This window comes from Cyanistes caeruleus, chromosome 8 (assembly GCF_971803275.1).
Source record: "Cyanistes caeruleus chromosome 8, bCyaCae1.hap1.1, whole genome shotgun sequence".
Classification (NCBI taxonomy): domain Eukaryota; kingdom Metazoa; phylum Chordata; class Aves; order Passeriformes; family Paridae; genus Cyanistes; species Cyanistes caeruleus.
Genome location: NC_141708.1, coordinates 22,602,107 through 22,674,195, shown reverse-complemented (window position 1 = coordinate 22,674,195; position 72,089 = coordinate 22,602,107). Strand labels below are relative to the sequence as shown.

Sequence of the window (72,089 nt, the reverse complement as noted above, 5' to 3'; positions counted from 1 at the left end):
TAAATATTTCAGTGCTTGATTCTGGTTTTATTCAAAAGGCAGTGACAATTTTAAAACAGTGGCTCACTCACACAATCTCAAATAGCAAAAGACAAGCTTTTAAGGGTGAATTTCCAGCAGCATTTGCAGTGAAAGCAGAGCTTAGACAGGAAATACACAAGCTTAGACTTCCTCTTGAAGTTGTCATTCTGGGCTCTAAACAATTTATTACTGGTGTTTCATATGTAGTCATATGTGCAATGCTTACTTTAGTTCTTTCAATATTAGTTTTAATCTTGTGTATTTCTCCCCACCAGCTGACAATTGCACTCTTATCTTGGTTATTTCATGTTGCACAAAAGGTTCACATCAGAGTTCAGTTTTACATAATTGGTTAAAGCACATACGTGTCAGTAAGTCTTTGCAGTTTGCTTTCAGGCAAAGTAAAAATCTGCTATTCCAGAAGAAATTTAGCTTTGTAGCATGGAATTTCCAGTGATATAGATAACCATATATTATTATTTTGATGCTTTGTATAGAAGATTATCTGGATAGTATCATAGGAGTTTACAATAGCCTGCCCATGGTGTCCCAGCATGGTCTGCTGGAGTTTGACAAAGTACAGCTAACACTATTCCCTTTGTCCCTGATGGCAGCCTGGGTAATAGGTACTAGATCTAAACAACCCAATAGCAAGAATTAAAAAGTATTAGGGTCTTCCACAGGGGAATGATTTAATTGTTGGTTGTTAATCAAGCTGACCATGTTTCACTAATCTTGAATTACTTGTAATCTGACAGTACATGCACACACGAGAAAGAGCATTGGAGAAAGAAAGGATTTTATATATTAATTCTCAAATGTGACTAAGAGCTCTCTCATTTTATATGATGATTGAAACTCCATTTCAAGTTAGCCAAAAAAATAATGGGGTAAAATGATCTATTCCTACATGCAAATTAAATCTGATGGGATGGTAGACCATTCAAAGAAAGAAAATTCCAACAACTGAAAAAAGAAAGCTGTTTTTCTTAAAATTAAGTAGTATTTTCCCATTAAGCATGGGATTCTAGAAGACAGAAACTTTTATTTGTGATACTATACAAATCTTGAAACACAATTAGGAAGAGGCATTTCTTTCAGGTTTCTAACAAGCATAGATAACATCAAAATTGAGTCATTTCCTGGTTGTTAGGCAGGTAGTTCATAACCACCAGTGATGACAATTACTGTCTCTGTCATGAGACAGTATTTAATTTTAATTTTAATTTAAATGTTGCCATCACCAACTAGAAGAATTAGTGAGAAAAGATATATAGACTTTCTGACATCTGTGTATAGATAAACATTGCTATTATTGGTAAACTATCCCCTCATATATCACACAGAAACTAAAAACAAAAGAAGTTCTAAAGAATGCTTGCTGGAGAAGAGTTTTGTGAGCAGTGTATCCCTCGGCATGACGCTTTATATATGCCTATTTGAAGTCCTTTCTGAAGCATTGCTGCTATTTAAAATATTAAAATTAATTTTAAAAAAATCTGTAGTACATAATTCCTTCAAAGCCACAACTGATATTTTCAGGGTGATAGCTTATCTTAACAAAAATAAATGACCTGGAGACTAAAGCCTCAGACCTTTGTTGGGTAAATCTAGAAGTATTTGTTCAGCATAAAGAAAGCATACTTTATTTTGAAGGTAGAATTTGAGGATATTTGCATATGCCTTCCTTAAAATCTTGAATTTACTTTGGAGGTTTAAATACTCTTAGTAAAAGTCAAAGGATCACAGAAGGGACCAGGCTGGAAGGGACCACAGGGGATGAATCTCACCTCCCTGCTCAGGCAGAGCCATCCCAGTGCACATGGCACAGGATTGTGTCCAGGCAGTTCTTGAATATCTCCAGTGAGGGAGACTCCACAGCCTCTCTGGGCAGTCTGTTCCAATGTATGGTCACTTGCACATTACAGAAATTTTTCCTCACGTTTACATGGAACTTCCTATGCATCAATTTCTGCCCACTGTCTCTTGTCCTATTGCCCAGCACCACTGAGCACAGCCTGGCTCCATTTTCTGACATGCTGTTCAGATACTTAAGAGGCACTGATAAGGTCCTCTCTCAGTTGTCCCTTTTTGAGGCTGAACATGTCCACCTCCCTCAGTCCATCGTTGTAAGAGAGACACTTTAATCCTAATCATCTTTGTCACCCTCTGCTGGATCTGCTCCAGGAGCTCCATGTCTCTTGTGCAGTGAGGAGTCCAGAACTGGGCATAACATTCCAGATGCACCTCACCAGGGCTGAGTAGATGGGCAGGATTGATTCCCTTGGCCTGCTCTTCCTTGTAATCTCAGGATACTCTTGGCCTCCTTGACCACCAGGACCATGGACAGCTTGTTGTCCACTAGGACCCCCAGATCCTTCTCCACAGAGCTGCTTCTCAGCAGATCAGCCTCCAAGCTGGTTCATGAGGTTATTCTTTCCCAGGTGAAGGATTCTGCACTCACATTTGTTGAATTTCAAGTAGTTCTTCTCTTCCCATCCCTCCAAATTGTTGAGGTCTTTCTAAGGGGCTGCACAGACTTCTGGTATGTTGACCACTCCTCCCAGCTTTGTGTTGGGAGTGAACTTGCTGAAGAGGCCTCTGTCCCTTCATCCAATCATTGCTGAATAAATTAAACCATACCAGACTCAGTACTGAACCTTGGGGAGCACCACTAGTGACAGGCCTCCAGTTAGACCCTGTACAACTGATTACAACTTTCTAAGATTTGTTGTTCTGTTCTCAATCATTTTGAGTATATTATTGCTTCAGAAACCCCAGTTCTAGGCTTATATTTCAAACATGTCGGTCTGTACCTTGAAGTCACAGAACAAGGTCTCTAAACATTTATTTTCTTTTCTTCATAGATAAATGTCTATGTGTGTGTAAGCATTTAATAATCTCTTCCAGGTGGATTCTCTATGATAAAGAAAATAGATTTTATCAACAAGTAGGGTTTTTTTTTAAGTAACTTACAAATTTTTTTAAAATATCCTTTCAGGAAGCTTAGAAAAAAGAGAAAACAAGACAAAGAAGTAGCCTAAGGCTCCCTTCAGCTTGATATTCAACATAACTGACTCCATACTAACTACACAGTGTCTAATGAAAGGTAGCTAGATGCTACATGTAGCCACTTCCAAAAAAACCTCAAAAACTTAACTTTAAGAATAATAAGGATTAAAGCCTTATTGCCTTTGTCCAAGCAGAGTATACCTTAAAGTTCAAAATATTGAAATTATTTGTTTCTTCACTAAAAGAGAGTAGAAATCACCCCTGATCTATTTTGGTATTAGTATGACATAATCATCGGTTTGTTTTGTGTTGAGATTTGGTTGGTTGGTTGGTTTTGGGTTTTCTTTTTTCAGCAAGGGTCTTTCTGTGATCAAATGCTACAGCTAATGAAAGTGTATCTAGCCAAACAGAACCCTTCAAAGAAGGACATGTCTATCTGGACCCCTTCTTGTATGGAATGTCTGAGATTAACAGTGGTTCCAGGTGCCGTTGCAGAAGAAGCAAGTGAATGATCTCTTTTTGCTGGTGGCCAAGCTCAAGGAGAAAGTAGAAAGACTAAGGAGTATTAGGGAAATTGAAAGGGAAATAGACTGGTGGAGTGACAACTTTCCATCCTTGAGTCATCCCAGGAGTCAGAGGACTCCCACGCCTCCCACTGTCAGGCAATAGGAGGACACCTCAAGGACAAAGGGGAGTAAAAATGGGTTCCTACTTGGGGAATTAATAAAAGTTCCTCCCAACCCCCATCACCTACCCAGGTGCCACTACAGAATGATGCCCTAGATGAGGAGGGGCCCTGGATGAGGAGGGTCAGCCAGATAGTGTAGAAGAAAATTATCTGACCAGTGAGCCTCTCAATCACACTTCGTCTGTTAGATGGATCACTATTTCTAGCATTAAAAAGAAAAGAAGGGCAGTTGTGATAGGTGAGTCCCTTCTGAGAGGGCTCCATATGTTGACTGGACCCATCTCACAGGGAGGTCTGCTGCCTCCCTGGAGCCTGGGTATGGGATATTACCAAGAGACTCCCTGGGCTGATACAGCCCTTTGATTATTACCCACTGCTGATACTCCAGGTTGGCAGTGACGAGACTGAAAAGAGGAGTGTAAGGGAAATTAAAAGGCACTTTAGGGCACTGGGTGAAGTGGTTTACAGGTAGTGTTCTGCTCAGTCCCTTTGGGGGCAGAGAAAAATGATGAAAGGAATAGAACAGCCCACATTATCAACAAGTGTCTCAGGGGTTGGTGTTCTCATCAGAATTTTGGGTTCCTTGACCATGGGGCAACTTTTTGTCACCTGGCCTGCTGGAACTGGGTGGGCTGCATCTCTCTGTTACGGGCAAAAGGATTTTAGCCCATGGACTGGTGGAAATCACTGAGAGGGCTTTAAGCTAGGTTTGAATGGGGGAGGGAATGCAACTGGGCTCTCCAGAAGCAACCCAGAGTTAGGGTTGAAATCAGTAGCCCAGCTGAGGTGCCTGTATACCAGTGCACACAGCATGGGTAACAAACAGGAAGAGCAAGAAGCCACGGTGCAACAGCAGAGCCATGATGTAGTCACCACCACAAAAACATGGTGGGTGCACTCACACATCTGGATGGCTACAAGCTCTTCAGAAGAGACAGGAAAGGAAGAAAAGGGGTGGCACTTTATATTAAGGAGGCTTTTGATGCCGTAGGTGTTGAAACTAATGACAATGAAGTTGAATGCCTATGGGTAAGAATTAAGGGGAAGGCCAACAAGGCTGACATCCTACTGGGAGTCTGTTATCATCCACCCAGGAAGAAGAGGTGGACAACTTATTCTGTAAGCAGCTGGAGAATGTTTCATAATCACCAGCCCTTGTTCTTGCAGATGACTTCAACCTAGCAGACATATTCTGGGAATTTAGCAGAAAAGAGGCAGTCCAGAGGTTCCTAGAGTGTGTTGAGAGCAACTTTTTGTCACAGTTGGGGAGGGGACTCCTCTCTAGGGGAGGGACTATGTTAGATCTGTTGTTTGCAAATAGAGACAGGCTGGTGGGAGATATGGTGGTTGGAGACTGCTTGGGGCATTGTGATCATGAAATTACAGAGTTCTCAATATTTGGTGAAATCAGGAGGAACATCAATAAGCCTTTTGCACTGGACTTCCAGAGGGCAGACTTTGGCCTATTTAGGAGACTTATTCAGAGAGTTCCTTGGGAAGCAGCCCTTAAAAACAAAGGAGCCCAGGAAATGTAGGGATGCTTCAAAACAGAGATCTTGAGGGTGCAGGGACAGACTGCCCCTGTGTGTCAAAAGATGAGTCAATGAGGCAAATGTCCAGCCTGGATGGGCAATGAGGTTTTGAAGGAACTTAGGAATAAAAAGAGGATCTATCATCTTTGGAGGGTCAGGTATCTCAGGAAATATTTAAGGGGTTCGCTAGGCCATGTAGAAAAAAAATTAGGGAGGCCAAAGCTCAGTTACAACTTAATTTGTCAGCTTTTGTGAAGGATCATAAAAAATGTTTTTATAAATATATTAACAGCAAAAGGAAGGGTAAGACCAAACTTTGTTCTCTCTTGGATGCAAGAGGGAACTTAGTAACTGCAGATGAGGACAAGGTGGATGTACTTAACACCTTCTTTTCCTCAGTCTTTAGTAGGAAGACAGCTTGTCCTCAGAACAACTGTCCTCCTGGGTTGGTAGATGGTGTCAGGGAGCAGAATGGTCCCCCCATTATCCAGGAGGCAGTCAGAGAACTGCTGAACTGCTTGGAAGTTCATAAATCTATGGGATCCATCCCAGGGTCATGAGGGAGCTGGCAGATGAGCTTGTGGAGCTGCTCTCCATCTTTTACCAGCAGTCCTGGCTCACTGGTGAGGTTCCAGATGACTGGAAGCTGGTCAATGTGACACCCATTCACAAAAAGGGTGGGAAGGAGGATCCTGGTAATTATAGGCCAGTCAGCCTGACCTCAGTACCCAGCAAGGTAATGGGGCAGTTTATACTGAGTACCATCACACAGCACTTACGGGATGGCCAGGGTATCAGACCCAGCCAGCATGGGTTTAGGAGGGGTAGGTCGTGTTTCACCAACCTTTTATGACCAGGTGACCCACCTGAAGGGTGCAGGAAAGGCTGTGGATGTGTCTATTTGGACTTCAGCAAGGCCTTTGACACTGTTTCCCACAGCACACTCCTGGAGAAGCTGGCAGCCCATGGCTTGGACAGGAGCACTCTGTGCTGGGTTAGGAACTGGCTGGATGGCCGGGCCCAGAGAGTGGTGGTGAGTGGGGCTGCATCCAGCTGGGGGCCAGGAACCAGTGGTGTTCCTCAGGGGGCTGTGCTTGGGCCTGTTCTGTTCAATATTTGACATGGATGAGGGTATTGAGTCTTCCATTAGTAAATTTGTGGATGACACTAAGTTGGGAGCATAACCCAGCAATAACCCCCTGCAGTGGCACAGGCTGGGGATGGTGTGACTGGACAGTGCCCAGGCAGAAAGGGACATGGGGGTGCTGGTGACAGCAGCTGGACATGAGCCAGCAGTGTGCCCTGGGGGCCAAGAAGGCCAATGGTCCCTGGCCTGGATCAGGAATAATGTGACCAGCAGGAGCAGGGAGGTCATTCTTCCCCTGTACCTGGCACTGGTGAGGCCACACCTGGAGTGCTGTGTCCAGTTCTGGCCCCTCAGTTTAGGAAGGACTTTGAGACGCTTGAGCACATCCAGAGGAGGCAACAAGGCTGAGGGGTTTGGAACACAAACCCTGTGAGGAACAGCTGAGGGACCTGGGTTTGTTTATCCTGGAGAAAAGGAGACTCAGAGGTGACCTTACCACTCTCTACAACTTCCTGAAAGGTGGCTGTAGTCAGGTGATGGTTGGTCTCTTTTCCAGGCAGCAGCTGACAGAACAAGAGGGCACAGTCTTAAGCTGCACCAGGGGAAATATAGGTTGGATATTAGGAAAAAAAATTTTATGGAAAAAGGGATTGGAATCATCTGCCCGGGGAGGTGGTGGAGTCACCATCCCTGGATATGTTAAAAAAAGATTGGATGTGGCAGTGCCATGGTTTAGTTGAAGTGTTAGGGCACAGGTTGGACTCAGTGATCTTAAGGGTCTCTTCCAGCCTAATAATTCTGTGTGATTCTGTGTGATCCTGGTTTTAGAGGCTAATAAACAAAACAAGAGATATCACATAGTAGTCTCAGGCTGATGAAGATGTATCTTCATCCTTCACAGCTTCCAGCTTTGCTTTGAGGAAAGCATCAGCTGGTGAAATGGTTTAGGCATCTAAGTACTATCTCATGGATTAATTTTGACTCTGTTTTCCTACCCACCACTGCTGCTTACTGACATGCAATAACAGGGAATGGTCATCTTAATTATTGTTATTATTAAAATGCTTTGAGCTATTTGGTCTGACACCCAAAATGGAACTCATCAGCATTAGAACAATGATGTTGAAATTTCGCACAATGCCAGGTTACTTCCTTAAAATATGGCTAATCTCCTGCTTCCAGTGATTTCAACGCTTGGTAGGAATGGGTGGTCATGGGTGTACAAGAGCAATTATTTTATTAATTCTGCTTCATAGGAAAATGGTAGTTCCAAAGAATTTTATAAAACCAGAAGTCCTAGAAAGGAAAAGGTAATTTACCCACAGATCTGTTTTCATGAGTTCTTCTGAGAACAAATTTAAATGCAAGGTTAATTTCTTCTGTGGAAACAGAATATAAATAACATTATATGTCAGCAGTGAGTGAAAAGATCCCTGGAAATTAAGATCAACCTGAGTTTATGGAAAGGGATGATAAAAGGAACACGTCACACTCATAAATGTCTTTCAGACTGTTATAGGCACTGAAGAATGAAGATCTTGTTAAACAGAGACTCAAATTTCTGTGAATCTTTAAGAGTTCTGCCTCTGTTTTACAGATGTGTACTTACAGAAATTGTATTATATCTGTTACGTGTACATACTAGAGGCACACATCTAATGTTAAAAAACCTAAAAATGGAGTCATTAAGGTCCTAAGAACTTTCTGAATATGTCAGCTTAAGATACTGTTGTACAAATTCTATTCTCCCTAATAAATGCTCTCATGCTCCCATAGGATGTGATGTAATGGAAAATAGTGTTCATGCCCATGAAATCATGTAGCCCAATGGGAATCATAACAGAGAACTTGTAAGCATCAGCAAGGTTTTGAATGACTGTAATTAAGTAACCTGCTTCTCCTCTTGTGTTCCACCATGACAACTGGGGTCAGCTGCAACACTTGGGTCCCTAAACATAAATGTCAGGGGATGTTGACAGGAAATTCTTAGCAAAAGCCCTTCACCTCTGGAATTTACTTCTCTTGTTATAGCTTTGATAGAGTCCAGGTCAGTTGACAATCTAGATACAGAGCAAGACCTTTTCATTAATACTTCCCAAAAGAGTCATAAAGATGCCTTTTAATATGCTATTGTGACTAATTAGTTAATTAACTAAAATACGAAACCATATTCTGAATTCCCATGTTTTTAGACATGACATACATGGCTAGAAACATATCTTTTTTCTTTTTTTTACAAATCCATCAAAAATCTGAGAGAAACTGTATATTAAGAAGTTGAATGGAAGGATGAGTGAAAACACAACAGACACACAATGTTTACATCTGTAATGAGAAAAGCAAAGAAAATGTACAGTAATGAGGGGTAATTTAGAGAATAATCAAAGTAATATTGTAATGACTACAACCAGCATATCATGCCTGAAGGGAAATATCCTGAAGGGATATCTTGCCTAAAGGGATATGGTCTATACCACAAAAGCTTGGAGCCATTGAAACCCCTAGAGAAAGATGATAATGGCTGTACATAAAGTATAATTTATTTACAATTTGAGGAAGGCTTCCATCAAGTCCCTAATGACAGGCTCACTAGTTACATTAAAAGCTGTGCTGATTCTGATAAAGGCACAAAGTCAATAACGTAGGCAAAGGAATCTGCAGTACAAGGAGAAAATGGATGTTGCTTACTAGGCAAGAATAGAAATAAAAACCTGGATAGCAACATAGACTTCAAAAATACATATTAAAAGAACTCTCAATACACGATCTCATGACAGCAGACAGATTGTAGTGACTACTAATAAGGAAGCATGATCTAATGTGGATCTAACAGCTCTATTATCTGGGAAATATTGAGAGACCATTACAGAGATCCATTTGTCTGTCTCTTCTAGTATTTTATTCTCGCTCATTCTTTACTTATGCTTTTAACTGTTTGTGGGAAAGGGAAATTGAAGGGTCTTTTAGGTGCAGAAGTTTCCTAGCTGTTTTTTGCAGTGCCTCTGGATAAATGAGACTTCTGTAGATAAATACATTTGTAAGGATAAAAGAGGGAGAAATTTTAAAATTACTGAAAAGGACAATATACTATATGAAAAAAATAGAAATAACAGGAAAGTGAAAAATAGTGTGAGAAAATTATTTTTATAAGAAACTAGTCTTCTGACTTTCAGTAATATAAATCAGGAGATAATCCACTGGTGTCAAATTAGTGAAAAGGAATCACCACCAAAAAAATCCACATTTGTAAAAGGTGCAGACAATAGCAAAAGAGAAAATTTGCCACCTTCTTTATGGAAATTTGTCACGTTCACATTAATTTGTGCTTATTTCTTGTCAGATTTGTGGTGGTTTTAAATAGCTTGATTTCTGATGAGGGGAATATAAGCCAGACACAGAAGTGACTACTTTTTCTTTGAGGAGCTGCTAGCAGCTTCCTCCATGCCTGGCAAAACCAGCTGCTGGCTAGGTCTGAGAATAGGCACACTGCTAAACTAATTAGTAAGCTGGTAATGACTCTGTGATAATGTAAGGAGGCATGGTGGGGAGGGGGACCTCCGAGCCCCTTCCCAGCAGAGCCAGTACCCCTTCCCAGAGGGGGCCACTGGACCCAGTCACAGCACAGCTTAGCCACTTTTAGCCAGTCGTGCTGCAGACAGAAGGACAAAAAGCAATGGCAGCAGCACCTTTTCTTTCTTTTTGGCTCCCTGCATGAAGAAAAGATGCAGAGTGGAGCGGGCAGCCAGCACAGATTGTGTGGTGCCAGTGGAGACCCCGTGAGCAGCAGCGAGAGGCACGGCAGCAATTCCCCGATTGCAGAGTCCAGGTGAGATCAACTTTTCAGTGCTGCAGGACTCGATATAAACTGTTTCAGTTGATAAATCTCGAGAACAAATGAACCTATGAACACCAATTCTCTCCCAAGTCAGAGAAGAAGAAAAAGGGAAGACATGTGAGGAGAACAACATGGCAACACTAAGTGCAAGAGAGTGGGGGAGGAAGAGGTACTCTGAGCCTCGGAGCTGAGATTATTCTGCAAGATGTGCTATGGACAATAAACTGTTTCCCTCTAATTCATGAAGTACATGGGGGGGTGTGGCAGTTTCAGTTTAAAACCAGGCAGAAACACCAATTTAGTGTAGTGACTTAGGTTCGCCAATTTGAGTTTCCCAGCTAATGAACCAAATCGTGAAATGGGTTTAACGCTGGCTAAAATCACCAGTGCACCTACTAGAATTATTTATTCACTTCCTGATGTGAGATATGAATTAGGAGGAGAGAAAAGTAGGCTCAAAACTTAAAAAAGTATAAAGAAAATATAGAGAAGAATCAGAATAGAACCTTTAGAACACTTTTCCTCCCCCTGCCCAACTTTTCTTTCCCAACTGACAATATAGAGACTGAACCTGGGATTCTCAATCAGTTTCCACCTCTACAATAGTCTTTCATAAGTTCTTGTAGAGAGTTTTCTCTTGCCATGCCACGGAGACTTCTCCACAAGAAACAGTTCTCTCGTGGCTTTTTAATTTCCATGAAAATCTTCAATTGTGAAGTTCCTCCCATTTCCCCCAGCTGAGTTAATGGGCCATGTCAACTTATGGGGTATTATTTTAAGGATGAGCTGTTCAAAAGCAAAGGTTCTTGTCACTGTCAGACATGAAATGATTCACACAGACACAGCTCAAAGTGTGATGAAAGAATGAGAAGGTTTATTCTGTCCTTTCAGTATTTATAGATTTTTGATAATGACCAGGGATTGGATAGTCAGGTCACCACCTTCCCAACCACACTGGCCATGAGACACATCCATCAAAAGGCATATCGTTAATGGAATGTATAAACATCTATGTTTATAGTTAATTTCCTGGGAAAGTGGCTAGAAATTATGAAAACAATATCAAAAGGCCTGATACTCAGGGTGACAGGTTCTCTTCAGGCCATGCTGGAGGAGGAGGAGGGAGAGGACCCTTGCTTTCACAAATAGAAGAGGACCCTTGATTTATACTAGAACAGCTCATCCTTAAAAAACAAAACTTCTAAACTAAATGGATGGCCCATGAAAAAAAGCAATTGTGGGAAGACTGTTTTTGCCCAGGAGGGATTTCTTGTTGCAGCAGGTTTTGGGTTGGCTGATACTTGTGACAATCAGAACCATGTTGGAAAAGTTCACAGAGAACTGTCTCCCATGGGAAAGACCCCATAGCATAGCAAAAGAGAGTCCTTTCCCTAAGTGAACTGAATAAATATTTTAGAAGTGACTGACTAAAACCCCTGTGTTTTTGTCTCCCCTCGCTCTCAGTGGGATAGGAAAAAGATCTGGGGGGGGAGAAAAGGTGTTCTAGAGGTTTACTTACAGTTCTCATTATCTTCTTTTAATTCTGTTAATAAATTTTTCTTTACCTTTTCAAATTTTGAGCCTGTTTTGCCCTTAAAGTGTTTTCTCCTAATCATTATCTCACCCCTCGAGTTTTCTTTCCCCCTCCTCTGCCTAAGTACAGCAGAGGAGAATGAATAAATGATTTTTTTTTGTGGGTGCACTGGCTTGTGGCCAGCATCAAACCCACTACACACAGTACTGCAACACTTCAGACATGAAAATCCCACCAATGTTGTCCTGCAATCAGTTCTGCATGGCACTCCAAATTGCTTTGAACAAGCACTGACATTTTAAACTCATGCCCTGCTCTCAGTGATCCTATTTCTATGTCATTAAATATCTTTAATATTTGTTTAAAAGTCTACCATGAGATGTTTAAAGAGGCAATTAAATGTAATGAAGTTTTTTTTAAGTGGACAAAGCATCAAATATGGCATAAGTGGTGCTTTTTCCTGCATACCATGATTTTATAAATGTAAATATTTGCACCTACCACCATTGCAGCTACAGCAAATTCATCTGAACTTGTGGAATATTTAAGACCAAAATCTGATTTTTGGATTGCTCTGCAGATCTTAGCCTACAAATGAGATCTACTTGAGATAAAAATGGTTTTTTGCACTGTTTGGTTGTATCAAAATATCTATGGCTTGTGGAATCGAATAGTTCAATAAATTAATTTAACTGGAAGAAAACCATCAAGATTTTTACCCATGGTTTTGTTTTAGTTTTTCACAACTCAATACTTCTCATAACAACCAGCACAGAAAACTTCTTTGCCTGCTCACTCTACAGGATATTTCCTGCAGAGCTTTGGAACTGAAATCTTACACATTCTGCTTTATGTAACCATTAAATTTCGGGGCTGAAGCATCATTTTCACTGAGGCAACAAAATGATCTCTAAATCTTTTATGCAAAATAGGTGGTACATCCTTCAGGGCAGGAGGATACCTCCAGGCCAGAAATTCCTAAACAGGACTAAGGATTGGAAAATCCTGATAGGGAGCCAACAAACTCTGTGGAGTTGGAAATAGTGGATTTGAAGCTCTATCTTTTGGGATACATATCATTTTAAAGTCATGTGCTTACTTTACAACCTAGAAAGGATTTAGGAGTTTACATTCCTTATAGAGATACAGGCATCTTTATGAAGATTTGTATTCTCCTAATGGAGATGCTTATTGCTGTGTAAGTCAGGCATTCCTCTGTGAATTTTCTATACCCTTGTGTTCCCACTCTGGGGGATCTGCTATATGTGACATCATGAGATTCTTAACAATTCCCACACATTCAGTACAGAATTCAGAGACCTCACTTAAGGCTTTCGATACTGGTCTGAGAAGGAGGCATCAAAGGATTAATAAATAACTACAATGCACAACCTATACTCATCTATGCTTTTTTGTCTATTCCCTCAGAAATATAAGCAGGACCTGAAAAGCTAAGGTACTCAAATGGCTACATCTTGACCTTTTTCTCCTTGAGCAATCAGTAAACTTGAGGTAGAAAATGTCAAAGGATAGGCTAAAGAGCAGGAAATTGTGTGTGTAGCATGAGCTGTAGCAATCACTCATTATGAGGAAAATAGCATTTTTCTAATAAGGTTTTAGTCACAAAACAAAAACAGAATTCAATTTAGAATTTTAAGCAATTTTGAAAGTAAAATCAGCATATGAAAGTAATTTGAAAGCATTTGAAAGTAAAAGCAGATATGACAAAGAGAAGTTTGTTCACAGCTAAAAGGACAAGCCGGAAAGACCTACCCTGATTCTTAAATTCAGAAAATGGAGAGCATGAAGGAGATTGGGATTTCAGAGGAAAGAAATGTAGATGAAATATTGACTTCTCATGGTAGTAGAAAAAGACATTACACAGATAGTCTAGTTATCATGTCTAGGACTTCTTCACTCGTGAATGCCCTCTTTGGGAGCAGTAAGACAGCAGGAAACAAGGGACATATTTATTTGAAGCTGCAAAAATTGGGAATAAGAAATACTGTAATCTTGAACATCCATCAGAGCATAATTGCTGTTTTCCATTTAGTGGCAAAGTATGACTTTCCAAGGACTGCTGGAAGTATCAACATTTCACAAGGACAGCTCTGATGATGAGCGATGGTCCTGGTGTCCTAGTCAGAAGCTTTAATATCTTTTTTTCTCGCCTTGCCTTCATCCCTTGCAATGCCATGCTGCCAGTTATAAAAGCTTGGTGTAATCCCCAGGGTTTATAGAGAAAGCACATTAGGTGTAAGGAGGGTAAGGCAGACATTGGCTTTGGCAGTTTGTGTGAACTGATGAAAAGCAGCAGCTAACTCCCACAATGGAGCAAGAGAAATGTACTCCCCTTTTGAATCACTATTCAGACAGTACCAGAGCAACTAATCTGAGATAGAAGTTCACCATGTTGGTATGCATTTGTATACCTATCATAGACTTCCACTAGAAAATAAATATCTTCATTTTTTTCTGGGTTTGCATTAATACTGTACCTATCTCTGCTAAGTCAATTATGGTTTAAAAACCTGAGTCGAATACAAAGAAAATCATATATTCTGTGATGAAACTGTACACAAAGTGAGAGGTAGTGAATTTAAGCATTTATGATTCTGACTTTGGTACACTTCTGGAATTGAAATCTCATCAGGAAAGGAGAACACAATTAAAACAGCTTTCTCTTGCATTGGTTCATACACATTAAGTACAAGTTGCATGCAGCAGAAGAATCTCAGCCTAGATTAGCAGTATCATCTTTTCACAATGTGCAAGGAGAGCAAAGGGCATGCAATTAAAACATGGTGCAAGCAAGCACAATCACTTAGCTCTGAAAAAAAAAAAAACCAAACCAAAACCTCACCTAGTTTTAGACAGTAAAATAAAATTGCAAGTGATTAAACATTCACTTGAAAAAATTTCATCCTTCTAATAACAAAGCTTTTACAGCACTACTGCAAGTTCCCCTTCTGCTCTCTTGAACATAAGCCATGATGTATCTAAAAACTAATAAGATCTACAGTGGGTTTTTTTGCTAGATTCATTACAGTTTGCTGTCAAGTGGTCAATCCACATAATTATTTTGCACCAATATCTTTCTGTTCATTCCCTCTGACTGCATACCACAGCTAGTGAATGTATGGTATATTTAAAAGTCCTCACCAAGTCATTAAATAATTACTATAAAAACACTCCTTTGAAGCAAAGTGAAATACAATAAAATCCAGACTTTTTTAAAAAAATCCTTCTGTTTAAGAGGAATTTGAGCCTACAGAAATAAGCCCATTCTGATTATATTCATGAACTAGAACAGACAATGTTGTTATTTATTTGCAAAATAAGGTCTTCACTGAACTATGAAAACAGTCTGACAACCCATAATTCAATTAAAAAAAAATAAATTATTCCTTCACCATCCCCATTTGCATCAAGCAAATTTCTTGAATGTTATCCTCAGTAGCTTTTTGTCATGCCATGAAGATATGTCACTTTTTTTTCCCCTTAGAATCCTTAGTCACAGTGTTTCAGAGGTTGCTTTGCACGGATGCTGTACATGTAAACGCAGGATTCTTTCACTTCTTTCATTCGAGAAATAACACTACCATGAGACACTAATTATGGACCATGCAAACAAACAGTTGTGTGTACCCTAAAGTCCTTATCTAACTTTACAGCAAATCTCAAAAATGTGGACAGCTTCCTCATGTATTTTTCTTCACCACTGGCTGCAGGTATGGAACCCCATTGGCTAAATAAATTCCAGGAGAAAACAAGAATCCTTAGTGCGTAAACTGTTGCTTGTTAATGGGCTTGAACGCCTACAGAATTGTCTGCCTCTGACCTTAAGACAGTCTTAAATCAATTTAGTTTGACAGTATTCAGCTCTTGCTGGACAGTGACCCAGAGTCTGATCCTAGCTCTCTGGAGATTAGCCAGACCAGCTTGTATTCTAGTGCTTTTCTTCTGATGCTTTTCTTCTTCTTTCAGCAGAAAACATTCCAGCACATTTAACACATGCACTGTGTGTGCACATGCACTTCCACAAGTGCACAGACACTTCTAATGCTTTTAATGTTTTAAGAGTTCAGTATTATACTGACAGTACAGTATCAGTTATTCATTAACAACTTTAATAGATGAGAATATATGCTTGAAAACCAAAAACAAGTCCATTACCTTTTAAAGGCGCTGGTTCCTTTCTGCATGCCTCTTTCCACATGTTGTCCTTGCACACTGATGCACAGCCCCGCAGAGGGTTACTATGCAAGCACCCAGTGTGGTGAGAACTCTCAAACACTGAGTAACTGCAGTGTGAATCATTTTGTCACTCCTTACATGTTATGACCAGTTTGTACTTTCCTCCATTGTACAGCACACCTAAACCTCTGTAGTTTTAATCTGGGACAGTAACATTAGTAAAGGAATATAACAAAGAAATATTTTAGGGATGTTTCTAATATCTTTGTGTTGATGAATGCCCAAGTTTCCATAGTAAGAGCTGCCAATGCTTCTTTGCGAAGCAGACCATTGCAAATGATCAGCTTTGTCTAGGTAATTGCTAAAAGGCTTCCAGTAGATTCTCCTACTCTGATGTTGCCTATTTCAGCACCTCACTAGCTTCTTAATAAAGGTGCTTTTATATAATGACAAAGCAACCTGCAATGCCACGAGACTTTTGAAGGAGAGGTTTTATTTACTGACCAGCTGATAGCATTCCGCATTGCTAGTTTTGTCATGGCTCATACTGATGAGTCAGCTAACATGTGATTGCAATGACTGGAACCAGAGAATAAATGCAGTTTTGAGGAGTGTTGTATTGCTTCACTCCATTTAAATTAGCTAAAATAAGAATTTAAAATATCCACAGCCATATGCCCCTGTGTGGGCAGTCTTTGGGGCTAAACAGCGATAGTATAGGAGAGGAAGGAACAGGTTCATAAACAATGATTTCACAAAGTAAACATGAAAGTGAGGGAAACAAAAAAAAAAAAACCAACACTAACATTTAGACAATATAGAGAGAGACAGCATTTGGGATGGATGAACTGCACAGAGAAAATGAGGAGCACACACATAAGAGAGTCTAAGGACACTCTTGAGTGATGGAAGCAGTGAAGTTCACTCTGAAGATAGTTACCATTGGATTTATCCAACTTATAGAGATGTGTACACAGATATAAAAGCTGCAGCAGCTGTGAAAGCACTTAAATGCACTACTTAAAAGCACTGGGATGTACCATGTGGTACAGAAGTAGGCAACTGGTATTTACAGCGAAGAGTTGATCAAAACCAAAAGACTGGAGACAGAAGTAAGTACTATTTATGAGAAGTCTATGATCATATTCACCTCAGGAACCAAATGACTGGTGTCAGCCTGTGCCATTCATCTTGAGGTGGCTATAATAAGTGATAATGATGAATGCAATCCACACAGCCAAAAGGTTTGCTAGCATGGTAATTAGCATTCTCCATTTTTGAAGTATGTGCCCTAAATATTAATTGACAACCTTCCATAGCTCTTATCTTATAGGCCAATATTTTTTATCAACTAATTCTTAGCCTTTATATTTTCATATTATTATTCTGGATACTTTTAAGCAGCGTAGAGCCCACTGAAGCTTTTTAGATGTTGTTAAGCATTTCCTGTGCAATGAATTCATATATGTAGTAAACTAGACTTGAGTCTCAAACAACAAAATATTTCCCAAGAGCAACTTAATTATCTGAAATAAAGGATGGAGCCATCTCCTAAAAGTGGAAAACAAGACAAAACAAGAGGACTTAATTACAGATATCTTTTCATGATGTCTGAACCTACTTCTTAGATGTCCACTACCAGTTCTCACAAAATACTGTGCAGAACATAAACATCTTCCCATTACACTCATACAACCTCCAACAAATCCCTGATCTAGAGGCATCAGCTCTGCACTTCACAGAATTTAGAGAACTTTTATTTCTTGCTATCAGGTATTTTTTAAAATCCATATATAGTGTAGCCATCACAATGCCCTGTGACAAAGAATTTTAACAGCCTAGATTTTCTTTGTGAATGGAAACAATTTTTGTTTACCCATTACTCGATGCAATTTTAGTTTAAGGTTGGTATGGTCAGTGAATCATCTTTCCATATCTGGAACAATCTGACAAGCTTTTTTTACATTCTTCTCTTTGCACATCTTTTAATTTCTCTCATTACAGATTGAAAATTACCACTTGGTTAATTCTTAGCTCACATGGAAATGGTTCCATCCTTCATATAATCCACGTTTACCATGATTCTCTTTTTTTTTTCCCTGCAGTTTCCCTAATTTCTACTTCATCCTGTTTTAAGTTGAAAAAATTCCTACTGCACCCAATGTAAATGACACAGTTATAAGTGGGATTTGTACAGAAACATTATAATTTCTCAGTTTGCTTTCTAATCTTTCCCCAGTAAATCCTAATACACTACTATTTTGGGCCATTTACTGGTAACAGAACTACATTTTTAATGTAAACTTCTATAAACCCAATGTTTTCATTCTAAATATTAAAATATATTGTAATCAATATAATCCATGTGCTTCCCCAAGAAATACTCTCAAAGAATGATCAAGCTATTATCTTCTATATCTAACAAAAAAAGACAAACAAAACACAAAAACAACTCCTTTCCTTGCCAAGAAATATGTTTTACTTTTATATTTAATTTGTACACAGTAATCATTTTGGTTTAATTTTTGGGAGTTTGGCTTTGTTTACATAGACATTTCTATATATAATTCATACAACTGAATCTACTGAAGATGTCAACTTGGAATTTGCAAGACTTTTTTCTTTAAATAAACTTCTATATGGTTTATTCCTAAAGAAAATGGTCACTTTAAAAAACAAAAAAATGCACAAAGAGAATATCTTGCCATGTTTCTCCCCTCTTGTGCACTTTTCCTGCATTCATTATTGTTATTGCGGACTGTAATTTCTACATCAGTATTTAAATGGACATCCCCTATGAGAAGGATGCTACCTTTTGTCTCTTGCTTATTTTGCATACGTTCTGGAATTTTACTCAAAATTTGGTAAGACATCTTCCTTAATCCTTTTTTCTTCTTCAAGACCCAGAGTTTCACCTATCTATTCTTACCATTTTGACAAGAATAGCATGCCTTACTTCCCTGGAAAAAGCATTTCAGAAGCTCTTTTCACCAAACTCTGCCTCTTGAGATTTGACAGAATTACTGAGTATACATTTCAGTTAGGCCACTATAGTTTTAAGGAACAGCAACTCTTTTGATCACATTACATCTAGACAGTATCTGAAAGCTTAAAACCTTTCATCACCAGGTCTTTGGACACTTTGGTTCACACTGAAGGCAGAGACCACAACTTGGAGCAAGCATCTCCGAATCCATGTTGCATTTGGAATGGCTGCACAGCAGGAACAGTTAGAAAGGGAACATTTGCAAGACGGGAAACTCATCCTGTTAGTGCAGTACACACATCATATACAGAGGGGCTACAGCAGGACCTTACTGGTGATTAAATGAATTCTTTAAAGCAATGACTATACATCAGTGTCATAGCAAAACCCAGTTGTATAGCTATGCAATAAGACAAAATAGCATAGTTCCTTAATCTTATGTCCAATAACAGTATGATTCAGTGTAAGATAATGTATCAAATAGTGTGTCCTACTCTTTTTGGACATTAATCTTGACAGAAAAATCTTTAGCTCTGTATGGATTAGTCAATGCAAATTCATTAACTACTTGTCATGCTTCTAATACAATCTGCCCTGACCCCAAAGACTTGACAGTGCAGTGTTAATCAAATCTACAGAAGTTCCCATACAGACAAAACAATCTGTTTCAGGTTAGACAGATTACTTTCCCCTAAAAAAAGGGGGAAAAAAAGGTTGGAATAAAGTATGTGAGAAAAATATTTAAAAATATAAACTCCACTTCTTATTTTTTCAGATCCTTTAAGATTAACAACATTATTCACAGTTTTCTGTATTGAAAAGGAAAATAAAATCAAGGACAGTTTTAGTTTGGTTATTTTTAAGTGGCATCTAGAAAACAGCCACTTCTTTAAGGTAGCAAATCTACCTTACAAAAAGTGAAATGAAAACCTACTTAAGTTTCAATGAATATAGTCTTTTACCCAAAAAAATATTTGAGGGTAATTGCCATAAATTCACCCTACACAGCTATTTTCTATGCAATGCTTTGATCTTATTAGAAAAAATAATGGCCACTGAACCCAAACATACATGAATGGAGTAGAAATGGTGCACAATATCTGTCTGCCTTGAACTCATAAACTCAAAAGATGAGCCACTCACTTGCAACTGGATTAATGAACAGCATATTTTAGCTCAATTTTGTCTCTCAGACTTGCAGTCCAAAATAGAACATATTTGACCTTTTACTTCTGTATCTCATGCTTGCAAACAGTAGTGTTAGCAGTTTTAACAAATACAGCTTACAGCCATATTGTAGATCAATCTCTATATTTAGTTTTAACTTATACCTTTAATAAATATTTAAACAACCATCAATAGAATTTGTCTAATCAGTTTTCTCAGATACACCCAAAAAGAAAAGTAAATAATGACCTAATTATCAAAATAATTCCACTTAATACCAAAATATTTTTTCCTTCACTTTGGTCCTTGCAGCAAATTTCAGTCAGAATAATCACAGGCAATGGCTTTCCTTTCAGGCTTTTATGTCTGGTTGCTGGTGCCAGGCATTTTGTTTTTAATCTATATGAACACAACTTGATACATAAAATCTTCCTAGTTCAATTGATTTCATTAATTAAAGATTTAATTAATTAAATCTTACTCTTCCCCAACCCAAACCTTATTCTTCTCAAGTGATATATTTTAAAACTGAACACTTTCAGACTTGCTATCAACAGCCGTATGTACTCAGTTTCATAGAAGTCCTCTGTTCCAGATGCAGCTAATCACCAAGGAAATGTCATCTGGTACACCACCACAAATTTGGTGCCCTTTATTCAATTGTAGCTATAACTGTTTAGAAAAACCAAGTATGAAATAAAAGTAAATTTCAGTGTACAGTCAACAGAAATCCACATGCAATATGCACTAATAATATAATAATAAACACAGTAATGTATAACATTTTTATTATTCCTATAAACTTCCTTTGTAAGGAAACAAATAATATTTCTCTTATTGTTCTTGGAAATTAAAGGAATATGAGAAGGATATTAGTGAGGAATTATTTTTATAATCTTTATAATCCCTATTATTTTTAGAGGCAAATATCAAGTAAGTTACACTTTTCATACGTGAAATCAAGCACTTTATGTATGTGAATATCTTAGTTGTCATGAAAAGAACTCTGCAGTCAGTAATGGTATCAAAAATGGAAGCTCTCTTTTGCCAGTGAAACAATGTTCAGTATTAACTCTCATGATATTGTAGCCCCAGAAAATATTTGATTAGGGTGATATGATATTTCTTCTGACAACTATTAAAGGAAGCAATAAATACTGAGATAAACAAAATATTGGTTCCTAAGCTATGTATAAAGCCTTGTAGATAAGGATAAAATGAAGACCTGAATATATTACCAGATATTTTAACTGCTAATGGTTAAAATTCCATAATTAAGATTCCATAATCTTGTTCAATAGCACACCAGAGACACCTGATAGCAAAACCAAGCATTATTTTTCAAGGTATGAATGATACAAATCAAATAGGCTAATTTCCTCATTTTACTTCTAGTCTTTCCCTGTGACAGCACTGAAATTCCACTTTGTCCACACCTCCTGGATCTGGGAAAGCAAGACCAACAATTACGGCTATATTTTGCAATACAGACTGAACAAACTGGTTTACACCTGAGATATTTAACTGAAAAGAATATGTAAAGAACAAAATAGCCTGTGATATCAAAGTTGTGATGAGATTTATTTGCTTAAAAATGCTACAATGTAGTAGAAAGGATGACATCTCAGGATGGTGTGGGGAGATTCATTACCAGAGGAAAGGTGTTGAAATAGCAGCAGATACATTAGAGTTGTAAAGGAACAGTAGGTACAGCAAGTCGGTCTTTATTTACCTTTAATAAAGTAAGCTAGTAAGAAGAAATTATTGTCTATAACATCTACTCCTCTTGAACCAAACTTCATACAATTTCCTTTCATGACATGTGCAGATCCAGTAGTCTTCTTACCCAGGTTCTAAGCTTTTCTCATAGCGCCAGAAACTTGACAATATAAAAGTTGTTGCAAAGACCTGAAACAAGTGCTTGTTTAAGAAAAACTGCTTTCACTAGAAAATCAAAACACAATTTTAAAACAATTGCATGGTAAAAGATTGAAGGTCCTGCTTGCAGGTGACTTGTAAATAGCAGAAGAATGATTGCAACAAAGTATTAGCTTACTACCTACCAAACTATTTTTGTTTTAACTTCTTGGTAATAGTTTGCCCTTTGATGCATTCACCTTGCTCTTTGGCTTTTCATCTCTTTATTCACTTCATTGTTTCTATTTCCTTTTACAAAAATCTTTAATTATCTCTTTTTGCACATAGGGCTGTTTATGGATTTATCATCGTAACCAAAGGCCATATTTCTTTAGTAATTTCATTAGTTTCTGACTTATTTAGGAGGGCTCCCCCCCTCCTCCCCCTTTTATGCTAGCACCTTAATACCTTTTTACTTTTTTTTAAATATTCTGCTAGTTATATTGGCCATCTTAAGACAGTTTCCTCTGACTGTAATTTATCCAGAGATTTGCCTAGAAGGGATTAAATGTATAAATCTCAACCTTGTTATCATCTTATTTCATGGTTTGTTTTACCTTCAAAAAGAAATGTCTTTAAGCCCATGAAAGTAATTTCTTGCATAGTCATTAGATCTGAACTTAATCACATGCACGGTTTTGAAGGTTCTCTACCAGATTTTCTTTACTGCTGAGAGATATCTCTGACACTGAGGTGAAGCCATAGCTAACATGTAGGCATTTGGGGATTTCTCTTCTGAACATTTCAAAGACCTGTGTAACACACACCCAGATGATGGGGATGGGACTGCTGCTGGATGTTGAAGGTATATACCACACTTCACATTCAGATTAGCCAGATGTTAAAAAATGAAAGACCAATGCCAGATAAGACTATCAAATTGCTATATATAACATTTAGCATCTTAATACACTGTAACATGGTGCTTTAGATGTAATAAAAGTTTTTTCCTGAAGTATTTAGGTTATCCAGGACTACTTTGTGCTCAGTCACTTGGGCTCTTTTGAAAAACTTTCCCAGCATAATTTAAGACAAGGCTTTAATAAGCAGAAGCAAATAAATTAAAACATAATTATCTTTTTTAACTAAACTGAAGTAAGCAGACACCATTGTCCCAGTTATTTAACCAAACAGCTTAATTAATTTGTGAGTTGAGAGCTGCTAATGATTCCCCTTGTCTTTTACCCAGACACCCACTCTGAACTCTCATAAAGAAAATATCAGGGCAGGGAAATTTCTGTCTCCTGTCACCCTTTTGCACAAATTTCTGCTACACACTCATTCTCAGTCAAAGACCAGGGATTCGGTCTTGTGTATTGAGAAAAGGTTCTTGGTTTCTACGCATGGAACATCAGCAAACAGATACTAATAAAAAACTAACTTGGAGTATGCTTAACTTCAAATATATTAGTTTGCTTCTCTAGAAAATTATTTTACATGCCTGGCGTTTCTTTTACTCTTTTTTTATTAACTCAGACATCTCTGACACCTACCTTTTCATTTCTTTTTCCTGCTGTGACATCACTGACTGAAATGGGTCAGGGGTATTCCTTACTAAAATACAGTGAAAGAGGGTGAAGTCACCACGATGTAGATACTAATGTAAACCAGAACCAAGGAATTTCTGCTTTGTGAAACCAACCACTGAAAGCTCTAAAACTTTATTATATTTAAATTCATTAAAAGGATGAATCTTTAAGAAAACAGTCTTCTCTCAACATCCAGCATGAAACAAGCATCACTCTCCTACTTCTGCAAAGAAGCAAAAAAAGTTGTGGTCAAAAATATTTTTTTTTCAAAATTGCAATAATTGGTTTTGATATCAAAATTGGTATAAACACTATAGAGACATTTCTGGGTTTAGTTTTGTAGAGGAAAACAAAATGCATCTCTGTCTCACTCCCTAATGTCTATAGATGCACTTTCATTTTTATATTTTTTAATATTTATTTAAACATATAAATATATATGTTATATATAAATATATATATAAAATATATAAAATTGCTAGCAAGCAATCAGAATTCTTATATTTTCTATGAAAATTCAGTAGAGACAATATTAATATATACAAATAAAATAAATTTTAAATGATAAATTTTCAAACAATTGAGTTTAACACATAAAATTCTTTCATTTATTTTCTGCTGCATTCTGTGTTTTTGTATCAGTCACCAGAGCTGAAAGCAAGTATCTTCAGTCTTTTTCTTCTTATTTTAGGAAATCATCTTTACCCCATTTGAAACATATTATTTTGGTTAAAAACAAAACAAATTGTAACTTCAATATAAATAGTAGCGTTTTGGAGCCACAATGACTCTGCAATGTCACTGTTAAGAAGTCATCCACCCCCATAGAGAAAATATAATTGCAACATCCTTTTCTACAAGAAATTTGAAGATAACATGGGGAAAGTGGTTGTGGAACAGAAAATTATTAAAGAAAAACAGAGCCATTTAAAAACAGCAAAGCATTTCATACTGCACCAATCGAACTGATTGCTTCAGAAGAACAGACACCTCACAGGGGTCTAGCATTTACCTTCTCCCTATGGGCACTTGTACTACTTTTTGGTATGGCTATTTCTGCTGCAATGTAAAAGCTATATTTTGATAACTACTCTCTTAGAAAAGATTCTGTTCCTAGAGAAAAGTTTTAATACAGAAACTGTTCCAATTCTAGGTATATCTGTTTATGCAAGATCCACAGTGTGCAGATGAAGAAATTGTCACCAGTATGTTGCAAAGCAGGATGGGTCTCCAGCCATACAATCATGAAATTTGCTAAATTAGGAGAAAAAAGGATTTAATTTCCCATGAGAGCTACCTTTCTCCTATATCGAAAAAAATCCTGACAGAAGAGCTGTCCTTTAACTCTTTTGCCCTGGAGATTTCACAATGTTCTTCTTATTCATCTGTCTTACCACATATTCTTAAGGACGTAATCTCTGACTGAAAAATATCCTCCTTTTGGACTTACTAGCATCTGAAGTCTTCTTTGGAACTGTGAAAAATCTGGAGAAAACCTTCAGTCAGACATCTCAAAAAAGAGAAGAGTCATAGAAATGACTATGCCCATGCTTTATTCAAAAACTGAATATGATCCATTCATAAGTAGCACTTTCATTCTGACAGGCTGGCCATTAGGAAAAGAGACATAATTTACTCCAGCTCAGATACCAGCCCATTAAATTAAAAAAAAGTTGTCAAAGGCATGGATACATGCCATGTATCATGATGCTATATGATGAGATGGTGATGAGATCCATACACAGGTAAACTAAAGTTGGGAACATGTATGTTAGTGATGGGGTTATTTAATGGTTAATAAGGGTCGTTCACTTAAAAATTAACAGAGAAAATAGTTTCTGCAATTATTAACTGAAGACTAGATAATGCAAGGTAAAAAATAATTAAACTAGTGAAAAATTACCTAGGGAATTAGATAATAATTAACCCAGAAAAGAAATTAATTTGTGTAGGTTACATTAAAAGTAGCTAATGTGTAAATCTGGTAATGGGTGCTTAACATGCATTGAATTGACAAAATGATCAATGAATGAAAAAGTTAATGATTGATTGATTGATGGAGATATACCAATTAACCCAGGTTAATAATTAAGGAGTCATTAATTAGTTAAACCTGATAGCTTGGTGAAGACCTGCAGCTTCTTAACTGAAGAAGTATACATTTTTTTAATGTTACCATAGCTTGAATGACTCTTGGATTTATATTAGTTCTGCCAATTTTAATCAAACATTTTAAGTTTTGGAGTGCTGAGACACATAAAGACTTTATTTGTTTATACACATTACAGCTCATTGTTCACTCTTGGGAATGTGTATTTGATAAACGAAAACAAAATTATTTTGAAATACATGTTGCTATTTTCCCCAACCAAATTAGAAACATCCTGCCCTTATGTTCAACAAACACAGCGGGGTGTTCATACTCAAAGATTTCTACTTGCATATGCGCAATTTGTCAGGTAGTTTATGAATATTTACATATTAATTGGCCTGACATCTGTCATAATTGCATATTAATTATTTTTGTTTTAATCAGATAATTGATTTATTATACTGCTGTCTGCAATTCTAGAGGAATGTCCCTGAGGAACAACGCATGCATACGCACAGATTTGGTCTTCTGCCTCCTCTACTGATGATGTGAAAAAGTTTTGCTGTTGGTTTTTTTTTAGAAGAAATATGCATTTTAGAATTTGATTCAGTGCTTGTCAAAAGTTAGCTGAAAGACATCCATTGACTTCAGTGAACTTCAACTGTAGTTGAAGGCTTCAGCTGTAGGCCTGTGGTCAATGAAACAAAGCATTTCTGAAAAAACAGAGTGGCAAAAATCAATGGGCTTTTTGATTTTGGATCAATGGAGAATAACAATTTCAGTATATAAATTATACAGGAAGAGGAGGTTAAGTTACAGGTGTGGGAGAGTAGCAGACTGCATCAGAAAGGGGCACTGATTGTGTATAGAGATGGTAAACTGCAAATGAACAGAAATAGCATTCTGATTCTTAAATCACTGAAAATCAGAACTTAAAAGGAATTAACTAAATATATGAGCCTCACTAAACTGTATGTGTGCTTTCTGATGAGACAAAAACGTCTCATGTGCAGTGTCAAAAAAACAGGTCAAGCACATATATCACTGCAGTGTAGCAATGGGCTATAGGAAATATATCCAGGAAAACTAGGCAAGGAAATGCTAGAGCCTGCTTAAACCAAACCAACTCAGGAAAATCTGAGCCTGTTAGAGCAGAGCTCTAACAATGTAGATTGCTATGAGAGAAGTGACATGCTGACAACTTGACAGAAGTATAAATATTTTCAAAAGAAGGTTCTCCCACCCAAATCTGGCTGATTTCAGTCAAATAAAAAAGCCTGAATTTCTAGCACCTTCCAACCCTTGAAGAAGACAGAAGAAATAAGTGTTTGGATTACTGGCACATGGAAAGAAGTCCACTGATCCCATAAAAAGCCTGATCGTGATATTCACGTGACATGAGTCAGCCTAGAGCACCTCTTTCAGTAGGATATCCCCTTTGTGCTGATTGGGAGAGGAGGAGAAGGAAACAACTCCAGAGATGATCCCATTCTAAAGCTGTAATAAGGCATGGCAGAGGAGACTGGAGATGGAAAGCAACATGCTTCAAAGGGGGTATTTCCATGTTCAAAGCAACGAGAATCCAACAATTTGCCAGTTATGGCTCATTTGATGCCTAAATCTCTCCACACTTTTCCCCAAAAAGATTCATTTTATCCAACATCACCCTTATAAACATAAAGCCAACTGAAGTTTCAACCATTTGAAATCCAGATGCACAAGTAACTGCTTATCTGCATCTCCACCACAATATGAAAGGCAGGAATGAGAACAGCCTTGGCAACATTCTGTCATTACCACATGGCAATTAGACTACTATATATATTTCACTTGACATTTCATTGATATAGCCACTTCCAGTAAGTTGTACTACATCTTTAAACTGGCCTGTCCTAACGGAGTCTAGCATGGATTTGGATTGGCACCAATATCACTTCAAACCCTGCCAGGTCCCTCAACCATTCCATTTGTAACTTTCACATTATTTCTCATTCACAGTTTAGAGCTTGAGCAGAAAGGAACTGCATGGCAGCCTGCCAAAAGAAGTGTTTATTGTTTATAAATTATGAACAACGTGTATATATCTGCAATTGGCAGTTTCTATCTGAACCAAAGCAAGCTTTATTTATAGAAAATTAGAACATCTTGTTTTGTCCTATGTTATGGCAGATTGTCTTAGATGGAACAAAACACATGCATGAACCACATTAAAAACTAAGCCTTAGTTTGTCCAGACCCAAAGGGTACATTCTAGTTCTTGCATTATTAAAAGTCATTACCACTAATTAGGATGAAGAAGTAATATTTTATACATATCTAGTGGTAACCTGGTTATTTTTCATGACATCTTCAATTTTTCTAAATAAGCCTTAATGTTTGCAACATTAAGGCTTTAGTACAAATCCACAAATGGAAAATGGCAAATCAGATCCTAAATCTGAATGCTAAAAATGCTATTGAAAAAATAATTTTTAAAATGTTTCTTTTGCACTTTGTGGAACACCATCAAATTTATTTTGTCTCAAAGTAATATCAGAAATCCACACATAATAAATAAGTTCACTAATTTCCTGATTTTCTTTTTAAAATCTAGTCTATTATTCTGTTTCTTATAAAGTGTCTCTAAAGGATCACAAGAGAGGGGTGTTATGAAAATATCTGCAGTAGTGATAGAAATATTGAGTAGCTTTTAAGTATTCATTTCCAAATAAAAGCTTGAAAGAGCAATTTCAGTTCCTGAGAGCAGAGTCAAGCAATATTTGAAAATAATGAGAAACAATTACTTGCTGCATTGATAAATATCTTGGGACTATCACCACAAAGTATCGTGATTTTTTCAAGAATCACCACAATATGGTTTTTTTTCAAAGCTAAATTATATCTAAAGTGTATCTTGACCACGTAATACAAGTTTAAAGCAGTCACCTATGCAAAGAAAGAGCTGGAATGGAAGTGGGAAACAAATGGAATAGGATAAAAAGGAGAATAAAAGAAAAAGAGGGAGAACAAAAGAGTATCTTAAGCCACTCTCACTCTGTCTTTCTGCAAGTTGCAGAAGACAGATGATCAGGAGAGAAACAGAAGAAAAAAGGACTGGTTTGGAAGCTTATACAATACAGCATGAAACAGCCAGAAGTAGGAGTCCTCAGAGAGTTTTGTAAGGAAGCTGCTCAGACAGGCAAGTGTTCCCTTCCTGCTGTCAGGAGGCACAGCCCCATGCTGCTGCACCTCAGTGGCACTACCCTCATTGCTGCGCTGCTCTTCAAACTGACTGCACACAAAACAGCTCTAGCTGCTTTTTGGTTCTTATTTTCTTTTGGTCTGGCATCAAGGAGACTATGAGGGCAATGGCGAGTGTGGGAATCACCTGCATGATGACAGAAGGGAATCCATGATTACAACAGAAATTTCTCCCCCAGTTTCAGAGATGAGAGTAACCCAGAATGGGAGTTGGTCCTGTTGCCAGCCCAGTCAAAACATGGTCCTAGGGCAAGGAGAGCACCAGCAAGCTGTGCACAGACCCTTCTGCAAAAGGCTCCTGGAGCTATAGCCTGGCATTCTCCCACACATCCCAGAGAAATGCCAGGCCCACCCCAGCTCGGCAAGGTGGTGCAGGGCAGGAATGGAGTGGCATGTAGAATGGTGGAGCATGAAACCTGCCTTGCACTAGCTGCAAAACAGCTGACAAAAATGAAGAAGAGAATTAGCAGTTAACAGAATGAGGGGGAAGGTGGGAAAGCAAGATCTGCAGGGACATGTACACCATGCCACAACACTTTTTATACCTGCATTATGTTTTGTTCTCATATAGAAAAATATGTCACAGCCTATCCCTTGCATTAGATAAATAATCTGGGAATAAGAGCTTCTCTCTCTTCTCTACAAGCTCGACAGGTTTCATTTAAACACTATTTTCACCTCCACCTTCCTGGAAAGCGAACTCAGAAGGTAGCTGAGCCAGAACCTCCTTCGCAAGATCAAACCAAGAGATAGATATATACAAGTAAAAGAAACTAAGTGTGAGTCATATAAAGTGTCACTTTTACAAATATATCAGCATAACACAAGTCTGACTTTGCAGGATTTCCAGTCATACATACACTACTTTGTCCTTCTAGTCTCCGAAAAACACAGTTTTAAGGAACTTGAACCCCAAAAGTTTTAACACCTTTTGTTTCTATGTGTATCAACTGTGCACACTTAGAAATTTCTGTTACTGAACACACCTGAAAATCATGGGACAGCACACAGCACTGAGACAGGGTGCTCTGCCTGTGACATAACATGTCTAAAATTTTTCTAATTTAAAGTTTAAAAAAATACTATAGCATAGACTTCCTGCATGCCTCACAATGTTTTAATATCCCTGCTGGGGGCTTCTAAGTGGCAGCTGTTTTAATTCAGACAGCATATTTATAGCCCTTATATCTCTGTCTCCCTATGTGTCACATTCTCCACCAGAGAGGCAGCTACTGAACATATCTTCACTTTGGTCTTATTTTGGCCCCGTTTGATTCATTCGATCTCTCGGTACCCAGTAATTATAGCTATATATATAACCTTTAGCTTTCCAGTGATATGTATGGTTACACCTCTCCTCTCTTCTGTAAAATCCTTTAGCTGAGTGTCCTGAATTCATTCCTCTTTCGGGGATAATGCATGTCTCAGTGTTTCTGCAAGGGTACAGATCAGGGGCTATGGTGCTAATTTAGCATCAGCATCACTACTGGAGAAACAGTTATACTCTGTATTGACTAATTTTTCTCCTGTGACTGTATTGAACCTGCTCCTCAACCTTTTCTTCACAGAATGCCATCACCATCTGAGTAATACATCATCAGTGCAGTTCACTCTGATGATGTATTATACTAACATATCATTAGTGCAACAGCAGAGCAAGGCGCTTTGATGATGTATTAATGCAATACATCATCGGAATGAGTCACTCCGATGATGTATAACTCAAAAGATGGTACTATCCAGGGAAACATGGACATTCAATAAATCAGGGACAACATTAAAGAATAAAATCTAGGACATCTTCTAGGGAAAAACAAAGCCTCAGAAAGCTTTGAATGAATATAGCATGAGGTTTTCCTTAAAACAAAAACAAACAAACAAAAAAATAGACATAGAACACGAATTGTCATATTAATTTTATCAGGAATGTAGATTTCTGCAGAGGACAATTACCATGATATTCAAATTTGAATTCTCATCTGCAGTGACACATGATATATACAGGGCATTTTAAGTTAGTGAAAGATGATGTGATACAATTGGTAATATACTCACTTGAGACTTATCTTACCTGGAAGCAGAGAAAAAGGGAAGCAAATGCAAAAAAATCCAAGTCTCTTTCCTCCAAAACAAAAAAAAAAGGGCTGAAACTTTTTTGAGCTGCTAAAAGGAGCAATTAAAGGATGTTAAGCAATTAAAAGGTGTTAAGATTTACTACACACTTTACATAAATCTAACAAATCAGACAGTACTGAAAGTAGAAATGGCAAACTTTAAATAAGTATGGCACTGAAGATTAAAAGGCACTTAGCCATAAATATTTATATAAATATGCTAGTTCTGTAGATATAGTTGATAGATAAAAAACCAACAAAAAAACAAATATCCATGGATTTACACAACTGATTTCAGCCTACCAAATGTCAAATCCTAAATACATCAACAACTCATGAGAAAGCTACTAAATGCAATTCAGAGTTAGTCTCAAAATTTATAAGAAAGGTTAATTAGGAAATTAAAAAGAAAAGAAAGTGAATTTCGACATCCTGAATAAACCTAATATGAGATAACAATGCCTCACTGGTCAAAGAAAATACATATTTTGGGGGGGGGAAAAAAAGGCAGAGGTTTTTTCTCACTCATCCTGCTGGTTTTACGGCAAAGCCAGAAAATAACCACTGTATGAAATATCAGATAGCACTCTACTTAAACAGTGAAAAATTTCTCTAGTGTTATGTGTTTATTTTTGGGTTTCTTACTCAAACAAACACCCGTCTTTTGCTCACACATGCTTGCACATACAGACACCCTACCCACCACATACCTTAACGTGCTTAAAAAGGGGTAACTTCCGAGCATGTCTTTTATATCCTGAGACCTATTGTTCAGCAACAGCTCTGCAAATCCCCCTGCCATGAGAACAGATAGATTTTTGTTGATGTTGTTTTGTTTTGTTTTAAATTGGCCTCAGCTGCATTTGATTGCTCCAAGCTTGTGGAGATTTTCCAGCTGAGGCCCTGAAATCCCCATTAGGATTTAACTCCTCAGTCTCACTTTCCCCAGCTCCCCAAATCCCCGTCGTGCTGATACCAATAATGAATGTACTCATACGTGTGTGTAGGAACGATGGAGAGAAAATGCCGGTGTTTAAGTGGTAACCCTGAGCCTTTGTGCTCCCTGCAGGCGGTGAGTGCGGAGCCCGCTCCGCGGCCCGAGCGCTGTCCCAGCAGGCCTCGCTGGCTGTCATCACTCTGAGCAAAACTCTGGCACTTCAAGTCATCTCAGTCACTTCATGAAAGAGATCACTTTTCTTGAAGCATTTCAAGTAACTGCGGTCTGTAGAAGGAAAATATATTTAAAACATGTTGGAAAGACCCCTGAAGATGGAACAGAACTGATAAATATTGACGAGAGAGACGAAATGGGGCTGCTCTGCAGAGGTTTGTCTCCAAATCCCAGCTTACTTCAGCCCGCCACCTCCCCTTGGGGGTCAGCGGCCCCATGGCGCCGGTCCTACACACGGAACCGGGGCTGGAGGTGCTCTGGGCCGGGAGAACTTCCCCACACAGCCCCGGCCAGCTGGCATCCTTCACAGAGGCAGAGGCTGCCCCTGGGGCCCGGCACACAGAGCCACAGAAAGAGCAGATCCTCCCTGCCATGCCCCTCTCTGGCTGGCGATAACAACGTGAGTAAATGTCACAGTCTGCAGCAAGTTGCAGCGCTGCTGTTTGGGTTTAAAGCCAGCCCTGCCGATTCCGAGCTGCAGGCCAGGCTGATGTCAGCCACGCCACAGGGGCTGCTGGGGTTACACAGGAGTCCATTCTATCAATAAAACACTGTTGCTCTGGGGGGCATAAAAATATACAGGGTTCTTAATTGCCTCAGCAGTAGCAGAGAGAGAAAGAAGCTTTCCTTGTTCTTAACAAAGAGTCCTTCCTATACTGTTTCAACTAAACCAATCCTGCCCATATTCCTAGGGCGTTGCAATTCCTTATATATATTTAAAAGCCTCCCTAAAACTCACCAACTTTCTAAGTGCTTTTGCTGGCTAAAAACTATACTTGTCCTTCTCCTTCTGTGTCCTCATGTGTTCATGACACCATATGAAGTAAAAATATGCATTTTTGTGCAAAAATTCAAACAAGTGTGGAATTGTGTGCTAATGTCTCTGTGTTTTTAACCAGCAGGGTCAGGCTGTGACTTACCTGGTAACAAAAGGTGTTGATGCAATTTTGTCAAAAGAGAAAAAAACGAGAAGTGTTCCCTGTCACAGTATACCCTATATATATATATATATATATATATATATATATATATATACACACAGTATACCCTATATATACATATATGTATCTAGCCTCTTTTAATAATAATAGTGTATGAAAGTAAAACAGGGAGAAGAAAACTCACCAAAAACTCTGTCCTAAAAAGACAGTATCAACTATGAAGCAATATCAAGGAGTAAGCCTCCTCAAGTCCCACTTCTTTTGCAGATGTTGCTTTTTTTTTTCTTTTTTAAGGGACATGGTTCTGTAAATTTGAGTGGAAAAGGAGCCTTTTTCATTTGGCTTAGTTCTTAATTGAAACCGTCCTACATTTCAACACAGACAGTAGTCAAGAAACATAGATGAAAATCTTAATACTAAAGTCCTTATCAAATTCATATGCAAATAAATTAGGAGTATTAATTACATCATGTGTGAGTGAAGAAATAGTTATTTCTGCTAAAAAGGACTTGATTAACAAGACTCTGGTTTTATATTTATACAAAAGAAACACCTCTGCTCCCTCAATCTGCAGGGCATGAGCACTCAAAATGAACATATTTTAAGTAATTACTCACACTTGATCACCTCATGACATAGGTCTGAAAATTGCTTAGTCCTTTCCTTCTTACTTGTAAGAAAAGGATTACATTTTAACTTCTATCTCCCATTTTGTATGCAACCAGTGAACCTGAAATCATGTCGAAGGACAGCTTAACGTGTGGAGTGAGGAAAATAGTCCATAACCTCAATCCTAGTAATTTGATTTCTATACCACACTAACAACTTTCTTAATGCTATGCCCTTGGCCTTGCTGGTCTCTGAGCAGTCTTTTTACATTTTATTTATTTTTTCTTCTGACTGAAACTATTATAATTTAATGTTAAGAAGTTGCCATTTTATTGAGACTTTTTCCCAAATACTCTTCTGAAATCTGGAAAATAACATCTACAGAGTAAAATGCAACATCCCCTCTTATTCAGCAGTGTTGCATTTCCAACTAAGCACACTATATCGCTCTAGACTCTTTACTATAGGTAAAGCAAATTTACTTGGCTTTAATGAAAAGAATCTTGAACATATATTTAATTTCAAATCATTCTGCAGAAGAGTCCTTCTGAAAAAAAATTTATTTGGGCATTCAAGCCAGGGCGTTAAAGACTGAGTCATTCAAGGATTTTAGCTCAGAATCATCTTTCTCAGTATGAAAGCGTCTTTATGTCAATCAGAAACTGTCTCAAAATCAAATTCTTTCTCTGGGCACTTGTACCTCAAAGTTCAAATTAAGTTATTTACTTATTTCACCCAAACAGAAAGTACATGGGACTCTACCCAAAGATGGCTTTAATCCTCAGAGAGTTATAGATGACATGGCAAGTGTTTATGCTTCTCGTGCTATTTGTCACACAGTCTCTTATTAATGTTTTTCATGTGTCATGGCATCCCTTGGGTTGACTGTCCACCTACACTGAACCACAAAATGGCTTTGCTGATGAAAACTCTGCTTTGAAAAACTGGGATCAATAAAAAAGAGGAAACTTTAAGGTAAGAAGTGTAAAAAAAATCTCCTAATTCCACTTACATTACAGAGTGAGAGAAACTCACTCTTAAATATGTGATTTAACATAACAAATTCTGCACAAATGGACAAGCACATACTTGATTCAGTTCTGATTATGCCAGTCATTAAATACACTAAAGTGGTTCTGTGGGAACATCAACATACATCAACATGTTCAAGAAGCTTCCCACTTTCATAGCAATAGGTACACAGAAAGTTTCTGAGGCTGGGTATTTGTGAGTAAGCTACAGGCAAAAGCAATATGCACATCTAACCCTGCTAAACTTTTGTAATATCATCTTAAACTCAGCTGTAATAAATAAAAACCTCTCTCTATTTTTTTTCCTAGCAGTTTTACAAGATGGAAGTGCAAGTACTAATAAAATATATGGTTTAATTAACTAAACTTATGCTGCAGTGTACATTAGAAGAGGATGATTTACAGAGAGTTATCCTCTTCAGGACAGAATAATGCAAACAGCATAATTAAAAGTTGATGAGAAGTGTATTTATTGAGTACACAGAAAGAATAGACACTCAGATTTATGATACACAAAGTGTACCTTTCATTTGCAATATTAACATTTTAAAGTCCAAAGCATCAGCATAATGCATCCAAAGTGTTCTATGCAGCATCCATATAATTCAACCCTGTTAAACCTCACACTGCTGATGGTAAATTATGTGACCTGAACATATACAAGTGTAACATGATATATTGTGATATCATGATTATGTTCATTGAGATGTCTGTGGATGCAATATATCACATTTGCCTGTCTGTAAGTACATGTGAAATAGTTGAAGGGCCATTCATTTATTTGTGACATGAATTTCAGAGCCATCAGTCATAGACCCATCAATGTAAAAGAAGTCACTGTTTAATTTTAATGAAAGTGCTTTTAGAAAATTCCAGCTAGTATTCATGCAGATCAGGGCCTGTTGAGCCTTGGGTATTTGATATATTATTTTGAGAGTTCAGAGTGTGCATAACCATTCTAGAAGATAAAATGTATATTAATACCCTGGGAATTTTCAAACCTGTAAGCTAGGTAGACACAACCTCACAAGACAATTACTTCCATTTCTGTCCTTATATTAAACCCAGTCAAACATAAAAAAATATCCTTTTTTTGAGGTACAGAGGCAGATACTATGAACATCTATTACCCAAACATCAATACTACCGAATTTTTTAGAGAGACACACAGATGTCATGCACCAAGAAAGGCCTTTTGTCAATATCAAAATCATCAGGTAAATAGACTCTCAACCAGCTGTAACATGTTTCAGTTATGAAATTAATTTGTCTTCCTTGTAAGTATATTGTATTTTGAACAGTTTGATGCACAAAGAAACTTATAATGGGGGTTTGAAGATCCATGTTAAAAAAATAATTGTGGCTATAGTTATAAAACCAAATTTGGAGAGAGAGGGGAATTTGTGGGAAAAGAAAAATAAGCTTCTTTATATAGCATTGTCTTAACATATACATTCTTTTCAGAAAATATCTTTTTGGAAAGGTGAAACTAGATGAAGAACATCTGCTGGTCCCTTATAATTAGGAGTTTAAATTTTTCTGAAAATGTCCTTTAAGTCCTCTCCCAATTTAAAAAGTATTTACAGCAAAATGTTTGGGGTCATTCTATGAAGTCAGAAGTGGCAAAAAGGTCTGCTAACAGAGATGAAAATAGTTAATTATTTAGCAGGTTTTCCATACATAACATGATTTTTATGAAAAGTTGCTGTGCCCTCAATTAGAACTTTCTTATTATCCACATGTAAACACATGGGATCAAATTGATTAGAAAAATGGATGACTAGTTTTAAAGCACCAGTATTTGTTTCTCCGATTACCAAAGCTCAGCTGTGAACCTAGGTTCCCAATAGTGTGAAGAGGAGCACATAAGTTTAGATAGATCCACTACCAACTACTTCTGTGGTGTCATTTTTGTGCACACAATCTTCCCCACGTGTGCTCTGGCCTCTGACTCCAGCCCTGCTATGTGTGTGCTTACAGTTAAATAGAATTTTAAGTAGTTTTTAATAAAGGTGGCTGAGTAATCACCATGCCCCAAGCTCTACTCAGCATACTGTCCTTCCTTTCAACAGAAATATGAATTGCTAAAAATACATCAGATTTTAACTGAAGACAATCACTTCAAAATTGATACATTCTCGTTATAAAATAGTTACTAAATACTAATTACTAAGGAGTTTTCTCTCTTTCTCTGGCTATAGATTGTTGGGGCAATTTCCTCAAAAGTTTAAAAAGAGGGTCAGAGTGTTCATTTGTTCATGATTATTTCAACTTGGATATATATGGAGGTTTTTTTCATTGAGGGGTGTGTGTGTAATTGCATAAGACTAACAACTGGGCCACAGATATCAGGCTATGTATTTCCCAGATAAAACTGGAATTCCCCTTTTACCATATCTTCATTTTTTTTCATTACAGTTTGCAGCTAATATAAAGAAAAATTTGTGGCTCTGGTTGTGTGTTCATTTGCTGTGAAACCTTTGGGATAGACCACTTGAACTCTTTGTGTTTGAGTTTCTTAAGTTGTAAAAACCAGATGATTTCTCTTAATTTCTTTTCATCGCTTCAAATTAACCAGCAAGCAAAAAAAACTCTGTGCCTTTTAAACATTACTATTAAGAAAAATATAAATATTTTTATAGCAATGGTGTATTAATTGAATTATTATTTTCAGCCACAAAATAAAATAAATTAAAAAGTCACCAAACAATTGAACAGCCTCAGCTAAATTAAGTATAATGAAAGTACTATACATTCTTTTTCACAACCATCTTTCTTACCTTTTTTTGCATTTATTCAGTTTTGGTTAAATTATTTTTATACTATTCAGAAAGATATAAGGATAGGGATGCAAAAGTTCAGATTACCAATCAACACTGAGACTTTAAAATTAATTTGTTGACTTTTACTGGGAATAGTCAACACCAGACACCTAACATATATGAGCTAAGCTCACTTTTGCTTAATGGGAAATGTCTCCTCAAGGGCAAGTCAGGATATAGCAAAGGACAGAATAAATTATGTTTAGTGATGGTCCCTTTGGGATAAGGCTAATTTTTCCTAAAGTTATCTGTGAAATGCATGTATATTAATGCAGCAGCTACCTCTACATAATTTCTCAGGATAATACATTTTCTCTTGGAAGTACTGTCCACACAGCCATTTTAGTGGAATAATATAATTTCTTTTTCTGAGGTTCTGACATTTTTCAAAAAGTAGACCCTTAATTAAACAAAGATGCCAAAGTTTAGAAATTTACTATTACTCATTCTACTTGCGTGAAGTTTGGCATGAGGTTTATAGAAATCCTTTTCACTTAATTTTCTTATGTTAAGGGCCCTTTCCAAATTGGCTTTAAATAAATGGTACTTTGGCAGCGACAGAAACACTGGGGTTTCCATACTTTCCCTTCTATTCCATAGGATACCAGTCCTGAGACTCAAGTAAGGGATTAAGTATCCTGATTGAGATATTTTTTATGATGTCAGATGGTTACTGCATTGTAAATTATGTTATCACTTTATCGAGTTAAGAATATAATTTAAACAAAATCATTGGAAGTAACATGAGTTCAGATGGCGGGCAATACTTTTATTTTTATTTTGGTCAAAAGAGAGAGGTGGTCAAAAAGAACACAAAAAAAAAATCAGGCAGATAGTATGTTTCTGACAATGGTCTGTTGCAAATCTGAACTCTGATATGAATCTTAACATCATGACTAGCCCTTGCCTGCTTTCCAGACTGAAAAAAAAGAATGCTTTTACTCTTTGAAAAGTTCAAACTCTGCTTCACACTCATTTCTGACAAAAAATTAATTACAGGTATGAACTCAAGCCCCTAACTCTCTTTATCCTCTCACTTCATCCTTCCTCACATATCTGGCTTAGATTTGTTTGACCCATTTTTTTGTGATTCCACAACAAACACGGCCACTACTGCGTGTTATATTCTTCCTATCACTCCGTACCAGGTGCTGAGCACACCTCCTGCTGTGATCCCACAGAAAGCAAACATTAGGCTGTGCTTCCACTCCCTATATTCCTTCCTATTCCAGTGTCACAGCACACCCTTTTGTGAAAGGACAAGGGTTCTTGATGTGAGTCCACTGTGATTTTTGGAAGCAGCAACCTTATGTGATGCATGCTGTCTTCCCTTCTTGTAGCGGGGTCACAAATATGTCCAGGGTCCCCAACCTGACAATCCATTACAAATGCATTCCTAGCTAGGGAGGTGAGCTCAACACAAGATGTACTTCAATCCACTGATCCATCAGCACTTATTTCTTTATCCAAAAAATGTCAGAAAGGGAAAAGAAAAAGATTGTGTGAAAGAAATGTTTTAAACAACATAGGTAAGAAGAACCTTTCTTCCAACAAACTCAATAGCAAATTAATGCTAATTGTCTAAAATTAGACCTTAAAAAAATCTAAAGGGTATGAGAATCAGAGCACTTCTGAATGAAGCTGAAACATGTGAAAGTATCGTAGGGTGGAAGATATAGAAGATATATATGCGGAAGTATCATAGGGTGGAAGATATATACGTGTCTTTTCTTCACAATTTATGAGCTTAATTTCCCTAAGGCCGTAGTGTGGCTATGGTGACCCTAATCAGTAGCAAAACTGAAAGGAAAACAACAAAATTAAATGAAAGAGCACTAGGGAAATAAACCAAGCATGTCCTCAGCATTGGTGAGTTGCTGGAAGTCTGTTATCTTTTGCCTACCATCAGAGAGCTGCCAGTGGTCAGTCAGTGGGAGAGTATGGAAAGAAAAGAGTTCATCCACTTCAAAGCTTACCAAACAACACTACCACCTTGAGTAACAGAGCTCCTCTTACTCAGACTCCCTGCAGTTTTTGTACATTCAGCTTTTCACTTTCAACTGTTTCTCTCACCAGTCTCTGTAAAACTCACTCCATCCCACCCCCAAATTTCAAACCCAGGGAACTGCTGTGGGAGGGAGAAAGCACATAAAGCACATTTGCCTTTGTTGTGGGTTTCTCCCTACAGGCTCAGCCAGCCTAGCAGATGGTAGTACACCAGACCTTTTTTTTTTTTTTTTCCCTCTGATGCTGAGCATGATTTACAGGCTTGAGTTATTATTTATCATTATTCATTTTCTGTCACCAGTGCATTGAAGGTTAATAGAAATGCCAGCATGCTCACTGATTTACTTAGTAAAATATTTGTTCCAAGGTTTAGGTCAGATGATTGGTGTCTGAGCGAGCTTGAGGTTTATGCATTATGAAAAGCAAGCTGACTTGACCTTGAGCCACTAGCACCAGCACTATATATTACTTCAGTGGAGTGACCTTCAGAGCCCCAAGACACACTAGATGTATTCAACACATGTTTTCTTCTCCCATACTACTGATATTGTATACATTCCAGCTGAACTTATGTAATGTAAGATGATACTCACTTTTCATCTAATGAATTTGAGTAGGATGACACATTCATCTAAAACCCCCCACCTCGGAGGTAACAAACTACCTTTGAATCCCAGATGGACTGAGGCTCAACAAGTACTCCAGGCTAATTGACACACTTTGTCACACGGAGCATCTGGTTCACAAACCCACACAGCATGCAGAGGGCCTGACTCTGAGGTTAACCACCTTGGTACTAGTCAGGAGTAACTCCAATGACCACAATATTAAGTGAGAAAAATATAAAGCCCATGGGTGAAAATTCACAAACTGGCAGGATTTATGCCTGGATTATACTACCTAATACTTGAGTTAATAATCCAGCCCTGCATACCACCTCTTTTTTTCCTGTGTAAATGGACCCCTAAGTGTGGTGTGGTGTTGTCAGACAAGAATAAACATATGCAAACAATGGTTACAGAAACTGTTTTCTTACCCTTGATTTTCACATTGGCCTAGTCTTCTTTCTATTCTCACTTGTGCAGCAGTATATAAGTATCTTCAGATGATTTCTTTTTCCTCTTTTTGTTCAAACAAACAATGGCCGCTATAGCCAAAATGAAAAATCTTAACAACGCTGAGATTTAATATTATTAATTTGAAGGGCTCTCAGTTTGCTGTCAGCTACACTGGGACAAAGCCAGACTAATTCCAGACTCTTTAGTGGCTCTCCTCCAGATTTACATCAGCAAAAAAAAGAGCAGTTATTTGGCACAATACATGTATGTATTTTTTTCCAGCTTCTCTTTAATTCTTCCCAGGTATCAACCAGAGAAACGTCATCCCTAAGAAGAATTAAAAGCAGAACCTTTTGCCTCCATACCCTATTAAGACAGAAACACCTTCTTAATTTTTCACTTCCCCCATACATGACATTTTGAGATAGCTGAGATTTATATAGGCAGGTTTGGCAGCCTTTTCATATTTACTTACACTCAGAGATAAATCAAACCCAGGGCACTCTCTCCAAGAACAAGTTATTTGTTATCTGACTAAGTAAGTGTTAGTGGATCAGACATAGGAAAGGTATTTCTATTATAACTGTGTTGTTTGGCTATGATTTACTGTGGTAGATGATAATAATTTTTTATTCTTGATTATACAGTGTATTCTCTTATTGTCTTATGTATTTCAACATGGTTACTGGGAAGGGTAGAAGGAGAGGGAGGTGGTTTGGTGTTTGACACATTGACCAAAGGAAGGAAATTGAACCCCATCAGCAGAAGGAGAAAAAAACTTAATCCTGTTAAACTAAATCAGAACAATTAAACTCATGTGGGGTCTGCCAAGAAAAAAAAAGGCACTTCTAGAGAAATATGGGTGAAATTTAATTTTTTCACTTGATATCTGCATTAATCCTACAAAAGCCCCTGAAAGGAAAATGTTTAAATACTCTGGATAGTAACTTAACACTCTGCCCTCCACTCTGAAGTAGAAAAACTCAATAGGGTTCTCAGGGCACCCTAATTATTTTCTTCCACTTCTTTCTTACCTAAGAGTAACAGATTCCTCTTCCATAAGCAAATGTAAAATTTCCCCAAGACCACATATTTTTCATCTTTCTTTCAAGCTGATGCTATTACTAAAACAGAGAAATGTAGGCCTCCTGATTCCACAAATTCAAATAGTGGTGAGTTACTCATCTTTTAAAACAAAATAAAAATGTATGGCTTCTGTAGCAACATGAGAAGCAATCTTGTGGTGGGGCACAGGATTGGCTGAATTTGAAGCTTTCCTTCAAAAAGCAAGAAAATCAAAGCAATATTATTTTAATAATTAAATGGAATATTAAGCCCAAGAGCAGAATTTTGGTGAGGACACAATCACATGGTAAGACTATCTTAAATGCACAGATTTAAAGTCTGGTACTTCGGTAGATGACAGTCCCAATGTGCTGCAGTGGACAGCACTATACTCACATACCTCAAATTTTTCTTTCTTTTTCTTCAGCAAGATTTATTTACCTCCTCTTTTCAGCCAAAGAAAGATTCATTTCCCTGCTCACATTATGGTATATATTAGGCTTTACTATTATAAGGAGCTACCATGCTCTCAATCAACCTTCTTTGTGTTCTGTCTTTCCTTTGTGTTTCTGTCTTTTCCCTTGGTCACCTTCCTGCAATTTCCAGAACTGATCTAGAAAGATAGAGAAAAGTAAATATGTACCAGGAACCAAAACGTTTTTAAGCACAACTATCTACCAAAGCATAAAGTATGATAGATGCTTTAAAACAAAATGAATGTTAGTCTGGCTGCTGGAGACACCATAGAAGACAAACCACTCCTCTCAATAACAGAAATGCAAGGGAGAAACTCATATCTTGTGCACTCATACTATATTATTTACTGTTTATATTAAAGCCATTCAGAAAAATCCCTTCAGAAAAACTGCTGTATGAAGTCACATGAAAAGTCACTGCCCTCAAAGCTCATGCTCCCAAGAGAGTAATATCAGTTCCTCAGTTCCAAGCTAACCACCTTATGAAGGCCAGGATTTCAAACCCTCGATGTCCATGATATGCACAGTCAAAGATCTAGATATTCTGAACTAGTAAGACTTTTTTTTCATCTATCCTCCCTACCAACCCTTCCCTTTCCTCTTCTGCCCACCATCAGCCCAGCTTCTTAATTAGCTACATGGTAGATAACAGCTTCAGAAAAATCTGTCACTGTTTGGACATGCTGGGCCCTACTGACAAGCTAGGTCTGAGAAATGGAAAGAGTGATACAGCAAAAGAGAGCGTTAGGGCAAAGACAGAGGAAACCCAACTCCAAAATGAATGGTCGCTTGTTAGACCTAAAGGAAAGAGGAGGAGTATGTTTACAAATTTATGTGCTTATGTAAATCAGTCAGCCAGTGTTAAAAAAAAGTAAGTGAAAAAATCATCAATTATACTGGTGTCTGTGAAATTCTTTCATCTACTTATTGAAGCTGAATTCTTGCTGCTTCCCCACCTTCCCCTTTCTCTGCCTTGCATTACTCCACTATGACCGCTCCTATGTTTGTGATTCAGACTTACAACACTGTGCTTTGAATATCCCAAGCTTAATGCAAAAGGATGCTTACACTAGTTCTTGATGAAAACCTGGTCATTACTGTATATAATCATCCCAAATTCACTAAGTTATAACGGGTACACTTTCAATGTTCTCAGTAGTAAATAGCCAGAAGAGCTTGGAATTTTAATGTGCAACTTCAAGCAACAGATGGAAACACATAATACCCTAACACACAGAGGATAAAATTAGATAATATCTCCCATCATGAGCTAAACCAAGGTGCTAAAGTCATTGGATTCTGCACTTCACCTCTACAGAAAGCTATTTTCAGGCATTTAGAGGATAAAGGAGCAACAATATCTAAGTAAGTAGTGCCATTAGTTTACGCTGCATTTGCCTTTCAGGACTACAAAATAGCTCATAGGATTTTCATTTCTTTCTTTAGTAATCATTAAAATATACCTAATAAAATGGATTATTTAAAGCCATTTAGGAATAAAATAACTACTCCTGTGTTTTTGTTAGAAGTCCAAGTGGTGATACAAGACATCTTAGGTAATATTATTTCTTAACAACTCACTTTCTTGATGAACTGAAAATCTGTTACTTGTTTCAAGCAGACTAGTAGCTCACTTTGCCATAAGTTTCCTTTAGTATCATCAATCATATTGGCAGTTGGAATAGAAAACCTAAATTTTTGCGGTGGCATTGCAGATGACATTGAGTAAATTAAGCTCATTTAATTTGACATTTATGTTAAATCTCTTTTCTGTTTTCTAAAGTCCACTTACGCAGGGAACTGATTTTTCCCAGAATGGAGGTCAATAAGAGTTCTGCAGACCAAATAATGATTGCTAGGGCACTTGTTCCAGACTAAATTTAACTGATTTTACCTTTATGCTTGAAATTATTCTTATGAATACAAGGAAAACATTGACACTTCCTCTCTATTGAAGAGAAGTGGTGCACTGAATGATCTGAGGCGTGAGGGCAGTGAAGTACTTTCCATAGAAATGCAGAGGCATAGGAGAGAAAATTATGATAGCAAGATTGTTGAATGGCTACAGACTTGACCTGCAAAGATTCTGTCAAAATCTTACCTTTTGAAGAACTTCTGTGAGCAGAAAAAGTGGGTCATTTGGAGCAAAACTGAGTTCAATTTATATACACTGTAGTTTAACTGAGGAAGTATTGTTTAAACAGCTCCTTGTTTTCAGGCCTTGCTGGGCTGCAGAGCAGAAACAGGATATAGTTCTTAATGAGATGTGAAACAGATGGTCTCTTCCCTCAATAGTACTGAATTTCCATCACCCTTCCTTAAAGACAATCTCCAAGTGCTTAAAAAGACCTTAAAAATGCGTTAATATGGACACCACCTTTGGAGGGTGAACGTCCTCTGTCCCTCTGGCCTGGGGAGCCGCGATGACAGACACGATGATTCCCTGGCAGTCACTCAGCACCATCCCTGCAGCAGGGCTTGGAAGGGAACCCAGCTCTCCTAGCTTTGCACCGCTGCACACTTGGGCTTTGCACACCACGGATCACTCCCCCTCTTCCTGCCATTCCTCCTGCTAAAACACGGAGCTGTATATCCAAAATCGGAATGTCTTTGTTCCTTAAAAACATGATTGAACTAATTATGGCTCTATTGTCATGGTCTGAAACAATGTACAGACAAAGCAGACAACATTTCTGGTTTTAAGTATGGTAAATGTCAGTGTTTATGTTTTTGTTAGCTGTCCTAATTATCGTGTGTCCTCTAAAACTCTCTGTTGTAATTACCACTCACCATACTGACACCTACTGCTAAGGAGAGAGCTGATCAGCTGCAGGATTTCTTTATTCCTGGACCCAGCCAACAAACTGCATGTGACACCAACAGATGTTTCTGGTTTTAAAACAGTGGGAACTTCATGAACTGTTTTCCCCAACCTCCCAGGAGTAAATGCCACCATAGTTGAAAAGTTGGAAACATTTGTCAGGCTCTGAACAAAGCTGTGAACGAATGCTACAGTAATTTACTACTTCTATAGTCCATTTTTTAAAAAAAAGAGAGGACGAGACTACAGAAAGACCATTAGCAAAGGCAGTACTGTGGGGGCTTTGTGCTATCCACATCTGTATTACAGCACATGGAGAAACAGCTAAGGAGAATATCACTCTAGAGAGTGTTTGTAACTTGGTGTCTTTTGTAAGGGAATGCCCATTAACTTGCAGGGCTGTTCTGAATTGTGTTTGCAGCATAAAGGGAATAGCTTGGCTCAGATTCCATAGCTGTAACTGTACAGAGAGAACGGAAAAAAAAAATCAATAAGTTCAGTGTAAGCAAGTCAGAGCAACCTTTAAAATAATAAGACAAATCAATTTATTTCACAAATGTCTTTATTTCCAAATGCCATTGTTTGGTACTTTCTGCTGTCATTGCCCATGACATTTGAGAAAACTTGGCTCTTAGTCATTTAGGTGCAGCAGAAATTATCATGTAACAGCCATGTGAAAAGATTATACATTCACCTCAGTGTAGATCTGCTATAACAACCTTGTCCTATGGGGTAAAGAGTGTTTAGGAGGCGGGGGAAGGCAAGAAAGACAAGTTTTAAATATGGACAGAAAAGCCCTACTTTATTGCTATATACAATGAAAAGTAATTATAGAGAAAAATGAAAGCTGCTTCTTGCTGTTAGCAGGAAGAATAAGGGAATTCTGTTCCTTTTTAAAGCTTGGAGTCCATTTTGATATAATTGGTTCCAGAATTATTTATGACATTAATTGCTGCATTATCGACTGCCTGTCAGCTCTTCTGGCAGTTAGTCCATCTTTCTTACCACAGAAAGCCAGCTCAGCCCAAACTAGACTGACAAGCTAATTATACCCATCTTCCCCTTCAATGACAAATGCTGCTCATCGGAAACCTTTCTAGAAATAAGCTTTCATTCTTTCCCCTTTTTCCTGAGCCAGACACAACCAATATCTCAAGGTACAGATCACAGCTGAAACTCTGCTCACAGGGCTATTAGCTCTGAACATCTCACTTGAGCCAAAAAACCTAAGCATCTTATGTTATCAAACTGTATGTCATTCCCTGATGCTAGTTTTCAGTGGATGTGCACTGGGCCATAGCTGTCACTCAAAGCCGTGGCAGATGGAGCAAACCTGACTGCATTAGCTGGGCCCTTCTTAGCAGCTGAGGCAGGACTCTGACAGCCATTCCAAGGCTTAGAAGAAAGACTGCATTTCCCTCATGTAAACTTCCACAGAATCAATAATTTACAGCTTTTATTTCCCTTTATTCCACAAATGAAGGGTGACATTGCCCAGAAAAAAAATACTCCTTTGGAAAAAGGAAATAAGGAGTACTGCTGTGAGGGGAAAGACATCTTGGAAATGAGGGGAAATGCCAGAGGAAAGGAAAGGACCTGGTTCTTTGACGCTGTCACCTCCATCAGAGCACAGATGTTAAAGCATCCTGGTGCCCTGGATGCTCACCTGTTCAGGAACCTGCTGCCATTCTGGCATAATGTGAGCTGGTGTAAACACTTCTGCACTACATAACCCCCAATCAGTTCCTCTTTTCCATTTTCCAATTTTTTATATATATAAATACAAATTATTATTTTTTTTTAATATTTTATTTTCAATCATAAGGAACTTAAGCATGTCTGGGTTAGTTTGGAGTTTTTTGCAAGATTAGACTCTAGAAAACCTACGCTGTGACAATTTTGTTCCAGATTTTGGTCTTATTCATAGAGAGGCCAGAGCAGTAAAAGTTAGGATGATCACAATACCAGCCTTGGTATGCACTCCTCAGTATCTATTGATTTGCCCTCTGGTTCAGCTCTTTGTTGAGGAATTCAAAATGGATGTGTTGGCTGGTAAGAGGGCAAGGAGTCGACATCTCTGGTGACTGGAAACAACCATGTATACACCATATATACACTGCATAGAAATGATACAGAGTGGACTCAATTTAGCTTTTTCACAACAAGGCTCAGCATTACAGCTCATGCTAGCAGGCCTCCCCACACAGGTGGTCTCCAAATAAAACCCAAATACTGAATTATACCTCTGCCTAGGTGAAACTCTAAGTCTGCTAATCTTACCACTACCTAAACCTGCTATCCAATGCATCCAATCTGACCGCTATCAGCAACACTAAGTTTACTGAAACTGTGCTGTGAATTTTAACTAAATAAAACTGAGGTCTATATTTCAGCAGTCAAAAATGGCCAAGGACAGTGCAATTGCTGTGTTAGCTTCTCATTTCATGCAACAGCACAATAAGAAGTAAGCATGGACCTGGAAAAATGGTAAGAGAGCAAATTAAAATGACCACAGGGCTGCCTTGATTTACATTCTGTCCTTTTATGTCCTTATTTCAGAAAACACTTGCAGTCTGTTTCTTGGACTGAACAGGCTCCTGGTAGGGCTTTTTTATGTGTGAACACCAAGTAGACAAGCAAAGTGGGGGTTGTACTTAAGAGTCTTGTGCATTTTTCACTTTTTCTAGGTAAATTCCATGGGAAAAGCAGCAGATAAATTGAGTCTGAAGCTTTACAAATTGGTTACTTAAACCACTCCACACCTATAAATTGTGTAGTGCTGTAGGTCATCTTTCTTTAGACACTTTCATGACAACAAAACCTAAAGCAGAGAATTGAGACCTGATAAACAGATTAACTGTATGCTAAAATGTTATGGAGGGAAGGACGATATGTAAACCATCTGCTCTGTAAATGATGCAGCAATATTTGAGTCAGTGTTTTGTGGTTTTTCTGTAACACATTACACACTTTTGAACAGAAAGCTACCACATTTATGGGATTCCCAAAATTTCAAATAGATACAAAATGTGTCCCAATATTTTGAGAAAACAAGACCAAGGGAACTACAGGCTAGTCAGTCTTTCCTGCCAAGATCATGGAGCAGATCCTGCTGGAAACTATTTCCTGTACACAGGAAATAGGGATGTGACTGGTGACAGCCCGTAGGGCTGTACCAAGGACAAAAAATGTGCCTGACAATGTTGATGGTCTTCTGCAGTGGGGTTGCAGGTTGGTGTATAAGGGAAGAGCCAAAGACATCATCTACCTGGATTTGTGCACATTTGACACTATCCTGCACAACATCCGTGTTTAGAGAGACATGGATTGGATGGATGGAACTCTTGGTGGATAAGGAATTGGTTGGATGTTTACAATCAAAAAGTTGTGGTCAACTTGTTGAAGTGATGTTGACGTGACCAATTATGGCATTCCTTAAGGGTATTGGGATTGGTGCTGCTCAATATCTTTGTCAGTGACATTGACAGGGAATTGAGTGCACTTTAAGGTCCCTTCTAACTCAAATAATTTTATGATTTTGTGATTCTTGTGCAATTTTCAGAATCAGACCAACAGTGACAACAGAATGTCTGGTAAAGTTTTGATATGTAAACATGGCAATTTCACTTTAATTCAGAAACATGAAATACATTATATTTTTGTATACTTTGTAAGGTAATTTTGTTTCTAGACTATGATCATATAAAACACAAAACAAGTTAAATCAAACAACTTTACTCATTTGCTGGAAGTAAACTCTGGGAAATGTAAATTGTTTATAAATGCAGCAAGATTCCTTTTTTTCCTTAGTACTTGGCATTCTGGGAGCATGTAAACCACCAGAAAGTGATTATTAATACAATATATTAAAAATCTGCAGGTTTTCTGATTGCTGACTAACCGTAGATTTTTTTTTCCCCTACCATCTATCTTTTTTTTTCCTATCATCTTACTGATCATAATTCGGAGTGGCTGATAGAAAACCACCTACTTTTTTATGTTCCCATGTTGCAGTGGTCTTTGTAATGCTTATTCACATTAAGCACATTAAGCATGTTTGCAGAACACTAAATACTCCAAAAGAGAAAAATATGTTTTCCTGTAAAACCATCAGTAAATATATAAAGGAATACTCAGCATGTCAGCATTTCTGCCCAATAACATAATGAGGTGATAAGTTACTTCAAGGGCCCTAAGAATAATAGCCTACTGGATTTTAATTTGTTGAGGTTAAATGAATAGCCTTATGCTTTAAAAGGGTACCTTCCAGCACCAAAAGCAGTGCATGCTTTAAGGACGCCTTGACAGCTGAAATAAAGTTCCTAGGGCTTGTATACTGCTGACCTTGATAGCTTTTTAGTTTAAAACGTTTTAAAGGTACATGTACAACAACACTGGCGAGGGAGGAAAAAAAAGAAAACAAATGCCAGGAGAGCTAACAGAAGCAAGATGCATTTGGTTTTGACTTCTAATTAATCAAGATAAGATCTCTTTCAGCCATTAGACAGTAAAATCAATAACCTGGGCAGTCTGACTGCCAGTTAGACTTATACACCAACACCTATTATTGGCAAAACTGTGATGTATTTAACTATTTCATCCTTTATTATATTAAAAAAGGTAACCAGCCTCTGTGAGTGAGTACAGGAAAAAGTCCATCACCACAGTAAGTTGCTACCCATCCATTGGCAAATTCTCCACTAGTGCCCCTCCAGATGCTCCTCATTGAAACCTTTCTCTAGCTGCTCCTTTCCCTTACCAGAGTGACTGTCTGTTATAGAAATAAATAATACTAATAAAAAAGCACCCAAAACCTCAGCTGTATCACTACTAGATCTTCAGGGAAACTGAAAATTTTATTTTTGGGAATTGGTTATATTCTGACCTAAGCAGAAAATACTACAAGTGATGCTGCTATAATATTGCTGCAGGACAGAAAATGGCACCTGATCAGAACAAGAGGCAGATCTCAGAAATCACTACAGTAGTTTCACTTCACAGACAAATTAATTCTTTTACATAAACAGACTATGGTGAGGTTTTGCAACCTCTGTCACTGGTTGCAACCTCTTTCACATTAAGTCTGTGCCATTCCTACAAAAGTGCCAAATCCTGAAGTATTTTTTTCATTAAATAACTCATTTCCTAAAAACTCTCATTGAATTTAGATTATTTAAAAAAAAAAAAAAAAAAAAAAAAAAAAAGCAGCCAAAGAAAGCTTAATTCCCAAAAGAAGAAAAGATCCAGACCATTTAATCTGATTTTTGGATGTCTTTCAAGCTTTGGCCCATCCTAATATATAAGATGTAAATATGAAAGTTTTTTTCCTAAGGCTGACATCTTGAAGGTCACAAGAACTTTGTAACTCTATTTCTTTTCACCAGTCAAAAAACCAGAGGTGGTACCAAGTTCTCAAAAAATTAAAATTAGTGACTGCAGCTGAGGCTGCTCCAATAACCCACAGAATCTGTTCAACAGTGTCAGGACTTATTGCTGCACAGCACAAGATTGTTTTCCTTCCTCTTCCCTAGCAAAGACTATTTTCCAACTGAATCTCTGTTGAACTATATTTACCACCAGAAGTCTTGATCCTGCAGATTAAATACATAAAGTCAAAAAATAAAGTAAAAAAATTTAACTAGAAAACACTTGTCTAGGAAATGGTGGACATTATGGAGTGGCCCAAAAAAACTATAAAGGTTTGTTCATTTTCATTCATTCCCACGCACTGATGATAAAAAAGATTCCTAGAAAAGATTAAGCCTTTATAATCAGCATAGGATAAGCAGAGTGCAACACAGCTCAAGACATAAAATCAAATTATTTAGTGGATGCATATTTAACAAGGACAATACAAATGGACCAGTAATTATGATATTAGAGTGTTTTCATGCTATCTTTGTCTTTTTCTATTCTTTGTGGTGATCATATGTACAGTTAATTACACTTAATAATGATAATTATGGCTTTATTTTACAGTGCAGGAAATTAGCTCAGTCAGGCATTTCATAATGCAAAGGTTGCTATGGAAGTTATTACAGCAGAAGGGAAATATTTAAAATCAACATTGCACTCTAGGGGTCTTTTGACTTATCTTCCTTCGCTGTGCCACTAATCTATTGTACAGTGTGGGGTAACTCCCATTAAGGCAAATGGGAAATCTCTAGCTTACATAAATCCTCTGAAACTCTCTGTCAGAAAACTGAGTTTCATTTGCAGAGAGAAATGATAAACTTATATTGCTGACGAGTATGCAAACATGTTCTGCAATGACACAAAAATAAAGGGATGGAATCCAACACAGAAATTTGAATGGAGTCTTTCTTCTGCACTTGACTCTTGTTTCTTTGAGATGATAGCTCATGTATGAGAGAGAACAAGGATAGCTATGTCCTGTCTTCAGCAGGTAGATGATGCACAGTGAAGAAAGAAACCCAGGAATAGTTTTTTTGCCACAATCTTAACTCTACCCTGTGGAAAACACTTCCAAAGATCATTGAACCCATACATGATTTATGAAGATTTCTAAGTGTAGCCATTTATATATTATAAAAACAGTTTTAAATTTTTTTTTTCTATCCTCTAGGTCCTTTAATACTCTTCATCTCTGTCATTACTGTAAAAGAATGAGGCATTGCCCATGCCTTTTTCCCTCTATACCTTTCTTCTTATTAATTTTCTGATCCTTTATAATTTATTTCACTGTTTGTGAAGGAACATTGTACATGCAAAAGCTTTTGTTGCAGGAGGTAGATGTATGGCCACATCTTGAGAGGACTTTATAGTGTCCCCAAAAAGAGCAAAGAATCTACCATCTCAGCTTACACACTCTTCCACTCCAAGTCTTTTGTGCATAAATCTTCACAACACAGAAAGGGTCCATAGTCTCAGCAAAAACAATTTCAGGTGGCATGCTCTGCCAGCAATGGAACCACCTTGTGCCACTGTAAATGGAAACAAAAGGATGTGGTTTGCCTCTCAAGATGCAACTTGACCTGTCAGAGTATTGATTTACATTTCCACTGTTAGTTAGACAAGGATTATTTCCTCTGTGAGGTACCATTAAAAATGATACGGATTTTTCCTGTACTGCTATCCCTACAGGTCTCAACTACAGAGCTTGCATGAGAATTTTAGGGCTGAGTCCGTGTACCGTAGAAGCTCCAACTTACCTGTTGCATGCAGAAAGGGCAAACTTTCCATCCAGCCTGTTTCCCTTCACTGGTAGCACTGTGAGGAACTCTCAGCCCAACACAGAGTCTCTGTGGGCAAAGCCAGCAGCCTTCGCTGCCTCTCAGCAGCACCAGTTCCTGCTGCAACTTTCTCACTGTACTGTGGACTTCACCATCCTCCGATCAGACACACAGGAAGGGCTTCACTGGATGAATACTTCATGAACATAGCCAAGAAATCATGTGAAATGCAGATGTTCATTTGTGAGCATCTTCTTCTTCCATGGGCAACCAAGCCAGCCACATTTGAACATCAGGATTTTCAAAGGGAGAGCCTTGACACAGTCAGAATTCTGCACACTAACTTGATTTCTTCCAAACCTGTGTTTCAGAGTAGAGCAAAAAAGGATCTATTTTTTTGTATTTCTGACCTAATTACAACTGTACCAATACATGTTTTAAGTGTTTTCAAGTGTTTCAGCTCTGCAGCTAAAGATAAAAAGTAAAAACACTGTTTAAAAAAGATTTTTGAACTTCAGACAGCCAAACAATACAACATTCCTTCCCAACAACGTGAGGGCTAAATGGATGGTAACAAATATCTTTTTCAATACTCTAATAAAACTGTACAGAAAATGTGTATATTAAACACATTCCTTCATTGAATCTTCCACTACTGTAACATCATGGATGTTTTGAGTCTATCTTAACATACAGAAGGAACGACTGTTAAAACCCTGCTTGATTTATCACCATGCCTAGGTAGCCAAAAGATTTAAGTAGAAACCAGTCCAATAGCCCGTAGGTACCACTGACTTTTTAATACAAAAGATTTTTGGTTTTTTTCAACTTCAGCTTGCCAGGGGATTCACATTATCAGAGGCTGATTGTATTTGGAAAATGCTTAAATTGAATCTTCTCTATTCACCTCCCAGGCTGCTAAATGAAAAAGTATCCCCTATGTTAAACTGGAAGTCAGATGAGGAGCAGGCACTCATCCACTGCAATCAATGACAAGCTAATGGGGCTGCTGACTATAAATTCTCTGGAAACCTAGATGTGAAGCTCTTGATTCAAGTGATCTGTGCTGCAGACCCTGAGCCACTGCAGACAATCAATTTTATGTACACTGGTTTTGGCCAGCATTAAAAGACACGCTATTTGAAAGAGGATGCCAACACGATAACTCCAAAAGAAAGTTATTTTATGCTGTCTGCACCCCAACTTTACAAGGATGTAAAATATCCAGAGGTGGTATAATCAATAAATTATTGGCTCCTTGGTACAATAATCACCAACATTGGCTTGATCCTAAGCTAGTGTGAATAAATAACATGGGTCATGCATGACAAGTTGTTTCATCGGAGGCTGAAGCCTTTTTGCCTTTATATGTTTTGATTATTAAGGAGTATCTTTGGCAAGTCAGTGCTATTTCTGAATAAACAGTTCATGTATTTGGGTCACCCTTAGAGAAAGCTTGAAAGACTTATCCTTCTGACTTGGGGGAAAATTGCAGAAAAAAGGGTGCTGACCTCCTGTCTGTCTACTTGGTGGCTGGTAAATGTTAGCACAGCTTGATAATATCAATTAGACTGGGAAGCTTTATTTTAAGTTTTTTGAACTATTACTACTGCCTGTGTCCATTTGTCTTTTTTATTCTCGAGATGTGCTATGACAAGGATTAAATGCGACACACACCAAACTTTGAATGTCCTGCAGCCAGTTCCAATGGCTTGGATGCTGTCATTTCGAGCTACATCAGGAACAGTGGCTCAATGGCTGCATCTGTGACACATGTCAGAAACTTTTAAATGTCTGCTCTTTTTTCATCAGGATGCTTCTGTATCTTAGCGAGGGAAGAGATGACATTTTGTGTTTGGGTGGAACTTGTTGTGGTTCCCTCTTCCTGCCTCCTCTAACTGTCAGCCCGAGTTTCCCCTAAACATATCAAAATACAGACAAATAAACCTTGTCATTTAGAAATATATTCAGTAGTAACCATGCTTGAAAACAATGTTTTAGGAGGAACTTGGGCACATTTTCTCATAGAATGATGAGCTACACAAAACACAGCGCTAGGCTATTTCTGACCTTTGTTATGTGCCGCCTTAGAAGATTGATGTGCACAACTCAGATACACACGAATTCCTTAACATTTCTGTTCTTTTTCCATTAAAGTGGAATAATTTGGCATATAAAATACACAGTGTACTGGGGTGTTTTTTGCAAAGCTTGGAAGAATTAACATTTTGATAAGAATACATAGTTCAAGGGTAGAAAATGGATCTGCAAATGGACACCAAGGAGTCTCAGGGCAGGACTTCAGGAGTTGAAAATGCAGCTCCAAAGAAGAGAGCAGTCTTGTGTCATTATCATTCATTTAAAAGAAATAAATGTCATTCTTAAGATCAGATTGGGATTTCTTTGTCTTTCAAAATCAAACCAAAAAAAGCTTAAAACTCTAGACTCTTTGATTATGACATTTGCCCTTTGGGATTAATTGATATAACAAACACTAATTTTTCCTCCTTTTTTTCCTGAGCAGCTTGAGTTCTTCAGATTCTCCTGCAGTTATTGGTGACTGTGTATGGGCAGCCAGACATATTTCACACAGTTAGACACTGTGTAATTTTACTCTGGGGCTCTCTTTGCCCATTTCAACTGGCCATGTTTCAACTGGGTTTGACTATCAGCTGGACTTAAAAAATTTATTTTCTTAAAAGAATTATTTGGGCTTTTTGTTCAACTTATTTTTAAACAACAAAAGCAGGGAAATGCAATGATGGCACATGAGCTTGCACATATGTGCAAACATGCAGTTTAATCTCATTTTTTGAAAATATATCATATTCCATAGTACGTCTAGAGGGATCCTAGAGGGGTTAACTCCTCTTCAGGGGAAGTATTCTGCCTGCCTACATCTCAGTGTGGAGAAAGCTGGGATCAGATGGGAGATGTTCATTTAGCAGAGAATAACCTGAGACACTGCAGAGGACATTACCAAACAAGTAAAATGCAGCAACTGTCCCTCTGGATGGATGCATATTCCAGTCCTCAGTTCAGTGCCCAGCCTTTGCTGGGTACCAAACACACTGTGCATTCAATCTTCATATTTGTGGCCTCCAGTTTTTTGGTTTTGGTTTTCCTCTGAGACATTATTTCCCCACTTATTTCATTGCTAAGTTCCAAATATAAAATGTATAAAATATAAAAAATCATGATCTTAATTAAACTCCAGCATTCACTTTAAAAGAGAATCCTTCTGCAGTCACCTTTTTCTCGGCTTCACTGAAGCCTAAATTAAAAAGTAAATACCAAGCAAATCATAGAAACATATAAGCAGAACTATCACTGCACAGTCAAGAACTCACTTTAGCATTCCATGTAATTAGGAAATCAATGACTGAGTAGCAGAAAGAAAGATGGAAAGGGGAAGAATATATTTCATATTACCAATTATATAGGCATGGCTACTTAAGGACAAACAGGAATCCCAAATCCTTCATGATCCTACTTTTCCTCTCTGGGGGGATGAGGAGAGGTGGCCTACAAGCTGATGATGAGACAGCATAAAAGGAAGCATTCTGCAATCCAGCCAAGAAGTACTACAATTTATGCAAATGTGATACAGCCATTATTAAACAAGAAAAGAGTCACAGCCATCTTTTGCTTTAAGACAGATAAGCAGCAATGGCACAAAAAAATAACTTTCAGAAAATATGTCATACTGTGGCCTCATATTCAAACTGCTCCAAAAAAAGACAATTGTTATCATTGCTATTTATGTCAGAAAGCCCTCAAGGATAAATTTTAACAATGGTATTAACAGTGACATTTAGGATTTAGTTTTACTAATAATAGAAAAGAAAAATAGATTTTTAAATATGTCATTTTGTATAAAATAAAAACAGAATAAGCAAAATTATTTTGGTATATTATTCCAAGAGAGCTGGGAATATTTTAGTTAATTAAATCTCAGCATCCTCTCAGGTAAGGTTATATTAGCTATATTATTATAGTAGGAAAAATTGGACATATATTTTTACTTTAGTAAGTTTTAAAAGTAAATTGCTAGAACTGGCACAAGCTGAAACCACCTATCCGATCTCACAGTCCCGAAACTCGCTTTCCTATTTTCTGCAAAACATTCATTAGCACAGTCTTCAGGTCCAATGGTTGTTCAGATTTCAGTGAAATCTTTTTCACTGTGAAAGTTTCAGTGAAATTTTCAGGTTGTTCAAAAATTTCAGTAAAGCTGGCCCTTGAGTTAGGCAAAATGTGAATTTACTAAACCTTAAAACCCAGCCAGAGCAGGATGCCTGATGGACAAAATCCTTGAAGTTTTGATTTGAAAAAACACACAAACCAAATCAACCAGACCTCACTAAAAGCTCAAGTATAATTACTTTTGGAATAGATTAAAAATTCTTAAAATAATATTAATTTCTATTCTGATATATAAAAGAATGCTTTTGCTGCATAAAGTTACAGGAATTTATCATTCAGCAGCTGTTTCAAAACTAATGAATTTGGGATTCTTTCTTAGTATGGGTGATAAACACTCATTCCTTATATCACATCTTTTGATTCCTTATGCCAAATGCCCTGCTTTAATGCCTATTTTGATAACCCATAAGAAAATGCCAACTGTTCCAGCACGCACCTGAGCCTTATGCTTGCTTCTATATTAGCACTAAATGCTTCAGGGTGCAAAAGTGAATGTAAGCAAATGGAGTAAGATATTCAACAGTACCAAATCCTACTCCTGGCTTTGTTAGTTTAAGACAGACCTCTCTTTTTTTCCTTTTAAACCGAGTGTGCATTACTATATTTTGTGATATTTGCTCCTACTGCCACTGATGTTGAAAGCTTTGCCACTGACATGAATGGAAAGAGGATAAGACTCAGAATGTGCTTATGATATAAACTTGTGATTAACATTAACAGCTGGTAGAGGTTTTTTTTACGCTAAGCCTCATAAATACAGCTGAAAAAGCATTTATCTGAAAGTGGAAAATGAGGGCTTAGCTAGAGCTGTGCAATCTTTTTGTAATGAAACCCAGAACTAGCCTGATTTGGGAGAGCTGCTAGAGGTCTGACATTCAGGCCAGTTTTGCTAAACCCTCAGTGAACACAGTGGATTTACAGTTTCAGATGAAAACCACATACAGCTCTGCAGAGATTTTGGCTGAATGATGCTTTCGGCTTTTGCTCAAACTTGAAACTTATTGGGTGTGAACACACAAAACCCTGAACTTCTAAGAAAAAAAATTAAAAAAAGAGAAAAAAGATTGGCACGATTACCATGTGGACAGAAACCATGCAAGACTTGCAGAAAGCCAGGCATGGCAAGCAGTGGTTTGGGGGAAGATAGGTTGGACATTACAGATGTAGAGATCTCGAAGCTCAACCACCATCTGAAGTACTGGACAGAGGGGTGTAATCAGCAGAGCTCCAGTTAACCATATCAGGCACCCCATGACAACTGCAGTTTATCCAGATCCATTCCCAGAACACTGACATTAACACTGCCTTTTATAATACGTGCATTGTATAGTAGGTGGTGATTTGGTGGTTTGGGAAGTAGCCAAGGAAAGAGACTCAAAGTATAGTGAACTTCCTTCCAAAATTGATGTTGAAATTTGGCTACCTGAAACACATTACAAGTCATGGCTAAATCAGTAGGGTATTAAAAAGGAAATGACTCTTGAGCAGAGAAGTTTTGCTTTTCCCCTCTCTTGCATTGTAATTCTCTGTCCAGCCCTAAAGTGACTACTAAGCTAAAGGAAATTAAAGAAAAGATGAATAGAAAAAAAATCTCAAGCTGGGTCAAATTCATCCCCGGTGTAACTTAGCTCAAGTAGAGTTAAATCAATGGAGTTCCACCAGGGATGAATTTGGCTTATTGTCAAAAGGAAATGAAGCAACTGTGCCCTCATTTACAGCTATCAACTTAAACAGAAATTTCATTATAATGGAATTTCTGAAAACAATTCCTAGGTAAAAGAAAATTGCTAAGGTTGAACAGCATGTGTGTTTGAAAATTCCCTGAAGTCCATAACTGTCTGCTTACTTGCTAGAAACACAATGCCAGCTAATTGAGCACTCACATTGCTCCAAAGGTCTTAAAAAATCAGAGAAACCTATGAAATGAATAAGTAGATTGTCATATGAAATCTTCTTTCTTTGTTTTTCCTATAGTTAATCTTAAATACTCAACTGCAAAAACAGTGTTAAATTAAAAGTAGGAAGGCAATTGCAGATAAAAACAAAGTCAGTAATATAATTTTTGGTTACCTTCATATTCTTTATTTTATTTTATTTTCCCAATTTAGTTGTAAAAATAAGGTGGAATCTCTTAAGCTGCACACTTCTGCCGTTTATGTTCTCCAGAGTATGATCTGAAGAGATCCTGTGAAGCTCCTCTTTATTTCCAAATAAAATACTGAATTAAATCTTACATTCAATACTGATATTTCCAAACATGTTCCTTCCTATATATTTTACTATAAAGCTATAATACCACTAAGATGTATTCCTGTTGTAAGAGGAATTGCAGATGAGAGTTCAGTGATCTGTTATAAAAGTTGTTGATTAAGATTAAACTAGGTTAAAGACCCCCCCAGCCTTGACTTTGCAGTTTTGGTTTTGAATTGACAGCAAAAGTTTCAATCAAAATGCAAAATGTTTGCAAGAGATTTTACACTTGTTTTGAAGGAAGTTTTGAACACATTTAGAAACTTGCTCTCACAGCCTAAAAATATCATGTAATGTGATAAGGCAGAATATATTTTATGTTAAAACCTTTGAACACAATGAAGCTAGAACTAAACATATTTTCCAAGATGCAGTTTTCCTTAAAACGCTGAGATTCTGAGATGATGATGATATTTTGTGAATGTGCCATGACCATGACTTAGCTTGTCCTTAAAAATATCTGCTCCTTGAAGGCTTGTGAAAATCCTGATCTGAAACCTTAATCTAATTGTCAGCAACTCTAAGCAAGGGTCAGCTTCAGGTTGACAACACCACCAGAGGCAAGTCCGTCAGAGTCACCTAACCTAATAGGTAACTTTTAGAAAGATTCAGCTGCTTTAGAACTGCATACGGAAAATATATTAATTCAGCCAGTTCTGATGAAGTAGGAGTGCTGAATATATCCTGAATGTTCTCACATAGCAAATGCCAAAGAAAATACTCTTAAGACTTCTTAAGAGCAGGTTATAAATCACTGGAAGAAGCCATTTTTTCTCAGGCCTAGCTCTCATATAATCCAAGGCCTTGGTAAGGTATTTGGATAATTTTAGAAGGAAAATGAGCATTAACTCATTTCAGGCAAGACAACTTTCTCTAACCAGCTAATGCTGGAAGAGTGGCATAAGCAAATCAAAGGCTCTATCAGTTGTTCACATTCACAGTCCAACTCTAAAGCTTCAAATCAGGATCTTGGTCTCTCAATCCATTTAGCTGTGTTTGTAAATAACAATGCTCACCTGTCCCACAGTTGTTAGCGTAGGCATGGTCCCATAGTAAGATTTTTAAATGCTTGTTTTCTCACAATTGTATGTTGCTTGTTTTATTCCCATTAATAGAAGCAGAAAAGACTGGGGAAAACAGATTTTAACTAAATAGCAGAAAAAAGACTAGCCAGTGAGATGTAACCTTACCATGTGTACATATAAAACCACTGAAAAAGCAAACTCTGCATTTCAGTTGTTACACTATGGGCAGAGAAGCAGAAATTTCACTTTAGAACAAAAGGGGAGCATTTACCTATTTTGTGCCATCGCTTGCAGTGCAATGAGATGGCAATTGAAGCAGACAAGGACACAGCTAGAGATCTTTAGGAATAGAGGACAGCAGCTAGCAGGCCATGCAAGACCTCTGACTTCCTATCACTTGATTTACTGTAAGATTCTGCGTACTGAGCCTGCAAATGGATACTTAGATATCCATGTCAAACATGAAGAGTCAATTTGGCTATTTGGTTACACCTCTGGAAAGCTGAATTTCATCTCTGTCTTTCACATGTGCCAACCATTCAACAAAGCAAAAAGACAGACTGATCTACAGAATAAAGACAATAAACTTTCCCAAAGTGGGCAAGCAGAGATTCATGTGCCAACTATCACACCACATTAAGAAGAAATATGTGGTAAGACTCAATGTGAGTCAGTATAAAATGGGCTGATTCAGAACTTCACCACAAAGGCTGCGTCCAGCAAAGTTATGCTGGGGGCAAACATTTCCCAACATACTCATACTGTTGGCAGGAATAAAAAATATTAATACATCCACTGCCAGCAAATGGACCCTGTAATTTACAGAAAGCATTTTCAAAAGCACAGACAGGTTTTTTTCTTTCTTGTGTCTTAAATGGGAGCAATGGTACACCAGCACACAGTGATTTCTCATCTGTAAAGATGTAAGAATCGAACACTCAGCAATCAAGTAATGCTCTGCTCAAAGAACAAATGTATTTAAAAGGGCTGCCTATCAGCCTTCCAAAACTTCGTAACTCTAATTATCATGGCTAGCACATTGACTTCAAAAAGACTCACAGTTTGAGTAAGGCAAATACTAGAGTAAGTAGTGTGAGACAGCCCTAAGAAAGGAGAAAAAGGTGGCTTCAGTGGTGACATACTTTCAGCAATCCCATAAATCATTTATGCATGCAACAGATTCAATTAGAGCCAATGTGCTCTAAAGTTAGGTTTGTGTATCCATAACAGCAGGATTTTCACTGAAGGTCATTTATCTTTGTAATGTTGAAGTGAATTTCTAGTTTGGATCTTTTTCTTGTTTTTAATTTTAAGGTTAAGGATTAACATTTTCAATACATAAAAGTTAGAAATGTAGTAAGCATAGCTTCTATAGGCATCTCCTAGTAAAAACATTTGCCTCCTAGTCTTTGTGAAGACATGTGATGTCTGACAAAGGGCAAAGGTCATCTCAAGACTGAACCAAAGACTGAAGTTTGAACAATTTTTTTAAAAAATTTGTAGTATTTGAAGATTACTTGCTCAAGCATACCTCAGATCTCTGTTTTTAATTGTCAAGAAACATGGTTGGCAAATTTTTTCTTGTTTCAACACAAAGAACTAAAACTGGAGTGGTTCCTTTGAAATATACATATTTTCAATTTTTTTAACTTTGTAGGAAAATCTTTTACTTTTAATAGCCTAGTTAATCTTGAGAGGCAAAAATGTGCCACATATGGAGAAGGAGGAGCAAAGGAAAGAGAGTGGAATCTCTTCCTAGATTACTCTACCGTAACAGTCATCCTAAATGATAGTTCACTTAAGAAATTCAGGCACAGTTCCCATTTAGGAAAAAACCAAGTATAGGTAGCAACTCCAGGTGTGAAAATTCTGCCATCTCTTGAACCAGAATTTCAGCAGAATACATCTGACAATAAAATGCCCTGAATATTTAAAAAGAAAAAAGATGTTTGCATAAACAGTAATTCACATCCATGCATGTTTCAAAATAATATCCTAATATGTTAGTAATAGCATATAATTATTCACAGATTTTCTTTTGGATTTTCCAGAATCAGAGACATTTAGTGTGAATCTCCTTTTAAGCAGTTTTTAATTAGGGCTTTACCATATTTAATTCTAGGTCTATAATCCCCCAAGTGAAAACAAAATCCAAAGTGGAAGAGAATTTGTTCAAATTTCATTCCAAAAATATTTTTGCCTCCAAAGCTTTGCTAGGAAGAAAACACTCCTGAAAATGATACAAATGGTTTTGACATTAGGAAAAGTAAACAAGCAAAATAAAGATGGAAAAATCATGCGGTCAGTTTGCAAGTGCTGTTTATTGTTTGAGGCAGGGTTAAAGCCTTTTATAAAGACAAGAACATATATGCAAACAGACTGAAAGTGACATTAGGTTATTCTAAACACCCCTATTCCAAATCCTGCTGCCTGTAACATTGCCATAGCCAAAATGTGTGGAGGCTTCAAAACAGACATCATGATAGGAACAAACCAAGCTTGCTGTTATTTTGGTAACCAAAACAGATGACAAGTGCCCTAAATATTTCTATTAATATTTTTGATTAAAGAAAAAGGCATGTAGTTTTCCTTTATCTGGTATCTCCCTGGACTTGTAATGTGAATTGGCATTTCATTTGTAGTCATATATGACATTAGAAGAAGCATGACAAGTGGCTAGAACATGCTTTCCAGACACCAATCAAACAGCTCAGAGCTCAATTTGAACTACCACTGGTGTGAACTAGATTGTTCTGTGCTCATCAGTGATTTTAAGTATCTGTCAAAGATTTATTATATACTTTCAGAGTGAGCAAAGGCTTCCGTTTACTAAGTGAGGCCTAAAATGCTGAGCAGCAGCAAGCTTTCCTTTGGCACTCAGCCAATGCCTCACTATTTCATGTCACATCTGCCTTCACGACTGGCTTCCACGTCCAGTTCACTTCCACCTGAAATTCCAGCTAATAAAAGCCCCCAAGGCAGACAGTTTCTAAAAACTGGTATTTTTTTTAACCAGGAAAGTGAATAAAGACCACCAAGTAATTTCAAACAAACCAAGAACAGCTTGGCAGCTTCAAATAGCTCTCAACTGGGATCCATATGAATGGGTTTGGAACAGAGGTCAGAATTTTTTGCATATTCCTTGGCCAATCCCATTGTATCAAGTAGAATTTAATGCATAAAGTATGGGACTTTTTTTTCCATAGCAACAAGTTCATGATTCTGAATAAGTTCAACCTCTTTATCAGAAAGGCAGGAAATTTGCTATGCCTTTTTATTTTTTTGACTGAAAATTTTAGAGTAGACTTTCTTACATAGATATCAAAAAGGATTACTCAGAACTCATCTCTCTAATATATTAGTAAGGCTGCTAATTATTTCAATTCCACCAGTTACTTTTGTTGACTTTTCTCCTCTCTGAATAATTATACCCATCTGGTGGCAGATTCATATCATTTCTTTTAAGCAGTTTTTTCCCCAAATTTAAGCATTTAATTCTAAACGTAATCCCTACAAGTTAAAAATAGCTTGTGCAATAAACCAAGAATAATACACACTGTCAACATCACTAACGAGGACTTCTTCCAAGTGTAAACAGTTAAGCTATGACATGATTTTACAGCATAAAGAAATGTTCACTTTTCTGAAGGTAAGAGCTAGTAAATGATGAGATGCCATTCAAGAATTAGAAAAATTTGTCTGGGAAATTGCTTAAATCCTTTTCCTTTGCATATAAACATCTATGCCAGTTGACAGTGCTTTGCACGGCCAAAATGTTTTCAGGATATATATTTTTCCCTGCTGAAAGGAAAAAGAATCCATCTAGGCCCGTTTGGGGGTGGGTGAGTGTACCACCAAACTGTGAAAGGATTTGTGTAAGCATGTATGAGATGATAGGAACACAAGCACTTAATTCACAGGGAAAAAAATAAGAACAGATAAGGGCTGTTTCATCTGAAATTAAAGCCTCTCTCTTTTATAAACACTTTGATATCAGCATCCACTTTCTCTCAACAGGCCAGGCAGAGATAAAGGCGGTGCTTTTGCGGAGGCGCCACGGATGGAGCAGGCTCAGTCCAGCCCCAGGTGTGACCCCTGCTCTCCTGCGAGCAGCACTCGGACCAGGCAATCCATCACGGCACTCCTCCTGTCAGGCCGGGTGCTCGGCTGCAGCTGCCTGTCACACTGGTGGATGGGACCTGCTTAAAGGCAATCATGTCAATCTCTATGTGACTACTCAGACTAAGATAGAAGGATGATCTTGACAGGCTTGGCAAAGTCAGCAGAAGGCACTAGAGGACTTTAGTTACATGCTTAAAATGTAGATGTGATTTGTGCTTCTCATGTGGAGGGACTGAAGAGGCACAAAACAGCACTGTGTTTTATAGCTGGTCATCTCGGATGAATCTGTTGCCCTCGGAATGTTTTCCATAGTAAATGTAGCGACATTTCCCCAAAATGCCTACAATAAAAAGGAAATGAATTACAGTTAGGATTGAAGTAGAATAATATGCAATAAAGCACATAACTTGGGCAATTTGAAGGAGGGAAAGGAGCAGTTTTCCCTTGTCCTGCAAAAGAATGTTTGTGCATTTCACATATTCAGTATTGCCATTTCAATCAGCAGTTTTGAACCCACAGGAAAAATGTGGTCAAATACCTACATGACCTATCCTGTTAAAAGTACATCCACAAATGTCTTCAAAACTAGACCTGCATAACACTGAAACATCATACAGTGGGTTTTAAATCACAGTATCTCTCTCCCTCTTCTAAAAAACCGGAAAGTTTGGGTTGGACTTGTAATTTGTGCTCTCTGCTATCTTCCTGCTATGTGTTTCCTGATGAATGAAACCAAAAAAGAAAAATAAACCAAAATAATAATATAAAGCAAATAATTCCAATTTAATGTGGATCTTGGAAAAACCTGTCAAACTTTCCCCAAGTCACACTGCAAGCACCTAAACCATCCTTGTTTACAGTGACAGAGAACCGAAGCGAGTGGCTGAAATCTACATAGGAACGCATTGACAGACATGGGCTAGAACAGTTGGCCTCCCCAGACTCCAGCATTTTTACACATACAAATAAATATTTAATAAAAACATTTCCAAAGTATCTCTCCAAACATTGCAACATCCCATGAGCAAGATATAATTTCATTATGCTAAATATTGGCATATGCAGGATGCTTTCAATAATTAGCCATAATACTGGTTTTGGGAGGCAAGGCACATTATTCACAGTGAGTACAGGCAGAAAGATGCCTCAGGAAGCCTTAAATGCTGTGGGTGAGACACACATACCTGCAAATAATCTCACTACCATATTCGAAAGCATCCCCTCTGGTGGTACTAAGAGGTATGTGAATGTGTAAGTTCACAGTCACATCCCACCTGTGAACATCCTCAAAGATGCTAAATTTTACTAGCAGAGCTGTTCTTTGAGCCCTCAGACATGTATAGTCAAATTAAAGTCATCTCCCATGAGCAGAAAGAAGGTGGAAGGGTCTCCTCAGCCTTGAGAGCGTCTTACCAGAGCAGTCGCTGAACTACCCAGCTCACCCCTGTAAGGGCAAACACAGCCTAGCCCAAAGGAGACGAACACTGCCTTACATCAAGGGTAAAGAAAGGGGAGGAGCAGATCCTCAGCCCTTTCTTGTTTTAGATTTCCAGAGCTCATACAGCCATTGCTGTGCCCACCTGCAGTATGAATTAACTATGCAAGCTTTTATATTCTGCGTCCATTGTTTTCCAGTATAATGTCTGGATACAGAAAAGATACATAAGATAATCTACTAAATCTTGGGAAGGCGGGGGTCACGAGATATTAATGTTAACACATGCTCTTCTTCCTCTCTAGGACATCATGATGGCAACACGTTCCACGGGGGGGGAAATTGATAGGCCTGTCATTTGTTGTGAGAAATGTTCCTCTTCAGGATAATACAAATGGTGCAGTGCCTGATCATTTTCCCCTCCTGCACAGAGCTTTCTTCAATAATTTCAATTTCAATAATTTCACTAGTGAGGCGGTTTCCACATGCAAAAGATGATAACAGTATTCCTAAACAAGAGTCTAATGAAGACCAAGTTTCTCTTTCCCTAAACAGATATCCCAAGTTGGTAACAAGGCCATTTAGAGCTCTAAATGCAAAGGATATGAGCAGTTTATTAACGACATTCTTTGGACTCCTTTTTCACTGGCAGTGATAAAAGTCTTGTTTGAGGTCTGCTGCATTTCTTAAGGACTGCAAGGAAGCAAGACTGTTTATAGAGATACTGGTGAGAGAGTGCTGTTTGATGAATGCTGGAGACTATAGCTAGGTGTCAGTGCTTAGAAAATGAGGCAAGGACATGAGGTATTAATATTGTCAATGATCTCCTGACAGGAAAACAGATACTGTATTCACCGTCAGATTTAAATAGACATCGAGTGCATTAATGACAAAAGGGCAGACTTCAAACAAAGGGGGCTGTATGGTGCTGTGCTGAGCCAGTCTCCAAGTTGGCAATAACCTGATCTGAAAAGACACTGTCAGGGCTACAGACAGGCCTGGGATTGTGTGCGGTGACAGAAAACAGAGATGCTGACAGAGATACCGGTGCCATATTATGCCAAGTATATTCTAACACTGTCTCCAGTCCTAACTAAATCTGACATCATTTCCTATCGCTTATAGTATCCTCCACTGCTCTGGCAGAATATTTCTCCCCAGACATCATTACAAACTCCACTGTAGTTTTAAAGTTACTGGCAGGCCTGTGCTGTCATGGAGGCTGGGTCTAGAGGCCTAAGGATAACCTCAGTCAATCTAAATTTGGAGTTTGCTGGAGAAGTGCTCTCATTTTCACTGATATCTCAGCTACTTGAGGTGATCTGAACGCTAAAGTGTGAGGAGCTGTCACCTTGAATAAAATCCTTAAAGTAAAGACGCTCTGTTCCCGGGATGTTCAGCAAAGATGTCGGACAGTCTGGCAGCAGGAAATGAAATCCAGCTGCTGCTGCTCGCCTGGGGATAAAGGTGCTTGGGCTAGTGACAGTTAAAGTCAGCTGAAATTTTTGAAATCCTGCAGCCTACAATTGTTTAAATTAAGGAAGTGTTGTCTCCGCAGAGATTCCCTACCCAGGCACACAGCTGTGATTCGATTGCCAGGCATATTACACACGCTGCTCAGAGAGCCTTGATAAAAGCACAGTTGAAAATGTTGCCATGAGACCTTGTTTATCATGAAGGTTATTTGTAAAACAATAATCTGGCTCATAAATTAAATGTGGTGACTGGCTTGGTTATTTGTTTTGCTTTGTTTTTCCTCTTTATGTCCCACCTCCCTTTGGCAACTACAGAAAGCTCAGAGAACTGCAAAATGTTTGTGTGCTGCAATGAGAATTTTGATGCTAAGATACGTCACATGTGAATTTAGGAAAGCTACTGCTTTTTTTCTGCCTATCTGCCATGGTATTCTTTCCTTGCAGGGCTGGGACTACACTTGTTCTTTTGCACAAGACAAGGGAAAGAATGAGGGGAAAACAATACATCTGTGGCTGTTCTTCTGTTTTTAATTAAAATATCCAGCATTGGCCATAATAAGCTATGTATACCCTCTATACATCAAAACAATACACAGCATCCAGAATGAGGTTTCTGCTCGAGGTTCTTAAGAAATGACAACACAAGGTCTCTTGAGGGATCATCTTCCCTGAATGAGGCATCTAATTTTTCTTAAGTAGCTGATTCTACCATCACCACAAGCTGTTAAAACTATAATTATGAAAAAAATGCATTGGGAAGAATCATTTTTAAATTCACTCTTTATCTTTTAAATGTTTCCATCCTTTGGAATGGATGTTCTAATTATGCTGGGTAAGTAATGACCTTGCAGTTGCTTGCGTGTGCTGTGGTATCAGTCTTTCTTCACAAACACATTGTAATGTCAGCAACACCAGCTTTTCCTTAGCTGAGGGAAAACCCAATTATCCAAATAAATAAATAAATACATACGTGCATACTAAAGCATTTGAAAAAGTTCAAAGTCATGTTAGCTCCTTTTAAATTGGGCATATTTTGCAGAGAGCTTTGGTGCTTTTAGACCCCTATACGCTTTGTTAGAGCGAATAAAGGTTTGCAGATGTATTACATCAGAAGTGTCAAAAACAAGTTGCAATGGGAAGTGTTAGACCTATAGATCATACAGCCTTAGTTACAGGTCAAAATTCTTCTCAAGCTGACAGTGATCTAAGGGAATTGTTGTTGGGCAGCATCTTTCCTTTTTCCTACCACATTAATACTCGACATTTAGAAAAAATCACCTCTCAGTCATCACAACTTGGGCAGCTTCCAGCAACACAGCTTCCTCCAGTAGCATTCAGTTTTCTTTAAAAAATAATAACTAAAACTAAGTAGTCAAGCCAAAAATTCTGCCACCCCCATCAAAACCTATTGCCACATCTGCCCAACATCCCCACCAGGCACCCATTTTAACATCAAATGTTTTTAATAAGCCCCTCTGCAAGTGAAAGCAGCAAAGTGTTCACAATTAAATTTGTTTGTCAAACACTGGTCTGCAGTATCCATAGGGAGTACATTTCAGCTAACAGCCTTCTGCCTGTCTTTCACATGGACTAAGCACGGGGCCTGGTACCAGGAGCTGTGGTCAGATAAAGTGTAGCACTCCATACACAGACTCAATATTCTAGTGGAATTCCACTTCACCTAACTTTAATTAGAGCACAGTACCTAAATCCTCCACTGCCAATTTGTATTTGATCCATATTCATCTCTTTTTGCACAACCTGCTGTTGCATAGTTTTGCTATGGGCTATTAAACAGCTGCCATGTTCCACCAAGAAGCTGGGTGCATTTCAGTGTGGTTATACTACCAATCTGTAAATTGTTTTGAGACCCTTCAGGATGAAATATCAATACCATTATCATTTTTTTCATAGGCACTTGGGCATATTCTACAATTAATGAACAGAAGCTGTGAAATTCCCTTAAATATTAATATAAACTTCCTATAAAAGAAAGTAATTCCCTGCTGATAACATTTAGAGGAGAATAAATACCTATCTATGAACAATTTGAAGTCTACATTGCTACTGATTTAGGCAAAACACCTCCACGAGTCAAGTTAATTTAAAAGTCTTAAAAATCTTTTCATCTAAGGGATATGTAAAGCCGGGTAAATAAAAAAAAAAAAAAACAACAACAAAAAAAAAAAAACCAAAAAAACCAACTCAAAAGCAAACCTGTTAGTACAGGAGCTTAGTAATTTTTTATTTTGTATTTATCTACCTGGAAATTCTAGCAACTTTAACTAGCTGTCAGATTGACAACTTATTTTCAGGTCCTTTTGGTGAAACAGAATAATTGTTCCTATTGAATTTGATCCAGCCTATGAATTCTTTGACACAGGAATCTAAGAAGATCCCCAAGGAAAGGTGTAAAGGATCATCTGGGTCACCAGGTACTCCCCAAGTATGTAACCCAGAGAGATCCACTCAGACCTGCACTCTGCCCCAGCAAACACACTGGCACTGCCAGCATGGGGAGGACTGGGCTCACAAACTGCAATGTGACACAGGAAAAGAACAGAAGAGTTGCAGCTGTCCTTGCTAATGTGATGGGTTCTCTGGCTGCTGCCATTTAATCTGCTTGTTGTAACCACAGTTTCCAGATTGCTCCCAGCTGGAGTCAAGACACAGGATCTTGACTCCTTAAATCAGAGAAGAAGGAGCAGCAGAAAGAGGAGAATGCAACAAATATGAATGCCTTTGACTGTGCCACAGCTAAATGCTGTAGAAAAGAATTTTAAAAAGACCTGAAATATCACTGCAAGAAACAAGCCCAGATAAATTCCCTAGAATGTTATCAAAACATACTCACAAGTGCTAACATAACAAATGCACAAGTATTAACTTTATGTTACAAAGGAGTTAATTTATTTTTAAGAGGATAGAAACACTAAATGAAAGCAAAAACGATGTATAATTTCTCAAAAACTAGCTATGCATAAAGGGGTGAGGTTGTGCTTGAGAAGGCTGGGGATAGAGCTAGCTGTGGCTAAGGCAAAATTCCTTCACCATGGCCACAGCACTCACAGAGCGGTCCCCCAAGTACTCCCAAAGAGGCCCCTGTGAATTAGGGATTGGGGTCCATTGCAGGTTTCCTGGAAAAAGAAGACATATCTTCAGTAGCAAACTGCTGATCCTGATTCCCCCCTCCCTCTGGGGGTAACAACATTCAAGGAAGGTAACCTTCCCATTCAGAAGAGATGAATTACCTCTTTGCTCTGCTCCCTGCACAGGGATGCCGAAAAATGATAGCATTTTCCTCTGGACACCCTACAGCATGGGGCACAAAATGGTCTTTCAGGTTACTGAAAGGCACAAAATCAAATCTGTATCCAGTCTACAGCAACGGCGTTGGAATTATACACCTAAGCTAGAGAGGATTCACAGAAGGCAAACTAACACACTGAATTATTGCAAGCATCCTGCACAGACAAGTGCTGCGACATGTCAAGTCTCGCTGGCCTGTTTGTGGGAAGGGGGAAAAAGGGGGGAGTATGTAGGGAAGTGAGAGCAGGGGAGGGGGGAGCAAAGCAGTCAGCAGGGAGGGGACGTTGGAAAAATTTGCAATGAAGGTGATAGGAATACAAAGATGTGAAGTTTGCATCCTGGGCCAAGGAAGCTGCATAAATGTTCAGTGTAAACTAGCAGTCAAGCTGATGTGTGATAAAGTGCAGCCTGCTGTAAATACACTTCAGGGCTCCCAGTGCAACTAGGGAAGAAACTTGTAATTTGGAAGGGGGGGTGGGGGGCAGCGTGGAGGAAGAAAAAGTAAAAAAAAAAAAAAAAAAATGCACTGCAAGCTTTTTCTCACATAATCTGTTACTGGAAAATTGAGAAGCTTGTCCAAGTCCGTGGGAATAAGCTGATGAGCTGATACTTAATAATAAACCATATTGTGTCATGGTGCAGAGTCATCTAGATCCATTCAGGCCACAAACTATATTACTTTATACAGCCCTGGCTGACATACATTTAAAGCCCTCTACACATTAAGGAGCCATTAGGCTGACAGATTAAAAGTTATCTTGGAGCTAATGTTTCCATTATGCGTATCCTGGCAGTGGAACAATCAACACACTGTTCCTCAGATGTCATACTTTGTTTAAAAAAAGGGTAGGGGGGAGAGCAGGGGGAAAGGAGGGTATCCTTCCCTCCTTGAATGACATTGACATGATCAGCTTTGATCTGGGCATGTGCTGTCTACAGATTCTCTACTGTTGGCTAAAATAGGAGCATTTAGGGCATAATACTTTAAATCATTAACCAGTTCCATACTCCTCTGGGTATCATTGTTACAATTTAAGGTTCTACACTTGGGATTTCTCTGGAATCTTTCCGTGCTCATTGTAGCTATCATCAGAGAAATATGTGGAGGGGTTGGAATGTCTCTTTCTAATGAAGATGAAACCAAAAGCACACAACAAAAATACGCAAACAAACGAAACCCCTAAACCAAATGCTTTTGTCTCTTCAGTGCACCTTGACCGGTTTTGCACTGTTACTGTCACGGAGAGAAATTCATGCTGACATTATTAAATAAATACTTGTGGTGAAATATGTTGAAAAATTAAAGCAGATTTTTATTTTTATTTTCAGTTACTCAGAGTCATACATTTTAGTTAGCTAGATACTGTAATCAAAGAAACCCAAGCACACAGAAAGCATCAGTGTGCCGTATTTTAGGGGTGGACCGATGCTTACATTTGGGTATATTGAATGCCCTCAAAGGAGATGGAGGAAGAGAAAGTCCTTTTAGTGATGAAAACCCTTCTCCAGGTGTCTCAGGCTCTCATTTCTGCTCTAGATGAGAGTAAAAAGGGAAGGAAAGGCTGGATGGCCCGGCACAGGCCGCGCTCCGGCAGCGAGCGCCGCCCCTCCCTGGGGAGCGGTGCGGGCGGGCCCGCGGGCACTAGGGGGCAGCAGCTCTTTGTGCCAGCCCCGCCGAGCCGCGCCGAGCCGTGCGGGCGGGCGGCGATCGCAGCCCCGCTGCCCGCGGCACAGCCCGCCTGCCACAGCCCCGCCGCCCTGTCCGAGCCCTCCTGCTGCCCAGGAGCTCTCTTCCTGCTGCCCAGGAGCTCTCCTTCCTGCTGCCCAGGAGCTCTCCTTCCTCCTGCTGCCCAGGAGCTCTCCTCCTGCTGCCCAGGAGCTCTCCTTCCTGCTGCCCAGGAGCTCTCCATCCTGGTGTCCAGGAGCTCTCCTTCCTGGTGTCCAGGAGCTCTCCATCCTCCTGCTGCCCAGGAGCTCTCCTTCCTCCTGCTGCCCAGGAGCTCTCCTTCCTGGTGTCCAGGAGCTCTCCTCCTCCTGGTGCCCAGGAGCTCTCCTTCCTGCTGCTGCCCAGGAGCTCTCCTTCCTGCTGCCCAGGAGCTCTCCTTCCTGCTGCTGCCCAGGA

General features: G+C 38.2%; 2 protein-coding genes and 2 long non-coding RNA genes across 17 annotated transcripts in view; 1 reads left to right on the top strand and 3 right to left on the bottom strand.

Moving 5' to 3' along the window:
• Positions 1-18,362: 18,362 nt before the first annotated feature.
• LOC147651923 (uncharacterized) lies at positions 18,363-34,937 on the bottom strand. Of its 13 annotated transcripts, none has more exons than XR_015289868.1 (8): positions 32,302-32,448; positions 31,949-32,173; positions 31,662-31,746; positions 30,909-30,959; positions 24,956-25,015; positions 23,470-23,728; positions 21,792-21,967; positions 18,363-20,731 (listed from the first exon to the last, which is right to left on the bottom strand). XR_015289868.1 is itself a non-coding variant. In XM_086899895.1 (5 exons), exons 1-5 carry the CDS (start codon positions 32,082-32,084, stop codon positions 21,913-21,915), a joined length of 429 nt encoding a protein of 142 aa, XP_086756021.1. In that variant the 5' UTR covers positions 32,085-34,937; the 3' UTR covers positions 21,768-21,912. The 13 variants fall into 13 exon arrangements, 3 of the variants coding, with proteins under 3 accessions (XP_086756021.1, XP_086756022.1, XP_086756023.1); XR_015289871.1 differs by lacking the exon at positions 32,302-32,448 and adding an exon at positions 26,114-26,285 and having other exon boundaries at positions 18,363-21,504; positions 30,909-30,997; positions 31,949-32,294; XR_015289863.1 differs by having other exon boundaries at positions 23,470-23,530; positions 31,949-34,937.
• On the top strand, positions 32,323-54,535 carry LOC111931046 (uncharacterized). Its single transcript, XR_015289872.1, has 2 exons — positions 32,323-34,647; positions 52,057-54,535. It is a non-coding gene; the product is annotated as an uncharacterized LOC111931046 (long non-coding RNA).
• Positions 54,536-61,928: 7,393 nt separating this feature from the next.
• The window catches only part of LRMDA (leucine rich melanocyte differentiation associated), a 616,557-nt gene continuing 606,396 nt past the window's right edge, over positions 61,929-72,089 (bottom strand). For both annotated transcript variants that reach the window (XM_086899892.1, XM_086899893.1), the window contains one exon: positions 61,929-64,088. In XM_086899892.1, coding sequence (XP_086756018.1) covers positions 64,009-64,088 — 80 coding nt within the window. In that variant the 3' untranslated portion in view covers positions 61,929-64,008. The remainder of the gene's footprint in view (positions 64,089-72,089) is intronic.
• LOC111943150 (uncharacterized) lies at positions 69,718-71,491 on the bottom strand. The gene is made up of 3 exons (XR_002870814.2): positions 71,402-71,491; positions 69,910-69,970; positions 69,718-69,795 (listed from the first exon to the last, which is right to left on the bottom strand). It is a non-coding gene; the product is annotated as an uncharacterized LOC111943150 (long non-coding RNA).

What these genes read in the sequence shown, in the direction of transcription:
- LOC147651923 (XM_086899895.1), bottom strand. Translation starts at nt 32,084, where the DNA reads ATGACAGCCAGCGAGGCCTGCTGGGACAGCGCTCGGGCCGCGGAGCGG. An exon ending in CCCTTTTTAAGCACGTTAAG is followed by an intron (nt 31,001 to 31,661) that starts GTATGTGGTGGG and finishes TGCTCCTTTTAG; the next exon opens with CAGCTCAAAAAAGTTTCAGC. An exon ending in CAGGAAAAAGAAATGAAAAG is followed by an intron (nt 21,968 to 23,469) that starts GTAGGTGTCAGA and finishes CACTTGTTTCAG; the next exon opens with GTCTTTGCAACAACTTTTAT.